Below are 51291 nucleotides of genomic sequence, written 5' to 3' on the forward strand. Positions count from 1 at the left end.
AATTTAATCCATATTATTAAGGCGCTATTCATCAAATTGATGGTCTTTATATACTTCGATGATCAAATTAATGAATTTCAACTAAAAACAATGGCAACATACCCAAACTTGAAACGATACTAGCGCTGCCAGCATAAAAATCCTTAAACCCTACAACGCAAGAAAAACAACTTCCCTTGTCTTGCACGAAACAACATCGTATCCCATTTCATCTCCAACAACAAAAACAAGATGGACGTTCGCGACCTAGCATACCGTTACTTAACACAACTAAACCACGTTTCCACCACACAAATCATCGCACGTGCCGTCCACGCACACATCCTCACCTCCGGTTTCAAGCCCAACACTTTCATCCTCAACCGTCTCATCAATATCTACTGCAAATCCTCCAACATCACTTACGCCCGCAAACTGTTTGATAAAATTCCCAAACCAGATATCGTCGCTCGAACCACCCTTCTCTCTGCTTATTCCTCCTCTGGTAACGTCAAACTAGCTCAGCAACTCTTTAATGCCACCCCACTTACCATCCGTGATACTGTTAGTTACAATGCCATGATCACTGCGTATTCTCATGGTAACGATGGACACGCTGCGCTTAATCTCTTCGTTCAAATGAAAAGATACGGCTTTTTACCTGATCCATTTACGTTCTCCAGCGTGCTTTCTGCTCTATCATTGATAGCGGACGAAGAGCGGCATTGTCAAATGCTACATTGTGAGGTTATCAAATTGGGAACATTGTTGATACCATCTGTTACGAATGCACTTTTAAGTTGCTACGTTTGTTGTGCTTCTTCGCCTTTGGTGAAATCATCACAATTGATGGCTTCTGCTAGGAAGGTTTTTGATGAGACTCCTAAGAATCAGATATATGAACCTTCGTGGACTACTATGATTGCTGGTTATGTTAGGAATGATGATCTTGTTGCAGCACGTGAGCTTCTCGATGGATTGACTTACCCTATTGATGTTGCTTGGAATGCTATGATTTCTGGTTATGTTCGTCGTGGTTTATATGAAGAGGCATTTGACACGTTTAGAAGAATGCATTCAATGGGAATTCAGGAGGATGAGTATACTTACACCAGTTTGATTAGTGCTTGTGGTTCTTGTAATGAGAAAATGGGGATGTTCAATTGTGGAAGACAGGTGCATGGTTATATTCTTAGGACAGTGGTGGAGCCGTCACATCATTTTGTTTTGTCTGTTAACAATGCTTTGATTACTTTCTACACTAAGTATGATAGAATGATAGAGGCGAGGCGAGTCTTTGATAAAATGCCTGTGAGAGATATTATTTCCTGGAATGCTGTTTTGTCTGGGTATGTCAATGCGCAGCGCATTGAGGAAGCTAATTCAATTTTCAGTGAGATGCCGGAGAGAAACGTGCTGACTTGGACAGTGATGATATCTGGTTTGGCGCAGAATGGTTTTGGGGAAGAAGGTTTGAAGCTGTTCAACCAGATGAAGTCAGAGGGACTAGAACCTTGCGATTATGCTTTTGCTGGGGCAATTACAGCTTGTTCTGTTCTTGGATCATTGGATAATGGACAGCAAATTCATTCACAGGTAATTCGATTGGGTCATGATTCGGGCCTCTCCGCCGGCAATGCGCTGATTACCATGTACTCAAGGTGCGGTGTTGTTGAGTCTGCTGAGTCCGTGTTTCTCACAATGCCTTATGTGGATTCAGTATCTTGGAATGCCATGATTGCAGCCCTTGCACAACATGGACATGGTGTCAAAGCCATTGAGCTTTTTGAACAGATGATGAAGGAAGATATATTGCCTGATAGGATAACTTTTCTCACAATTCTTACTGCTTGCAATCATGCTGGCTTGATCAAAGAGGGACGCCATTATTTTGATACGATGTGTACCCGTTATGGTATAACCCCAGGAGAGGATCATTATGCCCGTTTGATTGATCTGTTATGTCGTGCGGGTATGTTCTTAAAAGCACAGAGTGTAATAAAATCAATGCCTTTCGAGGCCGGTGCGCCAATTTGGGAAGCTCTTCTTGCTGGTTGTCGGATTCACGGGAACATGGAATTAGGTATTCAAGCTGCTGACCGACTCCTCGAGCTTATTCCAGGGCAAGATGGAACCTACATAATCCTTTCCAACATGTATGCCGCTTTAGGTCAGTGGGATGAAGTTGCCAGGGTGAGGTTATTGATGAGGGAACGGGGAGTGAAGAAAGAACCTGGTTGTAGTTGGGTTGAGGTTGAAAACATGGTGCATGTCTTTTTAGTTGATGATGCTAGGCACCCTGAGGTGCAAGCAGTGTACACATATCTACAGCAGCTGGTAAATGAAATGAAGAAATTGGGGTATGTCCCTGATACGAAGTTTGTACTACATGATATGGAGTCAGAACATAAAGAACATTCCTTGTCTACGCATAGTGAAAAGCTTGCTGTTGTTTATGGAATTATGAAGCTTCCTTTAGGAGCTACGATTCGGGTTTTCAAAAATTTGAGGATATGTGGGGACTGCCATAATGCATTCAAATACATTTCTAAAGTAGTGGAACGAGAGATAGTTGTGAGAGATAGGAAGAGGTTTCACCATTTTAAAAATGGTGAATGTTCTTGTGGCAATTACTGGTAGGACGAGGTTCTATTATTTGATTATCATCAAGGGTTAATTAATGTCAAAATTGATCAAACGAATTTAGAATATGAAATGGAGCCTGGAGCTTTCACTATCAGAAATTTGAAATCAAGACTGATAACAGCCCCAAAATGAACTCCAAAAGGTTGATCAGTTGTAATATGAATACTTGTTTTACCCCTTGCTCCTCTTTATCTCCGTGATTCTATTTATTTCAGCTTTTTCTAAATTGAATGACACATCTTTTTTGCCACTCTTGTTTACAGGACATTCTAAAGCCATTTGAAAGGATATCCATGATCCTCGGTTACTTTTTATGGTCTACAGGTCGGAAATTTGTCTTGTCCTATAATTCTACTGCACCCACCTTGCACGTGAATGCTAGAGTTTGATAATTGCTATATCAAGTCATTAGGAATGGAGACCAGTAGCAATAGTAAGAGAAATCAGTTCATTGTTCTTGTTGTGACTCTAATAGCAAATGTCATGTCACATGTGCTATCGTTGTTACCTCAGTTTCCTTTACTTTTCTGTTTTAGCTTTTGGTTCATCTATTTTTATGCATCGGGTACAGCATTCAACCCAGCATCATCTTGCTGGTAGCTGTAGTGATACATGCCATCTTGATCATGACTTGGGCAGGGTGGAAGGAGCAATGAGGTGGTGCTAAGTGCTAACGCTAAAGCTACTTTGATACGAAAAAGGGACAGAATTTCGTGCCCTGTTATCGGCTTTCTATTCAGCACTCATCAATGTGAAGGTAAGCTAAAAGCACAACACTCTCTACAAGTAAATGTTTGAGAAGCTTTAGCTAGGCTCTATGTAAGCATGACTTTCTGCAAAAGGGAAAAGTGAGATCAATAATCATACAATATATCCAGTAATTTATCTGAATTGAAAATTTAATTCACAAAAATCTAAAAGTGAATTTGTTGTTGTCTGCTGATTTTATAAAGCAGCTCACTTTGGAGGAGCTTTTTCAGTCCAACATATGGACTCCAAGTGGATCCTAGTTCCTAACTGAACTATCTGAAGGTGCACAAACAAGAAAAGAAGCATTCTTATTGAATACTTTTATTGTTATTGTCTTTCCAAAGTTGAAGGCCTGTGAATCAAAACAGCAGTGAGATCACACTGATTGCACATATATGTTTCTTTTCAAGAGTGCTAGACAATGGCCTTTACCGTGTCTCCCTCTGAATGAGTTGCTGAGTTCTGCTGTTTTGGGCTGCCTCAAGCATCTGATATAAATTTAATAAATTATCATAATCTATCCTATCATACATGAAGTGAAAATCATAGATATATCTATCTCTATAGCACGTGAAATTATGGAATAAACTTTTTTATGTGCCCCCTGGTGGAGTATTAAAGCAAGGCAGAAATCCGTATTCTGTAATAAACAATTTTGTGATTTCCTTTGTCTCATGCGCAATGAATTCCTTTTCAGCAATTTCTTTTTCCACAGGAAATGATAAAAGAAAGAAAATAAATAATCCACACGATCTTTAATTGGGATAATAACAATTGACTTAGGGCATCTTTTTTCTTTCCAAATTGACAGCAATGAAATAACTTTACAGAAGAATATGATACAGTACTATATTTTTTTGTCAATATATATTTAGGCCACTGAAGCATCATAGTCACTTGATAATGATAGTGAATTAAAATTATGTAACATATTAAATTACAAAGAAAAAACAATAATTGCATTCAATATTAATCATTCTGTTTTATTTTATTTAACAAAAAGTTATTATTCATTCTGTTTTTTTTTTTTTTTTGTACTTGTATGTTTTCTTACAAAAGTCTACTGCATAGTGCATACAAACAAATAGGAGTGTACAAATAAAGCATCTTTCGTTCAAACCAAGACTTGTTGAAAATGCCTCTTCGCTTCTTTGAATCACTGAGCATTTCGGACTGGAAGAGGTCAGATGCTGACAATCATTTTCTGTTAAAAATTGGACCACTACAATTAACCTTTAGAGTATATCAATATTTTGATATTTAAAATTTCAAAGGTTGAGTAGTTTTGTTCATGAAATTTGCAAAATAGCTATTTAATCCTTAATTTAAAAAATGTCTTGATTATTACTTTATGTTGATCTTAAACAAAAGGCTCTAAGTTAGTAGCAATCGGTCTTAGTAAAAGGATAGTTGAAACTTATGACATTAACCGTGGAATGAATCAACTTTTTTTGCCCCTTTAAATACAATATTTGTCCACCCAGAGCCAGTTAAATTCTTATGCACCAACATTCTCATATTATGTATATGTAGATCAAGATTATAAATATAATAATTAATTACTTTATTTTTTGACCAAAATACATTTTAATTATCCAACATATGTCTCATGTGAAGATTGAGGAAAGAGTTGAAGTGATGAGCTACAATACAAAAAATAACTATGTAAATAATTAATTAATATTAATTAGGTGAAAGAATGAGATGATGAATCTCAATAATTAAAAGATAATTTTTTAAACACAATATTAATTTATTTATTTTCAAAAAAAAAAAACTGATTCAATGCTAACTAAAATAAATAAATTAACTAACTTTTTATGCGTATCTTTGTTAAAAGAGGGTAGGTAGCTGGTTGGTTAGTTAAGAAAGTTCAAATGAGTTTAAAGATGGGGAGACTAACTTACTAACATTTGCTTATAAAAAATAGAATAAAAACTCTTACACAATTTTTTTTTACAACACAATTGTTTATCTGTTGCTTATTATATGTCATCATTGAACATGCATTCAATTCCTTAAAAATTTTAAAATTATTGTTTTTTCACGTAACTTGTTTTTATTGCTATAACTATACAAGTGACCCTAGTCACATGTTAACAAAACCTAATGCAACTTCATCATTGAAGCTTGTTTCTGTGGCGCATAAGGTTTCTTAAATTTTTTATTTTTTTGAGGGTATAATGGTTTCTTAAATTTAATCACCATATTAGGAAAAGTTGCTTAGCACTAAACAAATGTTTATTACTCAACCAAAATTAGATTAAGAAGTTGATGATGTATATAGAGAGGAGTTGTTAAAACATTGCATCATTAGATTAAGAAGTTGATGATGTATTTAAATGTGATGTGGCACAACTTAATGATGAGTTAAGAACCCACATTATATTAGGTAAGTGCACGCCATTGAAAATACTCTAAGCTTACTCTCAAGCATGGACTAAATGAAGCATCTATGGCATTGTTTCACTTTCATTCTCGATTTGGTCCAAGACAAGAAACGGAAAACAAGCCAAACAAAAACACTTTCCAAGAGAAAGTGAGAGAAAAGCAAAGACTCAACTGAAGGCACATGCTATGATGCTAAACGATTCCATTTTGAGGTTAATGCCACTATGTGGCACCCAAAATACTGTGCCTACTTTTCATTCTCCCCTCGATATTGAGTCTTGACTTGTGAAATTCTGTATCTGTCTTTGTCCATACAAAACACAAATACCATAACAATTGAAGGGAAGAGAAGTGTTGTCACACAATAAACGATCTCGTCCATTTACCTGAGATTGGCCGGTTCAGATTATACAATAACAAAATCAGTTTTAATCGATCTCAAACGCTAATTTGAAATCGTCCGGATGATATTAAAAAGTGTGCTACACAATAGATGCAACAAATCTAAATTGAAGAGTGAAGCAGCTGCAACTTACAGCTTTTAAAAAAGTTAAAGTTATCAAATAAAATGGAGTCAATAGTAAATGGAGATGAGGAAAAAGAGAATCATTCACATGGCTAAAGGGTTAGGCACAAAATTTTCATCCAAAATATTCATTCATCTGGGGGGTATATCCTTTTCCCTTGTAATGATACCAAAAAACAATTCTCACTTTCATGAGCTAATTACACCATTTTTTTTCACAGCAAAATCTTGTTACCTAACTACAAGAATTAGTCTTGTCCCCACATTCAACAGTCCTAGATTCTTTCTCTATCTCCCAAGTCTATTTACCACAAATCTCTTTCAGCCAAAAGATATATATCAAGAATCAATCCACCTCTAGAAGAATTTGGCCTCCACAGTAAACCATATTCTTCTACAGTCAATAATCTGTACAAAGAAAATGACATATCAAAATGTAGAATAATAAGCATGACTTTAATTCCATATAGTAAAACCATGTACAACACATCACCTACCATCACGTTTCTTCACCAAATTCCTTGCAAATAGCAAGCATATAACCAAAAACGCCACAGCAGCTATACCTCCTAATATTATTGCCACAGTCTTCCCTGTATTTTGTCCTGTCATAGCATCATTTAGCCACACACCACTCAATGATTAATTAAAAAAGTAGCACAATTGCTAAACTGAGCTCCTTTTGTGTGAAACTATATATAACTTTGACACATCAGATTGAAGGTGTGTGATTGAAGGTGTGTTCGGTGTATGTGTCCGACATGCGTTGGTGTCAGACACCTACACAACAGGTTGACACTAATGCATGTGGTTAGATTCAATTTTCTCAAATTATTATAGGTGTCAGTGTTAGTGCTATGTTAGGTGTCTTGCTTCATTGATGTCAAATGAACAAACACCAAAACAGATTCAACATAAAAGTAAAAAAAAAATGAAAACTTTATAATGACCCAGAATTGAAACCAATCTTATCTATTGATTTTGATTGATGGTGTATTAGTACTTACCAGAAAAAGACGAAGAGTAACTAGAAGAAGATGATCCACCACCAGATGAAGAGTGACCACCCTTTGGAACCCCATTAGGATAATAACTAAAACTAATAAAGCACTTATGCAAATAAATTTGTCCTGAAATAGAACTTCCACATTCAACTTGAGCTCTTTGAACAGCAGATTTAACACACTCACCACAATCAGAATCACCAACATCACCTTCACACTGACCCATAACATACAAAGATTGATAAGTAGTAACATAAAAACCATGATTACTCACAACACCATTTTCCATCACAGAAAAAGCAGTGTCTCTTCTCTCTTCAAACCCTCTTCCAGCAGCATTTGTTGTTCCACATGTCTTGAAAAGAATCTGCATCCCTGAAACTTGAGGAAAACCAGCAACCTCATACAGCATGTAACAACCTGAAAGCTGAACTCTTGCAGAGATGGTTTTGCCACAGAGTTTGTCTGAGAGAACTGGTAGCTTGCTAACACAGCTGTAGCAATCTGAGTTTGTGAGATCTCCTCTGCATTGGAAGATACCTGTGATGCTGTTTTGGCCATTACCAGTTGTTGTTTTGAAGAATCTTGTTTTTGTGGATTGTGAAACTAGGGAACCAAAAAGTGCTGAAAGTGATTGTGAATATGCACCATTTGGATCTGTGAATGTTTCTTTTGAACAACCCTTGTAGACCAAAGTTGTGTAATCAGGAGAAGATGATGATTTAGAGAAATGGGTTGTGAAGAAAATGAAGAACAAAAGAAGAAAGAGGGGTTTTTTTGGAAAACCCATTTTTGGTTTTTTGAGAAATGGAGAGAGAATCAAAACATGGTTTTGGTTTTGGGGGAAAAAAGGTTTTCAAGGTTGGAAGTTTTTTGTGTGTTAGTGTTCAGATTCAGAGAGGGGGGGACAGGTTAAGGAAAAGAATCAAATGGTTTTGGTTTTTGGTTTGGGTTGATAGTTGGATTTTTTTCACTGTTTTTTGTTTTTTCAGAATGTGAGTGGGAGTAGGGAAAAGGATTTGGGACTCTATGCATTGCTCTCTCTTCTGGTTTTGGTGTCTTGGGATTCACTTTCTTTGGGTGCAAGGATAGAGGAGCCTAATGTGATGATGCACCTATACACTTGCATTTGCCATTTTGTACTATCAACATTAATAATACCATCTTTTTCATTTTCTCTCAAAAAAAAATAATACCATCTTTTTCATTTATTATAAAACTCACTTCAATTAATATTTCCTTGTACACTGATACTTATTTCTTTTTTCTTAAGAATTTTATATTCTCTGTAAAAATATGTCACTTTTTACACATCTTAAAAAATATATATAAACTTCTCTGGAAAAAAAAAATATATATATATATATATATATATAAACTGTCAATACGGTTTCATTAAACTATCAACATGTTTTTCACTATCATAAAAGTAGAATATTACTATATTTTAGAAGTAATTTTCATAGTTTTAATAACTCCCTCTGGTCTTGCCATTTTGTACTATCAACATTATTAATACTATCTTTTTTATTATCCAGAAGTTCTAGTTCAACTGGCAAAATGCCAAAATTGTTAGGCCGAATGCCATAATCGGAGTTCGAACTCTGGTACCTCCACTTATGTGTGTGAGTTTATAATAGTTTTGTCATTTCGTCTATCTATAAAAAAAAATACTATCTTTTTCATTTAAAAAATACTATTTTAGAAGTAGTTTTTAGTTAGTTGTCATTTTTAAACTTAAAGTTTAATGTAATATTAATTATTATTTACCCAAGATCGTTTAGATGATATGACACGGGTTTCTTCTAGCTTAACCAAGGTTTTGGATTCAAATTCAGCTTTGAGCATGCAACAACGTTAAAACTCTTAGAGAGAGCTTACCGCCCATTAGGTCTCACAATGCTCGAGAGGTTAGTCTCCGCAATTGCGCGCAGAGGATACCTGGTTTACAGAAAAACTATTATTTCGACAATATAACATTAATTATTATTTGTAGAGAAAAATAGATAGAATAATTAAGTGATTGAATTCAAGTAATTAATGAGTTCCCGAATGAATTAGATTAGATGGGATAACCTGAATTTAATTATGGGTGGAAATAATCTTTTTGTTCGTGGATTTTATAATAAGAAAGGGATGGACATACTAGTTAAGAATATTAATTAATTTAATTTTTCAATTTAACTAAAAAAATTATATTATCTCAGTTCTCACGTCTTTAGAAAAAAAAATATCAAATATAGTAAAATTATTTATACCACTTTTTGGGCCAATCAAATATAACTTTTTCTTGTGTCTCAGAATGATTGTTACCTTTACATTTTTTTCTTTGTCTCAAAATAACCGTTAATTTAAAATACTAATGCAATATTTATTATTTTTTTATAAATATATATTTATTTATTGAATTTCACTCCACTTAACCGCTTCTCTTATACTATTTATAACAGAGTACCCATGATATATTATCAAAAAACAAATAAGAAAATTTAACCGAAAAGTTTTTATGATAACATTAGGGTTGGAGTTGAAAGTCACGCAAAGTGAGTTAAAAGTTTTTACCCTTGAGTCAATATAAAAATTCAAGTATTATTTTTGGCTCATATAAAGAACTGAAATTGAGTTCAAGTAAAAAGTAAATCTTATGCATGGTATTTTTGAACTCGCTAATATATAGAGTTAAAAACACAAATTAATCTACAATTAAATATGCTTTAAAATGGAATTCTTTTTAGTTTTGACCCTCATAATTACAAGAAAAGTGGTCATAAAATCACAAGTTCGACCAAAAGATAAACAAAATTTTAAATCGGTTATTATTTCTGTCAGCAGGTTGTTTTTCAAACAAACTCTAAAATGGGCATCTGTATGTGTATATAGTTAGAGGGAGAGATGTACATCTAGTTTTTTTTTTTATTATTTGACGAGAATAAGAACAAAAGTAGCTGAATTAATTAAGTTGAAAGTAGATCGAGAGGGTAAAATATTCTCCATCTAGAGAGAAGATGTTGGTTTTGGAGTGCATGAATGTAAAAGAATCTAGTTTTTGGTAGAAGGAAACAACATGCAGTTTGACTGTAACATATCGTCCTTTAACAAATAATTGAATTCAACTAAACGTTGTAGATTTTGTACTTATTTTTTACTTTAACAAAATTTATGGCACATGGAACGAATATTTTTCTCAAAGAAAGCAGATGTGTATCAATTGAAAATTGGGCATTCATAAAGAATATTGATGTCTTCAATGAGAAACAATTTTTAATCCTTTCAGATCCAACTTGGTTGGTTTCTAATACTAATATCCACTTTAAGCAAGATTACAAATGTGATTAAAACAATTATCGTTAATCTTCATTTAACATTAACTTGATTCGGATATCGCAGTGTCTGTATCAGATTTTTTACTATACTAATCATAGTTCATGTGGCACGTTCCTATTTTTGGGTTGAAACAAATTGAATTTGGACAAAATTGTGCGCTATAGTTTAAGTGGTGAGTCAAAACTCAAAGGCAAGTATAGTCAAACTTATATAAGGAGTAAATATTGTGATAAATAATAATGGCATTTTTTTTAGAGAGAATGATAGTGGCATTGTCAATTAGTGTCTAACGTATACAAGTAAAATTATCTTGCAAAATGCACAAATATCTTTTTCACTCATATAAAAAATGACATCATATTTTGTTTAATTTAATGGTGAATATATTGATTCAATTGTGAAAAGTAACTTGTGTATAATGCAAGACTTATCGCATTTGTAATATATATAATTAATCCTAAAAAACGGTCTTATGATCAATAATAATTAATAACTTCCTTAAAAAAATAAAAAATAAAACTTTACATTTTATCTTATATATATGTCATTTCGAGTAAATAGTCAATTTTCTCCCTGAAATTGTAGGTTTTATCAATTACCCTCCTGAACTTAACAAAACTTCAATTATCCCCTGAAATTGCATAACGTTAATCAATTTACCCCTCCGTCAAATTTTTCTGTTAACTGTTTACGGTTATGATCAAATACCCCCTGAAATTTTGCCCTTATGTGCAAAATGCCCCCTAAACTTGAAAATTTATACTTTTTTTTTATCCTTGACTCAAAAATATTAAAGGCAAACAATTAACAATTATTGATCATATAAATCTTTATGAAATGTATGTTTATACGGCTATTGGTCATATAAATCTTTATGGAAGGTATGTTACTATCATGTGTTTTAAATATATACATATATAGAAGACTTTTTTTTTACACAAGTTGATAATTATGTTAGAGTATGCAGTCATAAAGTACACAAGTCTTTGATAATTGTGTGTCCATAAAGAAAATTCATAGGTTAATATCTGCAGAAGGAAGAAGAAACAATGCTTAGGTTTGTGAATTTGCAACTTAATTAATGATATAATTTTTATAATGCAGAAAATGTCATATCTATTAGCTGCATCATGTTAAATAGATTATGTCATAGACCTTCTGCATGAAGCCGGTAGATCACATTGTACTACAAAGTTATGTGATAGATATCAATTTTCTGCTGCTATGGCATTCTTGTCTTGGTATATTTCAACAGTTTGATATCTTTTTAATGTTTGGTTTTTAGTTTTACCTTCTTTGTAAAAAAATTATCTTGCTCCTTGTTGATAAATATGAAATATGAATGAAAAGGTTGCACATGACAAAACCATGATTTCTTTGGCATATATTCATTCATTTTCTTGTGAATAGAATTTTTATGACAATAGGTACAATATACTACTTGAAGAACTAAATGTGTGATTTTTGGTAAGAAAAAAAATCTAAATTTTTAAATTTAGGGGGCATTTTGCACATAAGTGCAAAATTTCAGGGGGTATTTGATCATAATCGTAAACAGTTAACAGAAAAATTTGACGGAGGGGTAAATTGACTAACGTTATGCAATTTCAGGGGGGTAATTGAAGTTTTATTAATTTCAGGGGGTAATTGACGAAACTTACAATTTCAGGGGAGAAATTGACTATTTACTCATGTCATTTCATAAAGTTGATGCACATGACCACATAAGAGATGGTATATTTAGGGCTAGACATAAACTCGGGAACCGAGGAAACCTACCCAACCCGAACCGAAAAAGATGAACGAACGGGTCAAAACGGGTTTACAGGTTCAACAGGACATATTTGCACTTTGCAATTTAAAACAGGTTTACACGGGCAGATTCAGATGAAAATAATGAACCCCTCTGAACCCGAACCGACAGTTTGAGCTCGAACCCGCCCAATGCCCACCCCTATGTATATCTAAGCATCAAGCATGCATTGCTATTGATAAAAAAAAAAACTTAAGCATCGCAACCAATTTAGGGTGAAGTTTAACATGGGAAAGGCTAATTTTTCCCACCATGGGAAAGTTAGTTTTTAACCATTGGATCAAATGATATACACACTCTTATCATGCTCCTTTAACATTAGATTTTTCTCCATTTCTCTTCAACCTCACAACCAGATTTCTTACTTTCTCTCTCTACCTCCTCCTCTCCTCTCTTTCCAAACAGAACCATCATAACTACCACCACCACCATGTTTAACTCATAAGAAGTTAAAATGGTTTTCATAATAGAATTAGCTTAGACTTTGATCGAAATTGGTTTTGAAAAAATGGGTTAATAATGTTTTTCAAATCCTTATATATCATTGTCTCTATGTGAATGCAAACATGAGATTTTTAATTCATAAGGTTGATTCCGGATTTATAGTGGGAGTTTTCTAGATTCGAGGCATTTGATGTCGCATTCAATTCTTGGGCTGGTTCTTTTCAGAATGTTTTATTTTTTAGAGTTGCATATTGGGGTTTTGTTTTCAAGCATGTTGAAGATGATGGTGATGAATCTGGAGTGTTCATAATATTCCAATAATCATGTGTTCTGGATTTTCTGAAATTAACTGTCACACCTGCTAGTTTATTTCAATAATTCTTTTTATATTGATAGAAAAATCACAAACTCTATTGAAGTAAGCATGTATATGTTGTGGTTTCTTCATATGGAAGCTGATGGAACTCTAGCACCGAAAGATGGTGTGATAAGGAGCCATAGTTACGGATGAGGAGAAGGCACAAAGGAAGGGGAGAAGGTTGGTGATGGAAGATGATGTGAAAAAAATTTAGTGTTGAGAGACCATGATAACATTATGTTCCCTACTTAATTCAATGGTTAAAAACTAACTTTTCCATGGTGGGAAAAATTAGCCTTTCCCATGCTAAACTTCACCCCAATTTAGGTACCAATACCATGCATTTGCTTTCTTTCGTGTTTATTTGTTCCGCGCCGCGTTGTCTGACTCATTAGTTGGTTATGAAATGAATGAGTGAAAAGAGCCAAAAAGATCCAACATTGCATATGTTCATATTTCCCATTATATGCTGGCAATACAATCGCAATTTCAAAATAGTACAACGCATGTTATCAACACAAAAAATAATGTCATTCAAAAAATAATAATACAATGGAATTGTATAATAAAAAAGAAATTGTGGTATGCAACAAAAATCCAAAATAGAACAATGCTATTTAGTTAGTACTTTTTAAAAAATAAAATAAAATTATACTCATTCATTTAAATTGATAGAGTACATCGATACAATGTAAATTCACTAAATACAAAGATGATGAATCTGCAAACGTTAATAGCATACGACAGCAAAGTACAAAAGCCTACGCAAATGACTATATTCAAGTTTCCCGAATACGCATGTCTCCGAATCTGCAATATGGACAACGCCAAAGTCATTGATTGGATTTGCACTGAATCGAAGCAGATCTGACAATCTGAACCAAAACAAATACATGGACAAAACAATAAAAACAAACAACGTCGCACAAAGACGACGAACAAACCAACGTCGTACTAAGACGACAAAATCACAAAATAAAAAACAAAATAGATGCGAAAATCACTTATTTCAATAAAAATGAAAGAGAAAAATGAGTTAGTGAAGGTGATTTTGGGTCAAAAATTATCCTTAAATCACTCATCCTTATCGGATAAAGAAAAAGAAACTAAAATTTTGGTGACGGTTTGATTGAAAGAAAAACTCTCTCTCATCTATTTAATTAGTATATATGAATGACACAAGTTCAATTTTGATTTATTGGTCGAACATAGTGAAATGCATTGAGAGGGATCCAGGTTGTGTGCAACCCCTCGAAGAATTCATATTCTAAACTCATTTGTTTTAAAGAAAATTAAAACTGTTTTAAAAAAAATTCCTTAAAAAAAAAACTGTTTTAAAATTTATATCATTTGATCTTATCAAATGATTGAAATGTACGGTCAATAATTGTTTCAACCATAAATTGAATTCAAGCTTTTTTCGAACAATTGGTTTCAATGAAAGTTTATTAACCACTTTATTAATTTTTTTGGTAGATAGTTTATTAACACTTAGAGTATAATAATATGTGTTTTAAGAACATGCATGCAATACATTCCATTAAATATTTTTAGGTACTTTTTTTGCAGGAAATATTTTATTTACCGAAAATATTTAGTTGCTTAAAAAATAGGCTTTATATAGTTTTTTTTTTATATTGTAAATAAATTTTATTAGATACTTTTCACTATTATTTATTTTATTTTTTTGGTACAAAATTTTCACTTTTGTGTTCAAATAGTGTCTTTTTTGTGAAGTAACTTAGTGACTATAAATTTACTCCTTAAAATGAATAAGTAGTGTGTCTAAAGTTCGAACCACGATCCATGCATATATATATTATAATGTCCATACCAGTTGAGTTATGCTTACGAAGACGTGATAAAATTGTTCTTAAAATCTTGTAAGAGCACATGTATTTTAGTCTAACTCTAACATCTTTTACTTTTCTTCTTAGCGGCGGAGCCAGAAAAAAAAAAGCTCGGATCGGCCACTAAAATAAATTATAATATATAAACACAAATTAAAGTCGTAATAAGCATTAAACACGAAGTTGAAACGATGGAGTTTGACTAAAAAGCTAGGATGAATATTTAAATAATTACATATTTTACAACTACTATAAATTATGAAACTTTTTTTTTTGTACAGTAGTACAACTTACTGTTAACTGAGAGAGAATTTTCAGTTGACAGGACAATATGCAGGAAATTTGAAACTCATGCAAATTTGAAGGTCTATAACCTCCGTTAACATGCCAAGTATATGCATCACATAAATATCGTATGTCACTCTTAAAGCTGCCAAAAATTAAAACTGTTGAAAATTTGTTTAAAGTCTCTCAAAATAGACATATAATTGAATTATTTAAATTTTTCGGGTGGGCCATTACACCACTTTGTGGATATTTGGATAAACCGAAACCTAAAACCGACACAAAATTGTATAAAATCTCGTAAAATAGACCTATAGTCGTTAATTTTTTTTATTTTTTCGGATGGACCGTGGCCTACCCCGTCCATGACCGCCTCTGTTTCTTCTCATAGAGTTGGGTGACATTGGTGGCATTGGCCAATCACAATGTCACAATGCTTGTGAAAGAGAGAGAAACACAAGCATTGTAACATTGTGATTGGTCAATGTCACCAATGTCATCCAATTCTATGTCACCCAAGTGCTACCATGGAACCTGCATGTGTGTCACACATGTAACTTTTTATGTGATTAACTTTTACCAAATATGCCATTGGTAGTCTGTTTTTAAACGTCGTACATTAGTTTTGCAGGACTTGCAAGATAAATATACGTAGCATTCACGTGTTAATGAAATATGTCAATAACAATAATTGACAATTCACACTAGTATTTTTTATAAAGAATTCTTTCAAAGAAATAGTAATTATGAATAATATATTTTAGTTGTTTTAATAGGAAAAGAATTCTCAACAAAAATCGTATCCACACAATATTAACTATATGGTATGAATCATTAATTATTATTTTTATAAATGACAAATGTTATTATTATTTTTATAAATGACAAATGTTAGTAGTTTGTTTGTAGATTAATATTTACTCTTTCGTCTAAGTCAAGTTGAGTTGTTAGGGTTGAAGATGAGTCAAGTCGAGTCGAACTCACCTCAGCTCGATTCGATAAAAATTGATTCAGCTCGAAACTATATTCGAATTTGTGAGGAACCTTTTTTCTAGCTCGAACTCGACTCGTTTTAAGTTCACGAATAACTCAATTCGGTCATTAGGTTCAATTCACTTGGTTGAAATTTTGGCATTGTTGCATAATGGTTATTGATTTCTGGGTATTCATACAAAGTGTTTTTTATTTCTGGACATATAAAGTTACAAGAATCATACTACCACTATTAAAAACAAAAACATAACTATATTCGTGGAGCATGACAAAGAACATATTTTTAGTGTTAGAGCAAAACTAAATATTAAAAAAAGTCTCTGATTCCTTTACTAATATCAACAAATAAGAATCATACCAATATTAAGAAACGTATGAAAAGTAACCAAATAAAGACAACTAAACATTTGTACCAAAAAAAAAAAAAAAAGACAACTAAACATTATGAAGAAAGTTTAATTTAGTGTTAGAGCAAAACTCATAAAACCTAACCAGCAAATGAAGATGAAATAGTGATGAACTATATTTGCAAAAGTGATCTTTTGTTGAATCTAAACGATATGGAGGGGTGGGGGGCAAACCAAACCCAACAAAGATATATAAAATACACTTCTATCACACCTAGGAACATGAAAACCTTTATCATTTAGTCTATGGAAAGAAGTAGAGATTTTGCGTTATACGTGTTGCTTCTGCATTTTACAATTTACTTTTAAGTTTTGTGTTTTGACCAATGAAATGCTATAGGTGGTGTGAAAATGAAACCTCTGGGTTGGGGGTGTGAAAATGAAATGGTGCAAAGTTGTAAAATAAAAATGGTGAAGGGCTACTTGACTGAAGTCTGATAGGGTTGGGTCGTCTTTGCGATTTTTGCCATATATACCTTTTTAAAAAAATGAGTATTACTTTTCCCACTCTATAGGATTCTCACGCGCCCTGTGTTTTTTTCAAAAATGCCATTGAGGTTTCCGGATTTCATAATCCGGAATGGTGTTTTCCTTTGTTGTAGGGTGAAAAATGGAGTTACGGATTTTGTAATCCGGAATCTTCAAAAAATAGGGTGCGTTACATGATGTTTACGGATTACATAATCCAGAAACCCCCTAAACACCCTTTAAGGTAAAATAGTTCGGATTATATAATCCGAACTGTATCAGCACAAATCCTAAACATATTTGTAACATGTATAGTCATTCTAGGGAAATTCCACTGTTTAGACCCATTTTTCATTTTTTTTTTAATTATTCATATTCTCAGAAAAATCTGGAAAAATTTGCACTAGTTTTATTTTACTTTTAGAATTTTTTGTGGTATTTTTATATTTTTATGATTTTATTTGACAGATTTTTAGCATTTTTTACTTACTTTTTTTGTGGTTTTTAAAAGCAAAACTCAAAACTGCTTAAATGTGAGAGATTCTGATGGCTGATTATACATAAGAATTGTCCGGATTATAAAATCCAAAATAGTAAACATGATTCCGGATTATGAAATCCGGAAACCTCAAGGGTATTTTTGGAAAAAAACGCAGGGCGTGCGAGAATCCTATAGGGTGGAAAAAGTAATACTCTTAAAAAATTCATTGATACATACACGCCCCAATAAAAACAAATTGGGCCCCCACATGGGCCCTAGGCCGCCACACTCCAAGCTATGCATTGATGTGACTGTCATTGTTCAATAGACACAATTTTATATCATATGCAAATTTGCACATGTTAAGAAGTTCAAGTTAGTAAGTTTGTATTAGAATTTGTGCGTATTATATTAAATATACTGTTTTTTAATAAATAATTGTTGTCTTTCAATAAAAAAATGCTACTTTTTATTACTTTAAAATATGCAGTATTGCACATGTGAAAACCCTTGTAAATATTAAGAACGTTAGTACGATGCTATTGAATATCGAAATTTGCTTATATCCGATGTTCAACGAACACCTCCCTTGTTAATATTAAGAACGTTAGTACGATGCTATTGAATATCGAAATTTGCTTATATCCGATGTTCAATGAACACCTCCCTTTGGTGGTTGTGATAAACTTAATGTTGATGCAACATATCTGATAAAGAGGGTAACATTGGGATATTGATGTTGTGGTGAGAGATGTTGAAAGTGTTGTTGACAAGTCTTCTCATTACTAGATTCAAATGTTGTAGAAGCTTTAACTATGTGGAAGGATTTGAAATTTACGAAATACATGCCTTTTATAGCGGATTTAGATGATTTTAATGTGATTGTGACACCAAACATTTATCAACAATCTTCCACCTATGTTGAATCTATTATTGAGATTGCATAATTTTAGAGTTATGCTAGCAACACACATTTTTAATACATACTTTCCAACATTCTCTTTGATTAGTTAAAATTCATGTGGATCCCACCAAATCACATGTATCACATATAAATTTGGCAGGATTCATGTGAATTTTAACCAATTAAATAGAGTGTGGCGAAATGTGTGTTGATAGCATTACTCTTAATTTTAATATTTATTTTTAGAGTCATGTTAACTTGTGCCATAATGGCACATGTTAAACAATCCAAAAGTAAAAAACTTGTTCTTCAATTTTGTGCATTCAATTAATTAAAAGTAAAAAAATTAAATTAAATTGCATTAATTATAACAAAATATTTATACTTTTGACACATTAACTTGTGTCCCTCTTTCAAAAAAAAAAAACTTGTGCCTTAAAGACACAAGTTAGCATTTTCCTTATTTTTATAGTTTAATCGTTTTTGCATATTAGACGTGATACTAACTAAATTATCCATTATTTAGCTAAATATGTTCTTCATAATCTGAATTATATATAAATTAAAAGACCCAGCCTTAGAATAGGGGGCCAAAATATTCCGAATTCGTCCGAAAATAAAATTTATAATAAAAAATTGTTACATCGTAATCTAATTATTGTTCTTTTATGGAAGAAATTCATTGCATTTCATTAGTTAAAATGTGCCAAATACATTAAGGTACATCTACAAAACGGAGGCTAGGATTGGATAGGGATATCTGAGCTAACTCGTGAACGACCTCATTCGCTTGCCTTCTGTTAAACTCGACATGAAAGTTCTGATATCTATTAACTAATAACTGTTTACAAGTAGATATGATACAACCAAGCTCACCATTATCATCTACATATGAATTCACAAAATCAACAAATCTTTTGAAATCAGTCCACATTATCAAACTAAAGATCTGAAATCCATTCCAAAGTTGTATGTAACTCCACAACCTCCACCACATCTATGTCACACAAGGGAGCAAACCAGTCTGTTTTGGCAAGAACAAAATCATCTGCATAGTCTCTAGGGCACATTCCTAAACCTACCCTATTAAGAGAGGTAGAAAAGGATGCATCAACATTACATTTAAGAAAAATAAAAATAAAAATAATAGAAATGTTAACTTGTGCCCTTAGGGCACATGTTAAGATTATCTCTAATGGTGAGGTCTTTACTATTTAAGATCAAGTACCTAATAGGTGCCTTCATTAAGATTTTTTTTTTGGTCTTCTATGATCCAAAGTCTCACTTAAGACCCTCATTCTTAAGTGGACCCTATAATATTTTTATTAAAATAATCATTGTAATGTTGCTTTTATTGAAATGTAAATAATAAAGAGTTATTAGTAGGACCCATTTAGACATTTTGTCGCAGGGTCTCCATTGTAATGATCGAATGCTTATTAGATAATGTTATTAACAAATTATAAAAGAGTGATGTGTACAGGTGTGACCCATTTAAAACTTCAAAATTAAGTAGCTCTATTGTGGATGCTCTAGTCTAAGAAACCTAAAGTAGAAATTTTGTCTAAAAAATTGTACCAATTTATTCTTATAAAAATTAATATTTTATTATGATAAATATTTACCATCTATGAAATTCTTAACACGTGCACGGCACAAGTTGATACGACCCGAAAATTAAAAATGAGCATGACGCACATATACGCAAACAAAAAAAATCTTTGTCCTTGATTTACGTTGGTATCGTTTTGTTGTCCTTCTCTCCCACACTTTTTCCTTACTTGTCTTCCTCCACCGATCTATCTCTTCAATTTCCCAATTCCCTTCTCATTCATGGTTTCATCGTAGCTCATCAATCACCTCTTCATAATCAAAACAAAATGCACGCTTTCAAAGATAAAGTCACACAGAAGCTTTCCGATCTCTTTCCCACTAATTCTCCCACCTCCTTCTCCTCCTCCTCCCAGGTAATACTTTTTCAAATTCCTTCAGATTATTGTTTTTATCATCTTAATCTTAATGTGGTTGTTTTTAGTTTTGTTTGTTATTTTCAATAATTGAAAAATTAAAAAAAAAGTGAAGCTTGTTGGATACTGTTCATGTTAGATCTGATTTGTGCAAAATTCTGAATCTGGGGTTAATTGGTTTCATTAATATTCAACGTGGGTCTAATTTGTTTAATCAAATGCACCAAAAAAATTAGAACTTTGTGAGTGAAAAAAAAAAAAATTGCGTTATTTTATTTCTTCAAAGGTAAATTGCAATGTTAATCACAATGGTCACCACATATGAGTGTCTGTGACTTTTGATGTTTACATTAGCAAAGTATTCTGCGACCAATTTGTATTTTAAGATTTATCTAGCTAGCTGCCTATAGTTGTTAGCATGTAAGTTCCTTTTTTCTGTCCTAACCCTCGGTGGCGCGTTAGTAATCCAGAGTTCAGCCTAGAGGTAAGTACATTTTGGCCAATGATTGTTCTATTCAAGATTCAAACTCGGGTTCTTTCGAACGGTTCATCCTTAATGGGAGCTTATTAATCACTTAAGCTCAATCACTTATTGCCTGTTAGTTCCTTTTGACTTGCTGGCTCCAAGTGATGCAAATATTTGACCAGATATGAATTCTGTTTTGTTATATACACATTTTTTATTCTGTTGGGATGTGTTATAATGAAAATGAGACTAAAGAGTTTCAACTTCATTGGGACTATAAGACTCCACATTCTTCACTTGCATTCTCCTATTGTAGCTGTAGTTGTCTTCATTGCCATTGGTTTTTATGTGAACAGCTGAACAAATTTATTGGAGAAAATGTATAGAGGAGATATATATAATATTAAGCTTATTCTAAATTGGTCTTTCGTGTGTTAATGCTTAGGGAATACAATGACTTTTTATAATTTTCTTTACATTACATGAGTTTGCCATATATGTTGTTTGACTACGGATTCATAATCCACTGACTTGGGTGATATTTTTTGTTAAATTGATGTTGGTTTTATGTAGGATTGTAGGGTTAACATCAAGATTTTGTATTAACATGGAATTCTGGTCCTGCTAGGTTTAGTTAGATTCTCTAGTATCTCTACTATTGTCATTATGTTTCCAATGTGCAAATTTGGAGTATACAGTGGACATTATGTTTCCAATGTGCACATTTGGAGTATGATTTCCGTATTTCTATGTCTGATTCTTTTTGAAATTAGGACATCACCATGCTTCAATATATTTATTTTCCTTATTACTGTCTCATGCCTTGACTTTGATATGTTTTTTTATTTGTTTAGGCTAGCCACCATCCCAAAGAGGGTAAATCTTTGTCTTCATATTTATCTTACATTATCCCGTCAGGATCAAACACAGACAAGCATCAATATGATAAAAAAGCTACTCAATCATCATCTTCTTCTGGATATAATTATGAGGATTTTGACTATCAGGATGTTCCACCAGATGCATATGTCGATTGCAATCCAACAAGTAACAGTATTGATTTAACTAAAGATGAAATTGTAAATGAAGACCATACCTCTATAAGGAGTAGTAGCAGTTCCGATGTTTTCGAAGAAGCAAATGGTCAGCAATCCCCAAATGCTTCAAAGAAGTCTCTGAGAAATCTTTCAGATGACTCTACTTTCATATCTCCTGAGTTGTATGAATTTTTTGAATCATGCCTCCCTAATATAGTAAAAGGATGTCAATGGGTCTTACTTTATAGGTAACTTTGCTCTCTAGTTTTTTCCGTTATTGCATTGAAGCGTATATTACATTATTGTATTTAAACATTGATTCAACATTTTTTCTTTATATTAAGGGCAGTACGTTGAAACATGGAATATCACTTCGTACACTTATTCGCAAGAGTGCTGAACTTTCCGGTCCTGCATTGCTGGTATGTCTACCTTTCTGTGCTAAAAATTCTATGCAACACCAACACTTCAGATTAAAGGCGTGTCCGGTGTCTGACACATGTCGGTGTTCGATACCAACACGACACTAAGACATGTCAACTTGTCAGTGGCGTGCTTATTAAAAAAAAACTTGTCAGTCTTGTGCCAGTGCTTCATATGCATGCCTCCTTTTATGGTGTCCAAACTGATATTTACTGATTGTAGATCAATGTATCATTCATTTGTTGAGACGGATTTATTATATTTTTTTTTGTAACACTGATAGATTGTTGGAGATAGGCAAGGTGCTGTGTTTGGCGGGCTGCTAGATTGCCCCTTGAAACCTACACCAAAGAGAAAATATCAAGTATGTAAATTCCCTTTCGTCCTGGACAATGTTTCATTAATAAGGCACTTCCTCATCTTGAAGTATGATTTCATTTTCTCTACTTTGGTTGCAGGGGACAAACCAAACTTTTGTCTTTACAACTGTATACGGTCAGCCAAGGCTGTTTCGACCTACTGGTAAGAGGTTCTTATTGTGTTAATGCATTTATTTTTGTATATGTTGGAACTAAGAAACATTTGGAAATTGATGCGTTGTCTATCTGAATAAGTTGACAAGTCCATATCAGCTAGAATGAGTGAATGACTATTATACGTGTTTTAATTTTTGTACAGGGGCCAACCGGTACTACTACATGTGTTTGAATGACTTACTTGGACTTGGTGGTGGCGGTAATTTTGCTTTATGCTTAGATGGAGATTTGTAAGCACTGCTCTACTATTGCTTAGTTTCTTTCATTACATTTTGTTACTCATAGTTGAAGTACCACTTGTGGAATATTTTCTTGATTTTATCTTCTTGTTGAATAGGTTAACTGGAACTAGTGGACCTTGTGATACATTTGGAAACCAATGTCTAGCTCATAGTCCAGAGTTTGAGTTGAAGAATATTGAGGTAGATTTCTTACCGCTGACTTTTGTTTTGTAGATTACAACAAGTTAGCAAGTAGCTTCCATCCCCTACTAAGGGTTTATTTGGATTAACTTATTGAGTTTATTTACTAGTATTGACACTTGCGAGACTGTTTAAGAGAGCTTATAGGAACAACTTAAAACATGTCTTTAACTTTTTTTTCAACTTATTTCCATAAGCTCCCCAAGATAGCTTATGAAAACAACATAGTTTATATAGAAAACAATTTACCTTTATTTTCTTTTGTTTTAGAAATAGTTGTTTATGCTATAAGCGCTTAACGAAGTTATTTGTCTACAGTTCATAATATGCCATGCATTGATTTCAACCATTGCTTATTTCTACCACCTTTTGTTCTTACATTTATAAAATTAATTTTGATACAATATGATGATTTATGACTTCTTCGCCGTCTTTCTTTGATGTACAGTTGTGGGGTTTTACACATGCTCTGCCAGGCTAAGACACCTTTATTTGGGTCTCAAAAAGAAGCTCTATCTTGTTTTTATTTCTACTCTTCAAATGTAGTTTAGCTTCAAGAGGGTGACCATTTACATCTGTGTGATCGATCAATTTGATATACTACCAAACAAATGTGTCCCATGCTCTTGTCAGTAGATTGTATGCTTAAAATTCAATTTTTCAAAATTTGGATATGTGGAAGTTAGATGCATGGTTGCAACACAAGACTGTTGTATAGTAGAGAATATATAAGGTGAGTGTGAAGCAGTGTCACCACTCACTAGCAATGTTACCAAAATGGATGTTTATAATTCAGTGGGTACAATGTTATAGGCGTATAGCCACAGGTAACATTAGACGCATCTCGAGATTATAATTTAATTGGCAGCAGAAATTCATGACTAAATATTGATCAGATTATACTTATTCAGTTAGCTCTAATTCTTTATGCAATTTTATTGAAGTTTTTCTATTGCAAAATGTTCTTGATTTCTATTCAATTTATAGTGAATTTATTTCTAAAATATCCCCTTTCAATCTCTAGCTCAAAAACAAATCAGAACCTTCATGGGAAAATCTAAGTACCTGTTTTCTGATATAACTTGGATGCCAAATCAACAACTCATTCTCTATTTGATATGTACGGAACTAGTGCAAAGAATGTTCAGACGCAATGATTGGATCACAATAAATAAAAATACTGACATGATAAAATTTCTCACATTATTAGATGCTATAGTTACTAATTAGTCTTGTATCCATCAACAATTATCAAGAATTATAATACGGTATCAGAGAGAATACTTATTCCGCTATTTCCTTTCTCAAAATTTTCTTAAGAAAAGTTCTTTGAAACCTCATTGACTTAATTCCTATTGGATTCTTGAGGTTTTTCTATCAAGATTCTAGTTGGATTCCCTTTCTCTTTCATCTTCCCTTGTATTTCTCCATCCAATATGCACGGCCTAGTTGGCATCAAACTCATAGAAGCTTCAGTTCAAGAATAGCCTTGCTCCATGTCACCCCTATTCATGCAATATCAGTTCTGATGGTTCAAAATCATCTTTTGAAGAAAACATGCACACGTTGCATGCATATTAGCAATCAAATTTCTTTCTCTTTAGCCCTATTCATGCAATCTCATTGGCATTTTAGCAGCATACATATCATGAATCATAATTCTTTCTCTTTAGTCTAATTGATGTTTTAGCTTCTATCCATAAAAATCATGAATAAGTAAGCAATCTATGTCCTTTAAATACTTAGGGGGTGTTTGTTTAAAGGTTAAGAATGACATTCCTGGGAATACATGGCTAGGGAATGATTATACCCATGTTTATTATGAGGTTGAGAAAAAAATATTCCTGGGTATAAAGGTTCCTGGGAATGGAGTAACTTCCCATAACTTCCATTATTCTCATGTAAAGAGATGGGAATGTGCATTCCCATGATATTATGCATAGATTTAAAAAAAAAATTGTAACTTCCAATTTTTCCAGGAATGTCAAGTTATTTGCCAAACACTTTTTTTAACAAATACCCAAGAATCAAATTTTCATATTTTCATTCCCGAGTATGTTATTCCTGTGAATTATTTGTGTTTCCCAAAAACAAACGCCCCCTTAAGGATCGTAACTTTGTTGTTTTAGAAAACGTCTTATATTACTCCTTCAGCCCTTTAATTGTGTGAAATGTTGTCAAAATTGATGCACCTTTCACAGAGTAAGCAACATCATTTAGAAATAACATACTTACGAGCTATTTTGAAGAGTTTGCGAAAATAGTTATGACATCTTTATGTTTTCTAATCAAAAGACATTTTTATCTTAAAGGCAAATGCCTTAAAAAAATCTTATAGGTAAATGCTAACATGTGGAACATATATTAATGAGCTCAATATAAAAATATTTATCTTAAAAATGGTGCATTTAACTTTTTAAGAGTTTAAATATTGTATGATTAAAAGAAAAAAGGTTAAAATATTGTATTTTTAATGCAAAACTTTTATTTTTGAGATCCTTAATATGTGTCATAAGAACACAAATTAGAAAGAACTTATATTATAATCATGTCTTCATTTATGTAGTATACTTAAAATGTCTGATTTTTTCCACCCATATATTTTCGAAGATGATTTCTTCCAACCAATGAGATGCTTATGTGGAAATCAGTTGGTGACTCGACACTATTTGTACTTTCCCTTAACAAGTAAATTTGATGCCATGAAAAATATACATTAGTCTATGTAACATAATTCACTAAAAATTTCCCTTAAAAAAAATAATTAACCAAATTTTGTTGAAAAAAATAGTCTAGATAGATTTTCTCTTAATAACTCATTTTCATGTCGTCAATTTAGTTCACATAAAGTATCTCACTTGTCACAAACGAAAACCAACCGAAATACATAAGAGGAGAAAATATTTGATATTTTTAAACTATGAGACTAAAATAGTGAATTTTAACATAAGGGTTACTGAAATCGAAAATGAGATAAAATAGAAGGACCAACCAAATATACTAAAACCCTACTTTCTTTTAAAACACACATATTTTATGAAAAACCGATTATAAGAAACGATAACAAGTGCCCTTAAAATACAATATTATAAGCGTTGATAAATGTGTTAAGAGACACTAAAATTAATTTGTATCATAAAAAAGATGTTATATAAAACTTGTGTTTCATGGGACTAAATGAGTCACAAACAGACAGGGTTTGAAAATCAACCGTAAGTGGAGAATCAAGCATAATATATTTATATTTTTTGGAATATCCATCAAATTTTGATAAAATATTATTATTATTTTTTTAAAAATAATGACAAAAAATTAGAAAGGGCTTGGTCAACCCAAAATCTAAGAGAAAAAGTGGCACGTGGAGTAAAAGAATGGTTGAGCTTAAGTTTCTCATTGACACCCACATGATAATAGCCTTATATATCAAACATAGCAATAAAAACTAATTCTTTGAGTTTGTCTTTGACACCATCATCATAACTAACTCCATCTTCTTAGCTAACTAACAAACTCTTTTTGCTGTCTCTTTTTCTATTCTTTCCTTAAATTATTATTTTTGTCTCTATAATTATGTACTCTTCTTCTTCTACACATTTTTTCACTCCTCAACATATGTGTAGGAGGACAAAACCAACTTATCACATTTTGCCCTTTATAAGATAACAATAAACTATTATCATCTTTTTTTTATTCATATAGTTTATACATTTTATACCTTTTTTCTATTTCAAAGCAAAAAAAAATCTGGGGTTTCTTGAGGTTATTATTATACACCAATCATGTTGGAGGACCTTTTTGATCAGCCATTGCCTTCAAATTTAAAGGCAGATCAACACCAACAAGATCACCAACACCAACAACAGCAGCAACATCAACAACAACTTTCCATTGTAATTACCTCAATCATTTTCCATGTTGTGTAATGCATGTCTTTTTGTTATCATTTTTTTTCTTCATTCATGATATTAAAATTGAGGTCTAATTAAGTTGTGTAAATGCTTGTTGTTATTGTCAACCTTTTTCTTTCATCGTGTGATTTCTCATTTTTTGCATTTTTTTCTATCAAAAATGTTCTTTAGATATTGAATTTGACACCAGACACCGTATTCCGAACACATTCTATACAATTTCTGATTTTATATTAATTTTTCTTTCTCATCAAGATTCAAACACACTAAAAGTGAGTGTATTTTATACGGTGTCAAAATCGTGTCCAAATATCAATGCTATTATTCTTTTAATGCATGAATGATTGATTTGTATATGTTTGTGATTGTTGCAACTTGTTAGAGTCATTGGCAATTCTTGAAATCTAGAATCCATTCTTGACATTTTGCAGGAAAATTTGTGTCATTTTCTATGCTTTTATACAAAGTTGGTCAGCATATAATGCTTATTGACTCTCAATAAGGACAGATCAGAGATTCTGCAACAATAGGATTTGCACTTTTTTATATAATATATTATCTCTATCCAATCCATGACAATGCCATGCAACAAACATGTAATTTTCTAAGAGCTGCATCGTTATAAAGTGCAATGTAATGTCAAGTTGTGGAATAATATACATCTTTTTGTACTTGTCTAAGCTTTTGCTAATTTTGATCTTGTTATTAAGTTAGAGAGGGAGAAATAGGGATTTAAGGATAACACTTCACATGTATTATTATGGTTCATTTAAGTGTCTTTTAATTCCACATTAAACCAGTTTCCATACATTGAACAAACACAACTAGCATTGGCATGAGGTTCCTTCTTTGTTTTTTTCTCCAAACCTTGACTCCAACATGTCACAACATTGTCACATGAAGGCATAGATGCACTTCTTTTTTCTTCAATCAACATCCTAAAAATGCTCCAACATGTCACAAATTTGTATGTTGAATGCTCCATTATGTGCTATTAATTGTACCTTAAATTACTTCTTTTGGTTTCTATAGACAAAGAACTTGTATATATTGATGAACATAATTTATATTTATAGGCATATCTTACTCACTTCGTTAGACATACAATAAACCAAAATTTAGACATAAAAACAGAATACCATCTCTTGAATTAGAATTAGTCTTCTTCTATTTGTTTTTGTAATAGGGTCTATAAAAAAATTATCATTACTTTCTATTTATTACTTTTTTTTTTGGTAATCATGTTGTTTACATTTCCTTTATATCAATGTTTACAGGATGAAATTTCGAGCCCTCTTAGCGCTCGAATTTTTGAACTTTGTAACACTGAATTATTCCCAGAAGCTTTGCAGAATTCTGAAGTTACATCAAGCTCAAATTGTTGCTATGAAGAGAATTCCTCATATGCAACAAATATATTAGATGTAGAAAACAAGTTCAATAATAGCAATAGCAATAACACAGTGGTCACAACTCCAACTAGCACAAACAACAATATCAACAACAATAATTCCAACAATAGCAATAATCTATCAGTTATCTTTGATTCACAAGAAGAAATTGACAATGACATTTCTGCCTCAATAGATTTCTCACTATCACCATCTTTCAATGTTCCTTCATTCCTTCCAGTCACATCATCACAGCAAGTAGAGCAATTTGATTTCTCTTCTGTACAGCCTCATCATGTTCAACTTACCGCATGTTCATCCGTTGATGGGTTTTCGCAGTATCATAATCCAAATGATTCAGTTGCACCTCTTATGGGAGCTCCCTTATCATTACCATCTGTTTTTGAAGAGGATTGCATTACTTCTGTACCTTCTTATGTTCCTTTGAACCCTTCTTCTCCTTCTTGCAATTATCTTGGTCCTGCCGGTATGGCGGCATACATGCCTAATGGTTCTCTTACCACTGCTTTGTCTACTGATAGTTCTGGTTTGTTTGGTGGAAATATGGTTTTTGGTTCTGAAATTCAGACACAAGAACTTGATTATCAAGGAGATAATGGTAGAATTTATTGTCCTGATCCTATTCAGAGGGTGTTTAACCCTCCTGACCTTCAGGTATTGGCAATTTCTAAACTACTTGGTTAATTTCTTCATCGTTACTTTCCGTTGACAATACAAATCATATTAAAAATGTCCATTTTCCGTAATTATTTTTTATGAATGATGCATGTTAAGTTTTCTCTTTCAAGTCTAAAGTTTCTAACTATAAGGTTGTTAATCTTAACTATATCAAGCAATGTTTTTTAAAACTGGACTGAACCGGTCGATTCAATCAGTTGAACTGAGAATCGACCAGTTTGGCAGTTGGTTTAGTCCCATTTGTAGTCCGATTGAACGTAATTGAATCACAAATTCAATTATGGTTTGAACTGTTTGTACCGATTGAACAATGACCGAAAGTTTCACCAGATCTCCAATCCGATTTTCAAAACATTTATTTTAAAGCTTTGCAAGAGACAATATTTTTGCAAAAGGTCATGGTCCAGTGGTCCACAAATATGTAAAAAGCTTATGCCTCATAGAATATATGCCAATATCCATCAAAACAGTAGCTAGCAATAGCATATCATACCCTTTATAATCAGTCTCACCTACAAAAAAAAGTAGCATAGTATATTGGCCAGTAGCAGGAAGGAATCACAACTTTTTTCCAATAAAATTTGATAGTAAAACAGTATTATTATCAGAAATGTCCTACTTCATATGGATGGTTCTTTTTGTATTTCCCTTTCCAGAATCTGAATCCGAAGATAAGAATACTAATTTATTTTTCAGGCACTTAATCCTGAGAATCAACAACTAGTAGCTGGTGCTGGTAGTTCTGCCACTCTGACACCAGAAATCTCAAACTTGGAAGACTCCACTTTCAAGGTTGGAAAACTTTCTGTTGAACAAAGGAAAGAAAAGATTCACAGATACATGAAGAAAAGAAATGAAAGAAACTTCAGCAAGAAAATTAAGGTACTATACTACTTCAAAAACAACCACATGCATAATCAAACAGAACTGAAAATCTTATCATGTTACATATAAATTTGCAAGCTATAATTACTTGCATATCAAGCCACTTCTCTTACTGCATATTTTGAAGTTCATCTAATGATGATGCAACCAAATATGCAGTATGCATGCCGCAAAACTCTGGCTGATAGCAGACCTCGAGTTAGAGGAAGATTTGCAAAGAATGATGATTTTGGAGATACAAATAGAACTGCTAGTGGCAATCATGAAGAAGAAGATGAAGAAGAGGTATAAGATTAATCTCAAACAACATTCAATTATTAAACACATACCAAAACACTTTACAAGTTCATATTTAACTTGGCTAATGCGCTGTTTGGATAAACAACTTAATTAAGCACTTATATATGTATAATAAAAGATACATTTATGTTATAAGCGCTCGAGATTGAACTATTTGAACTTATCTACTTATTTGATTGGAATAATTTTTAATCCTGCTTCATTTGATAACTGTAACTACAGGTAGTTGTGAAAGAGGAAGATGATATGGTTGATTCCTCAGATATATTTGCTCATATCAGTGGAGTGAACTCCTTCAAATGCAATTATTCCATTCAATCATGGATTTGATTCAATAGTTTGATCAGTATAGTATACTTATATTACTTAGCTTATATAGATTTTTGCATGGGCCTGTTCCACTCCAGATTTCTCCTATAAATTTGGGTTAGATGGATGTGGAAGCTGAATAATTGGGGTCCTAATACTATATACCAAATAAAGTGAATGAAGAATATAAATATCATATACAAAGATTATGCTCACAAGTTGTATCAACCCATAAAAAGGTTGCACTAGTGGAGCTCAATTGAGTAGTTTCTTTTATATTAGTTAGAAACTACTATATTTTTCTTGTTTTGTTACATTCAAGGGCATAAGCCCATCTTTTTAAATGTACTTTTGGTGTAAAGATTTTAAATATTTTTATTGATTTCAGGTATGTTTTTTCATGAATCCGATTTGTTTAAGAAAAAGATAAAAGTATCCCTAGAAATGTTTTAAAAGTCTATACTTAGGTGTGACAATACCGTTTCATACATATATTATAGATTCCTTCTATTCCCATGATAATGATTTCTCGCGCGCCCTATTTTGTTCGGATTATATAATCCAAACGGTATAATTACCTCATAAAAACCTCCAAAATACGTTACAATATTTCAGATTTTAAAATCCGAATAGGACGTGCGAGAAACTCATAGGATAAAAAAAGTAATGACAATATTATACTAACAAACCAAATCCTCGTATAAGTTGGCTTCATGATATTTCTTTTGGGCCATAACTCCATTTCATTGTTTTATGATTATTTCTTTTTCCACCCTAACCTCTTTCATGTGCCCTACCAAATTTCGGAAAATACCTCTCTTTGGATTATATAACCCATACATCTTTTTAGGGATTTTTAGATTAAATAATATGAAACCATGTTTAACCAGATTTTCAATTAACTTTGTAAAGAAGTGACATATATATTTTTTGGTTAAGTAGTCTAGTGGTTAGAAGTCACACAATTTAATTGTGGAGAAGTAGAGTGTCTCGGGTTTGAACCCCAACCTCTGCATATAATATGCAATATCCCTACCAGCTGAGCTAAGCTCACGGGAATAAGAAATGACATATATTATTAAGATGAAATAAGTGAAAATGAAAAGAAAAAGAAAAGACGTGAATTTAAAGAGAAAGACATCAATAATTGAACATATTTTATTAATTGATCAATATTTCAACATACATTTATATTAAAATAATATTTACTACTTTAAATTATGAAACACCTAAATCTAAACATGTGGTACAAAAAGATGGAAGAGGAAGGAGGGGAAAGTTTATTTCCTCCCACACATCCTGGGAAGGAAAGGAGAGATGAGAGAAGAAGACTCTAATGAGCAACTCAAATCTGAATAGATGGAGCGAATTTGCAGAGTGGGATATTGCCTTTTGACCATTCATATTATCTCTACAAGATGAGATAAATCTTTGTATGAAAGGCCAACAATGAAACATTATAGAAGAAATTTATAAAAGAGAAAGAAAGAATGTGAGATAGAATGAGAATTTGTGAAGAATAAGAAGATATTTATAAGGGTAAATTCAAACATAGACTATAAAGAAGTCAAGGGAGGGTTAAAAAAACATGGTCAAATCTTGATGATCAGTCAAAAAACACTTAAAACATGTGTGAAACTGTCCAACCTTGCTGACCAAGACACTGTCCATATTCTGAATTGGTTCAGATTATCAAATTCGAAATCATCCCAAAATAGTTCAGATTATATAATCGAAACTAGTCCAAGACTGTGTTAAAACGATTATTTTGCAGGGTTTGAGACATTTTACATTATATAATTTGAACATGTCAAGTACAAACCTTCCCGACTGACAAAACTTCTAAAAATTGGTATGTTTGAGCCATTTGCAAATCACACCACAAAAACCATGAATACTAATCCAATAGATCTAAACGTTAGAATGTGGATTGTGGCGTTATATGAAAGGTTTGGATGGTTTGTGGTGTGTTAATTGGATTTTAAATATTACTCCCTCCGTCCCAAATTGTATGTCACTTTAGAATACCAATGAAACATTAATGTTACTTTTCCTATTATATCCTTAACTATTTATTACTCTTTCTTTTTTCAATTCTTTCATTTATCTTTCCCATATCATTTATTAAGGATAATTTTGTAAAACAACTCATAATATCTATTTTCCACACAATATTAATTACATTTTTTAATATGTGTGAAATGCCCAAAACGTCATACAATTTGGGACGGAGGGAGTATAAACATTTCTTTTGATTATATTTGAAATAGGTTTAATTGCACTTTTGGACCCCTATCTTTCCAAAAGTTGCGGTTATGGACCCCTAACTAATTTAAATACAAAACAGCCCCTATGTTTTGATTCTTTGGCAGTTTTGGCCACCCAAGGCAAAATAAAAATAAAAAATTTGACACGTGGCACCTCACTTAGGGTGTCACGTCAGCGTTGACAGAGTCAACACTGGACTGGGGGTTCAAAGGACGAAATTTTAAATGATTAAACATTACAAGGGTAAATTATCAGGATTAGCGATTATAGGAACTAATTTTTAAATGACGTCTAATTGTAAGGACAAAACACATCATTAAGCCTAACCTAAAAAATATTATCATGTGTGTGAGTTGTGTCAACTTAGTCGCAAAAGTCTGAACACTTTCAATCATACATTTTTAAGTCTCTCTTGAAGACAATTGCAAAACAATTATTGATTTTATGTTAATTAAGTAATAATTTTCTCATCCTACTAAAAGAAATATAGGAAATACTGTTTTTTAGGGAAGAAATAGGAAATACAGTCATCGAATTGGATGTCGTTGTCTTTGGTTTGAAATTTCCCCCAACACGTATCAATTAATGCTATATTTATCAAACTTTGATAATGACCACAAAGATTTTATGAAACGGACAAAACTATTTATTTGAATTAAAGGAAGCTAGGAAGTTAGGTATTTTTTGGATCCATGCATGCTTCCCTTCAAATTCAAAATGGATGTTGGGGAGACGGCTACGCCTGAAATTTACATTTCTTTGTCAACTAATTGATCTTTTTCATATCATTGGGGAGACTGAATTATTTCAAAAACTTCTCTAGTAAAAAATATCATTGATCTTTTTTATATTTAATGTTTGACTCGATCTCAAATATAAACAAAATTTGGTAAAACAATAATTAATGTATTTGGTCGAAAATTTAAACCAAATACATCAATATTGTTTGATCAATTTTTATTTGTAGTTGTGATTGGAACATTATTATTATATTATAACAAAACTCTAGTTGGGGATTCGTGTCTTCTCTCTAGGACAATGTCGGATAGACTCCCGTTTCTTTAACTCAAATTCTTGCAGAGGATGTTTCATGTTTATTGTAATCTTAGATGATTCCATAAATGCTCTCATTTTATCCTCATCTTGAAAATGGACAAAATTAATAAACGAAGGTGGGAATAAAAATTGCGGAAGATTGTACCAAAAGAAACAAAAAGGAAATTGTGGAAGATAGGGCTAGTGATTTTTCTCGACAAATTACCATTAAGAAAATTTGGTAATGTTTTATAAAATGTTCGTTTGATGTATAGTATTTACCAAGTTGAGATTTGGGTAAACTAAGTAAGTAATTGAGCTCAAATAGTTAGTGAATTATACCAACCGATGAATCGTTAAAGAGAACACGAGTTCAATTTCTCAGTCAAACAATTACTTATCTCGCTGTCGAACTCCAAATTACTAAGACCATTTCTCTAAGAATTGAAGAGTTAATTTTTTTTTAGATTTGTATGCATTTCTCTTAAAACGGTAGGTTCGATTTTCCTTAATGTCAATTTCGTCAAACTAGTTTGGCTTCTTAAAATAATAATAATTTGAATGAGTATTTATATTTAGGGACAAATTCTTTGTTAAGGATTTTGCGAAATAAGGACAAATGGAGTATTATGATCTATAAAGGCCAAAATAATTGAATGTTTAATATTAAGGCTAAATATGTTGTTTTTCTATTTATAAAGTTTTAAACTTTTATTTTAATTCCAATAAAACATAATCAATTTTCAATTTCCAAAATATTTTGTCAACACATTTGATTCCTAAATTCTCCAAGTTCCATCACGGACTAGATTCATCCCATCACTCTCAAAAATATCATAGACATTTTTAAAGTTTTGTATTTTATGGTTTCCCCGGAACACAACCAAACGATTGAATTGAATATTTTTTTTTTATCTTAAAACCCCTAAATCTCAATATTTAGTATTATAATAAATTCTAAATAATAAATAAATTAATAAAAACATGCATTGATAAACCAGAAACGTTCAAGTCATACTTATAAAAAATCGTCAAGAAGTTCCAGCTCAACTGGTAAAATACAGAAATTGTTTCGAACCTCGACACCTTCAATTTTGTATGTGAGTTATAATGGCTTTGCCATTTTGTCTATTTAAAAAAAAAAAATACTTATAAAAAATCATTCCACATCATAAAAAAAAAAAAAAAAAAATCATGCGGAAAGTGTCATGTGAACTTTAGTTAGCCACATACTCTCAGCTTAGGCTAGGGTGCATGACCTTGTTAGGTCTCCAACCGTAGAAGATTTGAATTTTTTTTTTTTTTTTTTTAAAATGGATGTAAACCATTGAGATCTATTTAAAAGGTATTGAATGGTTGTGATTTGGAGATATGTGACCCTCTAATATATCGTTATTTAAACATATATATTATTTTTTAAAACGCAATTGAATTTAGAATAGCATTTAACAAAGAGTGTTTTCGCTATTGTCCTAAATTGGATTTTTCATAATTGCCATTAAACTCTTAAAATTAAATTTCATTTTAATTAAATTCAACTGTACTCTCCTTTACTGTCAATGAATATTTTTGATATAGTATTTTTTTTTTGGAAATTTGTACTAATAAGTTTTCTGTGTTTGAATTCACAAAATAAAAATTGCTAAAGAAAATTTCATGTTTTTGTTCATAGAAATTCTTGTTAGGAACGCTTATTAATGAACTTAGATAATTTTAAAAGTCCATGTGAGCTTATCTCAGTTGGTATGGACAATGTATAATATATGCAAGGTCCGGGGTTCAAATCCCGACCACAAAAAAAGAAGATAATTTTAAAAAACCAGTTAAGATAATATATGCAAGGCCCGAGGTTCAAACCCCGGCCACAAAAAAAGAAGATAATTTTAAAAAAAGGCCGGTTAAGTTTTGTATTATAATTAAGTTTCGCCGAATTGATCTATCCATAAAATAATCTGAAATAATATTTATAGTTTATTGATGGGAAATGTTAACGCGTGTCCCCGGACACTCTTTTAAGAGTTTTTCTAATTACACCATGATTAATCCTGGTTGCACCTAAAAATGACAAAATTACCCTTCTATAAAATTAATTTTCGAAAAACATCTTCCTTTTTTTTTTGTTACACCCTAAAATCCCTCTTCAATTTAAGTAGGTCATGTAAACTTAGTTTCAGTAGGTCATGTAAACTGAGTTTAAGTGTACATACTTAAACTCAGTTTAAGTAGGTCATGTAAACCGAGTTTAAGTGTACATTTAAAAGTTCAACCTTGTTCAATGATTCTACGTAATCTCAGTTTAAGTATGTACATATAAACTTATTTTAAGTAGGTCATGTAAACCGAGTTTAAGTGTATATTTAAAAGTTCAACCTTGTTCAATGATTCTACGTAATCTCAGTTTAAATATGTACATATAAACTTATTTTAAGTAGGTCATGTAAACTAAGTTTAAGTGTACATACTTAAACTCATTTTAAATAGATCATGTAAACTTAGTTTAAGTAGCTCATGTAAACTGAGTTTAAGTATACATACTTAAACTCAGTTTAAGTAGGTCATGTAAACTCAGTTTAAGTAGGTCATGTAAATTGAGTTTAAGTGTACATCTAAAAGTTTAACCTTGTTAAATGATTATACGTAATATCAGTTTAAGTATGTACATGTAAACTCAGTTTAAGTAGGTTATGTAAACTAAGTTTAAGTAGATTATGTAAACTAAGTTTACATGAACCTACTTAAACTGAATTTAAGTTAACCTCAACAATGTAAAACTGAACCTGTCGTACAGTGCAGTTTAACAAGAAGAATAAAATTGAAACCAACATTATTGAAAAAGAAGAAAAAAATTCACTTATTTATATGCAATCGAGTATGAATGAAAGATGTTTTGATTCACTCTTTAATCTTCCATAGAGATTAATTGAACATCAGGATTGTTTGATCGTTGGTGGGTGAAAGAGAGTGTAATTTTAGAGTGACAATGAATGAAATCAAGATTTTAAGAAAATTTATATAAAAGGACAATTTTAGTATTATTAAAAACTTTTTAAAAAAACTGGGTGTAACAAAAAATATATAGGGTGTGAATAGAAAAACTTCTCTTTTAAACACTTTAAATAGTAAGTTTTTATAAAAAATTGTGTATTCACTGCATTGAAAATTGTAATAGTTGAATTTTTAAAATAATAATTACTAAATTTTAGATTCTTAAAGAGTGTCTCGGTGCACTTGTTAACAAGACCCTTTATTAATTTATGATATATGAATTATTCTTGTAGAATTTAACTCCAAGCTCAATTGCATTTTTTTATTTTTGTTTGACAGATTTCTAAAATTAATAATATTAAAATATAAAAATAACATTTTGGTAGGTCAAGATACCTTTAGATCACAACCATCTATTACCTTCCAAACATATCTAATGGCTACAAACTAATTTGCAGACAAAAAATAAAATTGCTCTTGCACTGTGCAAGACCATAAGGGTCGCGTACGGGAAACGGCACCCATACTCTCATACTTAACATGCCAGAACTGACGTCCAATTGCTTTCAAAAAACTGATGTCCAACTGTATGGTATTTTCTTGCTGAGGTTTTGACAAATTATATTGTTACACTTTTTAAAGTAGTTTGTTGTCATGGAAATTGGAAGGTCAACATATAGTTTGTTATCACCCAACCCCTGACACCTTCATTTGACGATCCTTGCTCAATGGGATGGGGCCATTCAAAAGAAAAATACATTTATAATTAATTTATTAATTATCATGTGGTGTAGGTTAAACGTGTACTAACCGTAAATGAGTGTAAAGCTTACACATTGTACCTTTAAAGCTCTTAAATTTATTTATGTCCAAAAAGTTTAGATAGTTTTTTTTCTACTGAGAAAAAGTTTAATTTATTTCTGAAAATAATTGCACAACCATTTTAATTTATTTAGTGCACCGGAAAATTCTTATTTTTTTAGAAGGGAAGAAATTATAATATTTAACAAGTTCAGTTTCTCTTTTTTTGATAAAGTTCAGTTTTCTTATAATTTTCTTTTATAATAGTATACTACATATATAATTAAATACGAAAGGTTCAACGTATATTTTTTTTATTACAAAAATTTAGGATGAAAGGACGGTGTTTCACTCCACAAAGTAAGAAATACAATTGAATTTAAAGAGTATTTATAAATGAATTTATAATTATTTTTATCCAACATCTTTTCAAATGCAATATCTTTTTTACCGGTTTGTAATTAGAGATTCAACCTATATAATCTCGAGAAGAAAAAAATGGAAACGTAAGAAAATATGAGAATTACATTCACACTGGACTTGTCAAAACAATAAAATAAAAATTCACACTGGAGTTTCTTAATTTTTGTATATAATTTAAATTATCAAGTCAGAAGAAAAAGGTACCTACCCATCTTTGGTTGTATCCCCTTGTATGTCATAAGTGCAATTTTCTATAATTTCGGCTTCTAAAAGCCAATTTATATAGTTCATATAAAGAAAACAAAGACCATTTATATATGTAGGTCATTCATGATTACAGCAAAGTCTCGAACCAACGTTATGTTCCTAAATATACTTCATTTTGATAAAATGTATAAAGATTAATAATAACAATTTTTATATTACATATGTCAATATTATATTATACATTCTTTTATAAAAAAAAAGACAACAAAATTTTACAAAAGAGTCTTATATAAAAGGCTAAATTGCATTTTTGGTCCCTTAACTATTTAGGCTGTATCACTTTGGTCCCTTAATTAAAATTTGATTTATTTTGGTCCCTTAACTTCTTTCTGTTACACATTTTGGTCATTTCCGTTAATTTTAATTCAAAAACATTATGTTTTCTTCTGAAATTTTTCTGGAATTCTTGTTGTTGAATGTTGATGGAGATGATATGAAAATGAAAAAGAGGAGAAGAAGATGAAGAAAACCTAATATTTTTGAATTAAAACTAACGGAAATGACCAAAATGTGTAACGATAGAAGTTAAGGGACCAAAATAAATCGAATTTTAATTAAGGGACCAAAGCGATACTACCTAAATAGTTAAAGGACTAAAAATGCAATTTAGCCTATATAGAAACATGTACAACAATAGTATATGAATAGATACTACACGTTTTCTACTTAAATATAAACAAAAGATGATTGTGTTTAGCCTTTGAAAAATATTATACGATTTGCTTTGGTCTCTTGAGAAAAATAAAAACAATAGGTAAGGTTAGCTAAGATAAATTAGATCAACGTAGTCCTTATCAAAATCACTATAAAAAAGAGATTAGTAACTTTTTACAATAATAAAAAATTAACAATTTAGTCCTTAAAATAGTTTAAAAAACAATTAAGTCCCTATAAAACAAACGAGGATGCATGTGGATCGATAGTGTTTGTGATATCAAGTTTTAGTGGCGTGTTACAGTTAGGAAGGCGAGTGAATTAAGAAAGAAGGCTAGAATCAATTTGGTTTGGGGTTGAGAGAGGGTAGTTGGTTTGAATACAATTTGGGACGGGTTGTAGGTGATAGGGTTATAATTTGTCTTTTTTTGTGTGTGTGGACAAATGTGTGGTTGGAGGGTGGTCGTTTGCGTGATAGATTCAGACGTCTTTTAGTTTAGTAGAGAACCGTTTGATGACAGTTGTTGAGATGAACTCTTTAGGCTGGGGTGTGCGTGGAGGGGAGTGAGGCATGAAAATGACGACGAGGGTTGTATGAGTGGGAGGAAGAGGCGGTGGGAGAGTGATGTGTTCAGTTAAATAATATTGTTATGCATGATTATGTGGAGAAGAGGTGGATATGACCTTTAGAGTCGGTTAAAGGCTACACAATCAACGAAGTTTATCATTTGTTGTTTCAGGTGGAGTCAGCTGACCATTATGATATTACTAATATTACTTGGAATATAGCATTTTCGATAAAAGTTTTTTTTTTTTTTTTTTTTTTTATGGCTTTTACTACGAAATTGGATTTGTACTAAGGATAACTTGGTCAGGCGAGATATCATTTGGTCTACTTCTCAGCTTTGTGTGAGTGAACATAGTGTGAAAAAAAGCGTTGAAAATATGTTTTTGGGTTGTGATTTCATTGGGAGTATATGATATCTTGTTAGGCATTATATATGCATCTTGTTATCGGATCATCTCATTCAATTTTGTCATTTGGGAGTTTTTCTAAATTTTTATTTCTTTACATTTGATTTGGTTATCATGTATCTTGGTAATTTTGCAAGAGATAAACAGTCACATTTCTCAACATAAGGAGAAATCATTGCAGCACATGTTAAACAAAGTTATTTATGCTTATCTTTTTTAATAGTATTGTAAAATTACTTATAATTTGAAACTTTTTCTTTACAAAATCATTTATTATTAGGAATAGAGAGAGTATTTATTATTAATTCTGGTCAAATAATTTTTTAGTTAGAAATTGCTTAACATAATATAATATTTCTATCAATTGAATTAAAACGATAAAATAGTTTATTATACTCCCTCCGTCCTTCAATAGATGACTTAGTTGACTCTGACACACGTACCAATGCATATGTTTTCTCTTTGATATCTTCAATTCTCTACTAAAAAAAATTATAAAAATTTAATATTTTAAAAATATTCATCGAGACGAATCCAATAACATCTTACATGATATTATTTATCTTTGTGAATTACTAAAAAAATACGGTCACAAGTTAATAATGCATATTGTCAACTAGATCGTCTATTAAGGAACTGAGGGAGTATTTGATTTTTTAACGAATAAATGTTTCATTTGGCATGTGAGGGAGAGAGAAAGTGAAAGGATGGATTGGTTAACGTGGAATAGGTCAAGTACATATGTACCTTTGCATGCCTATTGACCAACACAGGAACACTTGACCATAATACTAAGATAAAAGGATTGTATTTACATTTACATCTACAACATAACATAGCACATAGGATATTATATGCTCATGCTCTGTTGCACTGTTTCACACATGACATGACAGTGCGACACATTCTTATTCTTCTTTCCGTTACTTTATTTATTGATCTAGATGCCATTAATTGCAGTCATATTCATCCTTCTTGTTTATTCATTTCTTGGGCGGCGTTGAATCTCAATATTTTTAATGTTCATATAAGTCATTGCCTCATTTTTTATTTATTATTTTTTTTTAATTTTTTTATAACTTCATAAGATACAGTCCATAAAATACTCTCTATTTTGAGGTTATAAGATTAAAATTCATATATTACACTTAATATATATGAAGCACAGATACTTGAAGGTGAAAAATAAGTTGTAAAGTTTAATCTCGTAATATCAACGTACAAAATTCAAATCTACTTAAAGTCAATCGCAGAATGACGATTAATATCACTTTAATTAATAAAAAAATGATAAACATAGAAAAATATGATAGAACAAAGATAAATACTTCCATCAAATTAAAGTAACAAAATTTATTGATTTTCTTAACATGTGCAAATAACCTTGAGGGTAGTTTTTAGATGAGTTTTAATGGTGAAAGTTTTGGAATGCTAAATCAACATTATTTTAAAGAATAATATGATAAATAATCATGTAATAATTCAATTTAATTTAATTTATTTTTAGAAATATTTAAATAAAAATGTTTTCTCCTCATCTCCCCGTCAAAGCCCTCCATCTAAGACAAACCCTAGGGCGATGACTTAAAAGAAACAAAGACAATATTACAACTTTATCGACACTCATCGAGAAGTAATACTCTTAACGAAACATCTCCATGTTTAAAGTATCAAAATTTCATAGTTATCAACCTACCATTCATGTTTAATACAAATGATTAGGGGTGAATATGGTTTGGGATGAAAACTGAACCGAACTAAACTGAATTGTTTATTGAATTTAAAATAACTGAACCGAACTGAACTGTTTGCATTTCGAATTGGATTGTGTTCAAACCGAACTGAACTGTTATTATTGATACCTTTAAAAAAAAAATATGAAAAAACAAATGAAATTGAATTTTAGTTACCGAATTGAACTGTATCAGTTCAATTTCAGAACTGTTAGAATGGTTCATCTTTTTTTAGTTCAGTTCAGCTCAGCAGTTTAGTTCAATTTATGGTTTTTTTCCCATGCCTACGAATGATTGGTGCACAATGTGACCAACAAGCTTGATTCCAACTAATGTAAAATGTATCACTAACCTTTTTAAAAGAATTTAATTTTCTTAGTACAAAAATTGAATATAATTCATGTTCACTAATAACATAATTTTTCACTAAAAAAAATATATTTTTATTTAGACATTGAATCAAATTTCAATATTTGTAGGTGAGGAAGCATATGCAAGTAGTAGTGGCACCACCTTTGGCTTTAGTGGAGTCACATTACATTCCCACATAGAGTTTATCGTGCGCACCAGCTCATAACTCTGTGACTTTCTCTCAATTTATTTCTCTTTCCATGTTGGATTTGTTTATAGATACGTACACTCTTGTTGGTCATCCAAGTGGGTCCCACTTTATTGTCCTGATTCTTTGGTTAATGTGTGAAACTGAAACCAAACATCATTGTACTAGTACTAAATTTCCAACCGCGTCCTACCCATGTTCTTGTCTTCATTGTTTCACTTTCACCGTTGTTTTGGTTAATATGGTTTATGTTTAGTTAATTTTCCTCTTTAGTATTAATATTAATACAGTTGCACCCTTTTATTGAAAAAACATTATTATCATTATAAGAAAAATTGTATTTTGGAACCTAGTTGTAGGATTCTAGTATTTGTTTGCGGTGGTTATTGTACTTTGTTTGTTGTATGCTAATACTGCTAATGTTCTTTGTTTCCCTCCCATGTGCTCATTTTTGTTTTCTTCTACTTTCCTTTCTTCTTGAACAAAAAAAGCTCAATTTTTGAGGTCTTAAACTGTTTCTGTGTGAAAAATCAGCTACTTCTCTTCAACTTGTTGGTGGGTTTCTTGAGGTTCTTTTTTCTTTCTCCAGATCCAACTTCAGCTTAATTAATCCGGTAATTAAGAAGGTATATATTCTTTTTTATTATTAGTTTATTATATTATTGTTGCTTTTGTGTTTGTTTTTGTATTTCTTTATTGAATTTGTTTAATAGTTTATTGGAGAACTTTCTGGCCTTTGGTTTGTATGGATTAGTCTGTTTGGTTTGATTTATGTTTTTAGAACATGGTTGACTTTGTCTTTTGGGATTAAGGTTGTAAATTATGGGATTATTGAGGTTTGTTATTTTCTTAATCCTTAATTATTGTAAAGAATCTTTGCCTTTTCATTTTGGTCACAAATAATAGAGATAGTTAAATATATTTTGTTGTTTTAGGACAGGTAAGTAAACCATTGTTTTTCACTTTTTCTTCATTATTTTGCATACAATTTTCTTGTTGGTATATTATCATTTTTTAAAGTGTATTTTTTCTTGTAGGACAATGACTTTGAGACACGGTTGTAGTCATTAAACTTGAATTGTAGAGGTAGAAGATGGAAAATGTAAGCTTATGGGTTCAAAAAGAGGGTCAATGGAAAAAAGATTCATTGCTTGCGTTGTGCAGTGATAGGGAAGAATTATCAGACAAAGATTCTTCAAAGTCTCAGCTAAAGAAGCTGATTAAAAGGTCAAACTCTCATTCATCAATACCTGTAAATGCTATTCAATCACAAATCAGTAAAGTTTTCTACAAGGGTTTATTTTTCCGACATGTTAGTGGACTTGACAATAGGATTCCAAAGCATATGGTGAGCGCAGATGAGAAATATCTTCGTCGCTGTCTTGAATTCGTACATAACCATGCAGTAAAAGCAACTCAATGGAACATACCTTTGAGCTTAAGAGCAACAAACATAGGGACTTTATCAGAAAGCTTGAGTACAGGTGAATCTTTTGTCTTTAATTGTCCCGCAGCCATGGAGACCAGGGGAGTAGTTATAAGTTCTGAAACCGGAGAAGAGTGGACTTTAGGGACAGTCATGGAGAGCAAGAGTATGATAAATATATTGAATAGTGCTTTGCTTAAGAAGTTTGGTGATTCAGATAGAAAGGAGAGTTTGAACAGGATGAACTTTTCTGATGCTGAGGGATTGATATGCTATGATTTTATGGACTCTTCTAGCGGTTTAAGTATATCTTCATCGTATAATCTCAAAAAGGAAACAACACCGTTTGCGCAAAATCATAATTACGGGTCCATTCCTGTCCATAAAAGGCTTGCTTCCACTTCTAGCGCCACCTCTACTAGTTCTGATTGGATGTCTTCAACCTCTACTTTATCTCAGGGTATGATCCAATGTACATGGAAGCGAGGGTTACCTCATTTTATTTTTTCTGCGGACGATCAGAAAGAGGTTTACGTGGCAAAATTGAGGAAGGTAGTAGAGTCAACAGATGATAAGGCTTTTGACTATGTGTATCAGTTTCACTTAAACAAGGGAAGTCAGAAGGGTCGTGAGATTGCTGATGATGATTTGCCGCTTGTTGGGAAGATGAATGTATCAACGAGTTTCACTCTTTGCTCGAATAGCTGTCGAGTAATGGAGACCGAGTTCACATTATTCCATAACATTGAAGTTTATGACAACAGATCAGAGTATTCTCATCACATGAAGAACAAGGGGCTAAAGAAAAAGGTGTCACAAGTTTTCAGAACCAATCCTTCATCAAAACACAGAACACTCTCAAGGTTTAACAGATCTGGTGCCGTAGCTGAGAGTTGTCTGTGGGATCCACAAATTGATTTATTAGATGCTAATGTTCCTCCGAATTTTGAGATGGCTTCCATTGTTGTTAAAGACCATCTTCCTTGTAATAGGCCGGAAAAAATAGGAGGTTGGGGCTTAAAATTTCTCAACAAATCTGGCGTAAACAAAACCGCATCGCCTTCTGAAAGTTGTAATCAAAATAACGATGACTGCTCATCGAGTATGAGCATTCTGATTCCAGCAGGCCTCCATGGTGGGCCTAGAACCAGAAATGGTGGTCCGTCTAGTCTGATAGATAGATGGAGATCTGGTGGTCACTGTGACTGCGGTGGTTGGGACGAGGGATGTCCTCTTACTGTACTTCAGAAAAGATCTAGCAAAGTAGAGGTTCTGTCTCAAGTAGATACAAAAGGCGAGTGCATGTCAGTTGATCTAGTTACTCAGGTTTGTTTGTATCTCATATTCTATTACTCTTCTTTATTATGTTTAAACAATGTTAGTAATCTCATATTATATTATCGTTGGATCTGAGGGAAGAGTATGCGATAATGCGAACAGTAAATAATTGATTTTACTAATATGATTTTCCTTTCTTTTGTATTGTATTTCTCCTCAATGATACATTTTCTACATAGACCTTCTTCTGATCATCAACTATGACCAGAAGGAGGTCTATAGTAGTGAAAATGGGAAATGACTTTGTTCATTGCTAGAGTTGACGACCACCACCAAACTTTAATTTTAATGTAATAATAATTCCACAATGTGTTATATTTGACGGCAATATTTTTCTTAAGTTTTAGCCTTTTTTTATTGTTATATTCTTGACATTCATGCATCCATAATCTTCTATTTACTCTCTTTGCTTTCAAAATAATTGACAATTACTTAATATAACTTTCAGGGTTCGAACGATATCAGCCCGGCCTTAAGGATGGTAAATGTTCACGGCGGTCTATATTATATTCATTTCAACCAACCTCTTTCTGCACTACAGTCTTTCTCCATAGCTGTGGCTATAATTCATATGCAAAGTCCCACCCTTCGGCCAAACAGTGCACAGGAGCTGTCATAGTACAACTAATTAAAACACAGTTAATTTACAGCCATAGTTCTCTTACTGTAATATAAATGCAACTCGAGAGAAGAGTCTGGTTTTTATATGTGATTCAAGTTTTGTTCCTATGTTTAGGGTTGTTATTTTTCATACCACCTGATGTTATCATATTTAGGAAAACTAGCTATGTTTGTCTTTTTTGACAATTCATAGATCAAAAGATCAATTGTAACCATCTTTTTCTTCATTCTTTTTTGTTGAAGAGGATAGAATGTAAAAGTGTTTGTTGGAGATAATTTGGTAAATTGTATAATTGAGATAGTGTTTGTCATATTTGTTATTGAGAAGTGGAATTTAGCACCTAATTGAGAAAGTGTTTGTAACCATATTTATGGTTAGTTGTATGCAAATTCGCCTCGCTTTCATCAACAATTTCATGCACATTTTATCTACGTTTTACAGCTTTTCTTTTCCAGAATTACTTATCTTTTGATAGGACTTTGCATGAGGAACTTATTTCAGGCATCTCAGAAGGTACATGCTTGACATTTTCTACAGAATGTGATTAAGTTTATTGTTGTTATCTAATTTCTACCTTTTAGCAGGTGGTGATGGAATGTGATATTCATTCTAATCTCAACAAGATATGCCCACACAGCCACTTTGTCAACTTTTAAATTAGATCAAATATGATTACCTACAAAATCTTAAGTGCTTACTATGAAAATGTAGTTTTTTTGGAAGTACTACATTTGATTAAGCATATATTGGTCCTATTTTGTATTCTGGCTTGAAACTAGAAATAATAATCAATCTATTTCAAGGTGTTTCGAGCATTTATGAACATGTATTGCAATCTGTCGTATTATACAAGAAAACGAGTTTAGGAATATTATTAATTCCTAAGTTAGTGAAGATACATTGTAAGCATTGGATTTTAGAAACGATGTCAATCTTGAAATGATAGTCCTTTCATTTCACTTGCTACTTTAGTATGTTGAATGAGCCATACAATGACAGGTTGACAGCAACACTGAAAACGACATCATTCAGCAGCCATGCCCATCACCATTTCATTTTGTTGTTTAAGATTAGGATTAGGATAATCAAATATCATATCCATCTTAAGTTATGTTCAAATATTTTAGTGTATCTTTCAAAATAACAGAGACAATAGTGATATATAACCTTATAATTGAAAATAAGTCTTAAACTAAAACTACTCTATCATATAACATGTGACACAGGCTAACATTAAGTTAGTTTTAATATAATTAAAAGATTAATTTGATGTGTTTACAAATACTTGAGTTATATTATATGATAACAACAACCAATCAGCCCCATGATAAACAATATCAACGCAAGTAACGCCATGTCCAATTTTGCGTTTTTTGTGTCTCCATGTTTAAATATGTATATTGCATCATAAAAAACAATGATTTTTAGATACACCTTCAGGATACTTTGAATACCTTGATGTGGTTTACATAAACACAACAAACATATCTTTTGATAATAATTTACAAAAATATGTTTCCTACACTTGAATCATGCATTAGAGAAATGAAGAATGATTTAGAGTGATGTAAATAGGAGAGAAAATGCTTAGAATTGTTGCAGAAATTCGTCTCTGTACTATTCCCCAAATTCCTCCATAAATATATGAATTATATCACTTGCTGTATTACTCTGTACTATCATATAAGCAATTGTGAACGGTTAAAAAAGGTAACCACTCATTAATAGATCATGAGTCTTATTAACGAGTGTCCCTGCGACACTCTTTAAGCATACTAAATTTAGAAAATGTTATTTAAAAAAGTCAAATGTTATAAATTCCAATACATTACTTACATAAATTTTTGTAAAAAATTACTATTAAAGGTGCTTAAAGAGTGCCCCGGAAGCACCCATTAACATTTTCCTTAGAGTGTGTTTGGATGGGGGAATGTTTTGAGGGAATTCAACTACTTTGAGGTGAATTCTATTGTTTGAATCCACCTCAAAAGAATTGAATTCCCTCAAAACATTACATTACCTCAAAATATTCCCCCATCCAATCACACTCCTTTAGTCATTTTTTCATTCCCCCCAAATTGGGAGGTATTCAACACTCTAATAATAAAATTACAACTTGATCCTTATTTTTCATTCCCAATTTTAGCATGCACCATTACCTCACTTTTTTTCCTTCATTTCTTCTTGTTCCAACCTGCTCCAATAAGCTAACTCATATTTCTTCATCTTCATATTTGATGCTTCTACTAATATTTGAACCAAGATTTCTATTGTTATTTCTTGTTATTTATGAACCCATATTTCTTCTTCTTTTTCCAAATTAATTGTGACGTTTCTTCTTTTTTTCCTATCTTATTCATGTTTGATGATTTTCTTCTAATTTATGAACCCTCTATTATGGGTGGTTAGTGCTAGCTTTACCAATAAAATTTTGCTTGTAGTGGATTTCAATTAGCTTGTAGCAGACATGGAACAAATATCAATGTGATATTGCTCATGTTGTTACTGTTTTTGAGTAACTTTGTATACAAAGGATTCACGTCAGTGAAGACTATTGATTTTTTTTAATGAAATTGCATGTGTTACTGCTACTCACAAATGATGCTAAAATAACAACATATTGATTGGATTGAGTAGAGAATTCAACTTCTTTTTAATATAAGGGTAAAATTGGAATAAAAAAGTTATAACTCGTTCCGTTCTGTTAACTTTTCAAACAATGGAATGGAAAACTAGTTCTGTTCCATCATAAAGTATCCAAACAATGGAATGGAATCTTTATTCCATTCCATTCCGTTCCGTTCCGTTGATTTTCACTTATCCAAACAGAGCCTTAGCGTTTGCAACAGCTTGGTGGTAACTTATCTTTTTGAGTGTCCCTAATGTTACAATGACCCAAAACACATACATCAGTGTTTTAAGTCCCACATCTGAAAATGCAGAGAGAAATACTGTAAATGTGGAATATAAATCCGAAGGGAGCCCTTTGTTCAAAGAAGAGTTTTATATACTCACCTTCACTTTAGTGTGCACTAGTGCATTGCTGAAATTTTCTGTTTTCATATGGTGTGCACTATTGCATTGCTAGATTTGTCGCTAAGGAACGAAGTTGATATTGTTAACTTTGTTAATTCACTTTAGTGCCTTGGTCAAAATTTAGCAATCTAATGTTGCACTCTTTAAAACTAGTTTTTAAGACTTTTATTTTTTTAGATTAAGTTGCAATTCTTGATGTATGATCTATCTAGAGACGAAGAAGATAACTTTAGAATCATCATCATCATCTAACGTTTGTGCCTGAGCATGTGCATTTTTTCCTTCAACATTTTCTTTAGGCACTTGTAATGATGAAGGTAAAGAAGATACCAATTTGGAAGCACTGAACGTTGTTCCTACTTCCTACTCTGATTTTGGTTCTGAAGAAGCACTATACACTGAACGCAAAGATTCTTCGAAGTCTCAACTTGAGTCCTTCATATTAATTATGCAATTTAATATGAATTTTCCACCGTCATCTTGCAGTTTTTGTTCCCTGGCTTCTAGATCAACAGTGATATTGATTATTGTGTCTAGCGTGAATACTTGGATTTTGTAAGCAGCAAGTTTCTGGACCTGTTGATTTTCATTCTAAAGGTCAACCCGGTGCCCTATGATATTACTACTATGTGAGATTTCAGGAAAGGGTTTTAAATGAAAATATACGAGAAAAACTCATGTGTCAATTTTTCATTTTTAAGAGAATACTGAATACCAAATTAAATGCTAGTCCCAACAAATTGTAACAGTGGACGGACATTGTTAAATTCATCAGAAAAGCCTTGAATTGAATCAATGTTTTTATTCCAGAGCTGATTAATATCTAAGTTCATACTACTTGTTTTTAAGGTTGTTCGGTTACTAACAGTTACTAAGAATGAAGAGATTCGGTTGCTTGTCAAAATCAAAATAAGAAATATCAGCATAATGTTATTGAACATATAACCTTAATGACAAAGAAAACACTCAAAACAACAATGTTCTTGCAAGAGTTACCCATGTCAAAGGAAAACCCAATTTTTCAAAAGCAACCTTGGAAATGACTTTGAGAGAAGGTTGTAATCAATAATCTTGAATAGTAGAGGAAGAAAAAGATGGAAAATGTAAGCTTATATATTCAGAAAGAAGGCCAATGGAAAAAAGATTCCTTGCTTGACTTGTGTAGTGATAGGGAAGAATTATACACTTAACATGGAGATTCTTCGAAGGATCAGCGATCAGCTAAAGAAGCTGATTAAAAAGGTCAAACTCATTCATCTATACCTATAATTTATAAAGACAGAGTTCACAGAAATGGTGGGCCTAGAACTAGAAATGGTGACTGTGGTGGTTGGGATGAGGGATGTCCACTTACAGTATTTTACCGTCTATATTTTAGAAAAATATAAACAAGCCATACAAAAGGCTGAGTGCTTGTCAGTTTATTTAGTTACTCAAGTAAGTAAGAGATTAGATTAAGTATTGCGGTTATTCCTTTCAAAAAAAATAGTTTATAATTAGGAACATAATTTTATTTTATTTTAGATAAACATTAAATACAAAAGTGTAGAGGAAAAAATTAGAGATGATATTTTGCATAAATTAAATCTAGAGTTAATATCGTAAAGTCACGCGAAAAAATTAGGTTAAATTTAGGGTTAATATTGCGTCATACAGATTAACATTTAGAAATAAGAGATGACATTTTGCATAAATTAAATCTAGGGTTAATATAGTAAAGTCACGCGAAAAAATTAGGTTAAATCCAGGGTTAATATTGCGTCACAATTTAACATTTAGGAAATAAGAGGTGACATTTTGCATAAATTAAATCTAAGGTTAATATAGTATAGTGACGGTGAAAAAATTAGGTTAGTATATCGTGTGAGTCGGTTGATTTAGTTACTCAGGTTTGTTTATGTATATTCTTCTTCTTCGTCTATTATCTTTAAACAATATTAGTGATCTCGTGTTATTTTTGGATCATTAGCTTAAGCGAATTTTGTTATATTCTTGAAATCTATGCATCTATAATCTTGTATTTCTTTCTTTGATTTCTAACTAAACAATTGGCAAATGCTTCCTATGCAACATAATGAGCAAACACCTCAATCTTCAGGGTTCAAACGATATCAGCCCGGCCTTAAGGATGGTAAATGTTCACGACGATCTATTATTATATCCATTTCTACCAACCTCTATTCAGCACTACCATCTTTCTCCA

At 31.9% G+C, this 51291-nt stretch overlaps 5 protein-coding genes across 8 annotated transcripts; 4 read left to right on the plus strand and 1 right to left on the minus strand.

The window, feature by feature from the left end:
* The first annotated feature begins 63 nt into the window (after positions 1 to 63).
* On the plus strand, positions 64 to 3975 carry LOC11424440 (pentatricopeptide repeat-containing protein At1g25360). 4 transcript variants are annotated; one of them, XM_024780489.2, is made up of 4 exons: positions 64 to 2767; positions 2889 to 3058; positions 3265 to 3382; positions 3582 to 3975. In XM_024780489.2, the coding sequence occupies exon 1, from the start codon at positions 232 to 234 to the stop codon at positions 2617 to 2619; it is 2388 nt and encodes a 795-aa protein (XP_024636257.1). In that variant the 5' UTR covers positions 64 to 231; the 3' UTR covers positions 2620 to 2767; positions 2889 to 3058; positions 3265 to 3382; positions 3582 to 3975. The 4 variants fall into 4 exon arrangements, with proteins under 4 accessions (XP_024636257.1, XP_039684300.1, XP_024636252.1 ...); XM_039828366.1 differs by having other exon boundaries at positions 2889 to 2949; XM_024780484.2 differs by having other exon boundaries at positions 2889 to 3382; positions 3579 to 3975.
* A 2581-nt stretch (positions 3976 to 6556) lies between these two features.
* On the minus strand, positions 6557 to 8423 carry LOC11431204 (plasmodesmata-located protein 2). Its single transcript, XM_024780498.2, has 3 exons — positions 7300 to 8423; positions 6790 to 6897; positions 6557 to 6700 (listed from the first exon to the last, which is right to left on the minus strand). The coding sequence occupies exons 1-3, from the start codon at positions 8084 to 8086 to the stop codon at positions 6693 to 6695; spliced, it is 903 nt and encodes a 300-aa protein (XP_024636266.1). The 5' UTR covers positions 8087 to 8423; the 3' UTR covers positions 6557 to 6692.
* An 11899-nt stretch (positions 8424 to 20322) lies between these two features.
* On the plus strand, positions 20323 to 24388 carry LOC25484361 (oxidation resistance protein 1). Its single transcript, XM_013613165.3, has 8 exons — positions 20323 to 20590; positions 21911 to 22341; positions 22443 to 22515; positions 22800 to 22880; positions 22975 to 23038; positions 23195 to 23282; positions 23390 to 23474; positions 23923 to 24388. The coding sequence occupies exons 1-8, from the start codon at positions 20504 to 20506 to the stop codon at positions 23953 to 23955; spliced, it is 942 nt and encodes a 313-aa protein (XP_013468619.1). The 5' UTR covers positions 20323 to 20503; the 3' UTR covers positions 23956 to 24388.
* A 2865-nt stretch (positions 24389 to 27253) lies between these two features.
* Positions 27254 to 31499, plus strand: LOC25484362 (myosin-G heavy chain). The gene is made up of 5 exons (XM_013613166.3): positions 27254 to 27364; positions 28660 to 29448; positions 30169 to 30354; positions 30517 to 30642; positions 30880 to 31499. The coding sequence occupies exons 1-5, from the start codon at positions 27254 to 27256 to the stop codon at positions 30985 to 30987; spliced, it is 1320 nt and encodes a 439-aa protein (XP_013468620.2). The 3' UTR covers positions 30988 to 31499.
* Positions 31500 to 42748: 11249 nt separating this feature from the next.
* On the plus strand, positions 42749 to 46441 carry LOC25484363 (uncharacterized). Its single transcript, XM_024780511.2, has 3 exons — positions 42749 to 43292; positions 43704 to 45418; positions 45879 to 46441. The coding sequence occupies exons 2-3, from the start codon at positions 43760 to 43762 to the stop codon at positions 46047 to 46049; spliced, it is 1830 nt and encodes a 609-aa protein (XP_024636279.1). The 5' UTR covers positions 42749 to 43292; positions 43704 to 43759; the 3' UTR covers positions 46050 to 46441.
* The last annotated feature ends 4850 nt before the right edge of the window (positions 46442 to 51291 follow it).

The sequence above is a fragment of the Medicago truncatula genome, chromosome 1, assembly GCF_003473485.1.
Source record: "Medicago truncatula cultivar Jemalong A17 chromosome 1, MtrunA17r5.0-ANR, whole genome shotgun sequence".
Taxonomy (NCBI): domain Eukaryota; kingdom Viridiplantae; phylum Streptophyta; class Magnoliopsida; order Fabales; family Fabaceae; genus Medicago; species Medicago truncatula.

What these genes read in the sequence shown, in the direction of transcription:
- LOC11424440 (XM_024780484.2), top strand. Translation starts at nt 232, where the DNA reads ATGGACGTTCGCGACCTAGCATACCGTTACTTAACACAACTAAACCAC.
- LOC11431204 (XM_024780498.2), bottom strand. Translation starts at nt 8,086, where the DNA reads ATGGGTTTTCCAAAAAAACCCCTCTTTCTTCTTTTGTTCTTCATTTTC. An exon ending in TTACTCTTCGTCTTTTTCTG is followed by an intron (nt 6,898 to 7,299) that starts GTAAGTACTAAT and finishes ATGCTATGACAG; the next exon opens with GACAAAATACAGGGAAGACT.
- LOC25484361 (XM_013613165.3), top strand. Translation starts at nt 20,504, where the DNA reads ATGCACGCTTTCAAAGATAAAGTCACACAGAAGCTTTCCGATCTCTTT. An exon ending in CCTTCTCCTCCTCCTCCCAG is followed by an intron (nt 20,591 to 21,910) that starts GTAATACTTTTT and finishes TTATTTGTTTAG; the next exon opens with GCTAGCCACCATCCCAAAGA. An exon ending in AAGGCTGTTTCGACCTACTG is followed by an intron (nt 23,039 to 23,194) that starts GTAAGAGGTTCT and finishes ATTTTTGTACAG; the next exon opens with GGGCCAACCGGTACTACTAC.
- LOC25484362 (XM_013613166.3), top strand. Translation starts at nt 27,254, where the DNA reads ATGTTGGAGGACCTTTTTGATCAGCCATTGCCTTCAAATTTAAAGGCA. An exon ending in ATCAACAACAACTTTCCATT is followed by an intron (nt 27,365 to 28,659) that starts GTAATTACCTCA and finishes CAATGTTTACAG; the next exon opens with GATGAAATTTCGAGCCCTCT. An exon ending in TTAACCCTCCTGACCTTCAG is followed by an intron (nt 29,449 to 30,168) that starts GTATTGGCAATT and finishes TTTATTTTTCAG; the next exon opens with GCACTTAATCCTGAGAATCA.
- LOC25484363 (XM_024780511.2), top strand. Translation starts at nt 43,760, where the DNA reads ATGGAAAATGTAAGCTTATGGGTTCAAAAAGAGGGTCAATGGAAAAAA. An exon ending in CAGTTGATCTAGTTACTCAG is followed by an intron (nt 45,419 to 45,878) that starts GTTTGTTTGTAT and finishes TATAACTTTCAG; the next exon opens with GGTTCGAACGATATCAGCCC.